Source organism: Pelmatolapia mariae, linkage group LG6, assembly GCF_036321145.2.
Source record: "Pelmatolapia mariae isolate MD_Pm_ZW linkage group LG6, Pm_UMD_F_2, whole genome shotgun sequence".
In the NCBI taxonomy this organism is placed as follows: Eukaryota; Metazoa; Chordata; class Actinopteri; order Cichliformes; family Cichlidae; genus Pelmatolapia; species Pelmatolapia mariae.
In genome coordinates, this window is record NC_086232.1 from 7894176 (window position 1) to 7966264 (window position 72089).

The following is a 72089-nucleotide window of genomic DNA, read 5'->3' on the forward strand; positions in this document are numbered from 1 at the left end:
GCTTCTTATTGTATTCTTCCTTTTAGTAAATGGTACCGGTACTCTAAACATCCAAATATCATGTCACATTTGACCTCTGACTTCACTTTTACATTTCACATGTGCTCAAGTAACCCTCAAATACATTGTCTTTTTTTTACAAACTGAACTGGAATGACGGACTGTTCACTTTATAATTTCAAATAAAGTTCGGAAAAAAACATTGTTTTTACTGGGCTTCAAACGGCTTAAACTGCATTTAAAAAGAAGAAAAAAAAAACCAAATGAGTACAAATTTAAATTTGCTGTCTTATAAGCAAAATTTGGTGCTTATGATACAGTAGCAAATGTGTTGAGAGGCATTTGATGTGAATCACTATGTCATTTGAATATGCTCCTTTCATATTTCCTGTTGATCGCTTTTCTACAGGATTTAATATTTTTAATCTTCAGTTAATCTTCAGTTGAAATTAATACATGTAAAAATTAAAAGAAATATAGTTTATTCTGAATTAAACCCTCATAGGGAATTATAGTTAAATGCTGGAACAGTTAACAGAATGAAATAAATGAATCTAAATAAATGCAAGTAAAACAAAATTATTGACAAAATATTAAATAAAACCCACAAGAAAATAATTGTAGTTGTACAATTTATTGATCTTTAAATATTATATTGTTTTCTATTCTTTTCAACGTGTAAATCTCGCAGTTTGATGTCAAGCCTTTAGGAAAATTATGAAAGACCGATGTTAACGCTCCCGCGGTTTTATTTTGATGGGTGTGGTAAGGAAGCCGTTTTTCCTATTTTATTGTTGAAAGCAATAACCGGAAGAGTGTTTTGCTGTAATCCAGTTAGCTTGATAATGACTGTACAATCGGAGGCGGATCAGCGGGGAATGTTTCATATGAGCCGGTACTGGCACCGGCGAGCTGTCGGCGCTTAATGAAGGGTGGAAGTGTGTGATTGTGTACAGAGGGACAGCTGGGATTTAACGCCGAGTGAGGCCCGCTAATGTGTGGACGGTAAAAGCTGATGAAGTTCACCAGAGATATCTGCCGGCTGCTGGGCTTAGGAGGCGGTGAGTAATACTGCCAGCCAGCCGTTACCAACTTTCGGCTCTTCGGTGAAATAAAGTGGTGACACTGGTTGGTTGCTCTGTGGAGTTTCTGTTTTTATTGAATACTGTATCTCAGAGCCCCTATTTTCCAGGCTTCAGTAGCACTCACAATTAATAACTTTCGGAAATAGTCTGTATATGTGTTAGAAAAATATGTCAGAAAGATGTATAAAACATAAAGAGTCAAACAGACTATTCAGAGATTCAGTAGCTGTACTGTTATCCTTCACCTGCCAACATATAATGATGTTGGTGGCATTTTCCGAGTTTTTATAGTTGCTGCATTGTTACATTTACATATGAATGAAGTGTGGCCTTTTTGAGTGTTATAAGACATAAGTGTTTTTAGGTTAATAGAAGTTGGAGTTCAGGTGGAGAGTGGGCGTTTTAGTCAGTCCTGCCTGTAATTTTAATTGTTCTTCGTGTTTGTGTAAGTGACCTGATTTTACAGTGAGTTCTGACTTGAGTGAGGGCCCAGAGCTCACCAAAGTAACATTTCTGGGGAGAAATGAGGGCTCTTTGGAATTGTTATCAGTGTTTATGTATGATACACATACCTTGGAGACAATCACAAACCAACCCCAGTAATAGTAACTGGCCATCTACACCTTTATTGTATTTGAAGAAGGTTATTGCCAGAGCTGCCACCTGTTTCACTTTACTTTAATCCGAGTTCAGCTTCATGCTGCATTCATGCGCTATATGTATTTGCACAATCCTATTAATGTCCCATTGAGTATCAGGTATGACATTACTGATTTATAATACTAGTAATATTTTTACACACACACACACACACGCACACACACGCACACACACACACGCACACACACGCACGCACACACACACACACACACGCACGCACGCACACACACACACACACACACACACACACACACATCATTGTTATTGGCAGTTGATTATTGTTAGCTATGTGTGACTAATAGGCCAGTAGCAGCCAACAGTAATCCATGCTTTTATAGGAATCATTCAGATTACTAAAGTGCTGTGAGGTTTTGGAGATTGATTTTGTGGCATTTTGCCTTTTTTTAAACATTATAAATAAAGGATAGAGAAAGCTTGCTCTGGAACATGGTTTTATTGGCAGATATCCTGAGTTGAGGTATCAAATGACCAACAGGGCTGGTGCATCACTAATTTATGATACATGGAAATTAGGTTAGTGAACAGTGAACAGAGCACATATGTGAGCATCCAAGTTATTATTACTACTGAGTAATAATAATTTGAGTTTTTTGTAGTCTATCCCACTCATATAGATCTGCTATGTAGTGTGTAACAAAGAATACAAATGAGACTGACCGAAGACCCTTTAGTGCTAAAGGATATTCTCACTTTTAATCAACTGTTTAACTAAAGTTAAAGAGTGAACACTTTAAGGTAAATAGTTCACTACAGCAGCTTGCTGTTTTTAGAGCTGAACATTATTTTAAAAGTCATTTATAAAGTCTGCACCTCCTACCGTGCATTTATACTGATGGGTGCCACACAGTTCATATTTAAGACCTTTATTGTTTCAAAATAGTAATTTTGGACTTCTGTTATGATGATTTCCATTTCTGTTTGCAAATGAATCAGATCTTAGGTGCCCTGTTTGAGTGTTTACTATGTTTAGACTCAGCTGGAAAAGCATTATAAGCCCAACCAAAAATATTTGACTGACAAATGAGCTGCACGCCAGCCCCACAAGAATGTACAGGAACTGGTCTGACCACCACTGTAACCTTTAAGTTTATGGTCAGCCATGACTGGTAATAACGTCATCCATGTAATGAAGACTTAATAAAAGTGTCTACACTCCAAATATGGGACATTCAAGCCAGCAGCAGGAGACAGAAAATAAAAGTTGAATTTTACTGAAAGCAGTAAAATGTACTTTAATTTTGTTTGCATACAAACAAATTTGGTGCCCTCCGTAAAGAAGTTTTGGCCTTTCCTCACAGGGAAAATCACCGTGAAAAGACTTTTAATGAGAAGACTTTTAAACAATTTTTAAAATTAGGGATTCAATTACTTCAGCACCATATACATTTTTAAAAATCAAATTAGTAGAAATAACAGGAAAACTGGTTTGTGAACATCAGGAGAACCAAATCACTCATACAATACAGATGTACAGATAGCATGGTGTTGACAATAAATGGGACTTTTATGTGTCTGGGGTTCAGTGCTGTGCTCTATGGTGGGGTGCACAGGGGCATCAAATACTAAAAGACAAAAGAAAGTGATTTATAAGTCAGTGAGGTTATGTATGGGTTTGGAGCTTGAATCTTCGTCACACATGCCTCATCTCATGCCGGACAGACGCACTGTACTTTTATTTTTCAATTTTTTCAGTTAAATTTTTCCCTAACCCTAACCACCAAAGGTACATGTTGAGACAGAAAAAACCCTGACTAATCATTAGAGAGCAACATGATAAGGCTGTTTTGACAGGTATTAACATCTACATCTATTTGTTGGTGTATATGTATAAGGAAGTACATACTGAGAACAATACGATGTTTTCAAACAGTGTAACCATGAAAGTAGTGATTATGAATGAAAATGAAACCTGAAACTAAATCAAAACGGAAATTCCTTACGTATGACGTGGCCTTTAGCTATGTCAGCTATGTCAATGTACTTGGTTGCTAGTTGACATTCCAGGCTCTGTTTGCATAGTTAACCTGCTAAATTTAGCTGTGAGTCTGCCCACTTAGTGCCACAGTTTTCTAATTTTGCTCAATTTCCGTGCTATTCAGTGTTGGGCAATCACTGAAAGTGTCTATCCATATGGATGCCCTTTGTTTTTTTTAAAAACAAATTTCTCTTTTAATCCCATGAGGAGAAGACTTCGTCAGTGATGACCCCAACCTTACCATAAATCAGGAGTTTGACAGTCGCTTGGATGTGCTTCTGAGTGTATGCTGCTTCAGCCTCCATCTTAGTTCTTGCTACTATGTGGTGGATAGTCTCCGAGTTAGTTTTGCACTTGGAATATAATGTGTGGGTGAATCATTTTGGAAATATAGTGTTTCTACATAAAGATTGTAAAGATGTAAAAGCACTGTTCTGTTTTCATGATATTGAAATAAAAACATATTGTCACTGCAGTCAATGAAAAGTTGTGGCAAATTATTATGATCTCAATGTTGAATTGTGTTGGCTGTAATTGTGCAGCCCTTCCACATAGGATGCAGACTGCTGTGATGTGGAAACCACACCCTGTGGAACATTAATGACTTTCATTGACTTCAAGTGACAATGGGCAAAATAACCTGTGACAAAGCAAAATGGGCAGGTATTGAGTTCAGCTTGTTTCAGTTTCACTGAACGTCTGGGATCCTGTTGATTGACATATGATGGCGTGGCATATACGTTAGCGACACACCACGTGTGACGAGCACCCACATGGACGCCCTGTATGGTGGATACACCATTATCGAATGATAATGATAGAAAGACTCGACAGACCCACTTCTTAGAACATCAGTAGTCATGGTGATCAGTTGTTCGTTTAAGTGGGATCATCTACAGGTAACCTGCCAGATCCATGATTAAATATCCTTGTGTAATATCCCATATGGAAAAGAAATAGAAAAAACTTATAAAAGACTTGCATAAGATGTGGCCTACTTCATATAGTGAATCATATAAGGGTTATATGATTTACTCATGAAAGTGGCCACTTTCTCATTATATTGTTTTAGTAAGTATCCAAAACATACAAGTTTCATTTATATAATTTTTCAGTGGAACTTATATCTGCTTTCACTCTTGTATGCTTTTCATACAAGTTTCACACAAGACAGATACAAACTTTATAAGATTTATATAGATCTTTTCCATATGGGATAATATGCACTCAGCTCATATACATTTAAAACTGATGATACACTTTAAATTCATCATGTTCCTTCAACAAAGCAATAAAAAGTCGACAGGAATCAGAAGCATTACTAGACCCAACATCCTTCATCACATTGTATCATCTTTAAGAGCAATAAAAATTATCTTTCAAGTTCTGACCTTTGCTGTCTGCATCATGACTTTGGCAGCTGAAGATATTTAATTTTCTGGTTAAACAAACGCCTACACCATTAACACAGTCCTCTTCCTGCCATCTGCAACCTCTAGACATAAATTAGGTTTATTTTGTATCAGTGCGTATTTCCTACCATGTTCATCATTCCTCGTGTCCTTGGACTGTCTTGCTTGGGAACGTCATTCCCCTGACTTTTCAGTGCTTATATTATTTCATGTCTTAAAAAAGACTTGTACGTCTCGGTACTTTAAACACAATTTGAAATCAGCATCTTCTTACTACCCTTACGAAAAACAGTTCCAAGTATGAATTGCATTTCACTTTCCAGTTCCAGTTAAAGAGCTGCTTTTACTAAAAGGCTGCTTAAGAAACGAGCATTTAAACATTAAAAAAAGAAATGTTATTGAGGTGACTGAGCAGCTCATTCTCTTAATTCTCTTAAACATCTTAATGGGTTTTCCTTTAACCGCTTGGTAAATTTTCAGGAACTAAAAGATGTTACATTTTAAGTTAAGAGTCACAGACTTTGGCATGAAACAGAGTAAAGCTTTCAAGCACAACCTCCCCCAGTTCCAAAATACACGGAGAATAGAATAAGTTAAAGTTACAGGGGCTTTTGTATTATAAAGGGCAGCTTTATTCCTTGTCAAGCACATTTGGCCTTGTGGTTTCAATCATGATAATCATTTTACAAACACATTTTTAAATAGGACAGGAATGGAATAGAAAAACAACCAGTCACAGACAGTGATGGGTTCATTATGATTACTGTCCTATCAGTAATCATAATGAACTACTTACTGGAATTAAGTAACACATAAAAACCCTAATCACAGACAGTGACTGGTTGTGACTGGAGTGGACGTCCCAGCAAATTCACCCCAAGATCAGACCATGCAATCCTCAGAGAAATCCTAGAGCGACATCTCAGACGCTACAGACCTCAGTTAGCATGACAGTACAATTCGAACACGACTGATAAAGAAAGGCTTGTTTGGAGGGGAACAAAACACAAAACCTCTAGAACAATGTCATAGGGACAGATAAGACTTGGCTGTGGACATAATGCACAGCACCATGTTTGGTGAAAACCAAACACGGCATAGAAATAAGACAATACAAATATGATTAAGAAGACCATGAATTCATTTTTTTCCTATCAGGAATTATAGTGATCTACTTAGTGCAATTAAGGAACACATAAAAACACCCTTTCAAAGTTCATCAGAAGTATCTACATTTGTGAACTTGTGTGATCTCATCACAGAAAACTTTATGTCATTGTGTTTCAACACTGAGCACATGAGTCAGAGCGATAGCATGTCCTGCATGCATCTTTCAGTCTTGTATTTGTTTACAAAACTGGGTGTGTCTGCGTGTGATTAGCCTTGGCACTAATTAGCCAAAAGATTTAGCTGATAAAATAGGGGGAACCACCCGTTTTAAATTTAATGTCACAGCTATAATACGGACGCTGGATAAGAAACTTGTTACCTAAATGTAAACATGTAAAAATTATTTTCTTTTTAAGTTGATTATGGTTCAAATTTGGAAAATGGAAGCAAGTTCCTCTGCTCTGTAAATGGTGTGAGGAATCAACGCCACATATTTTATCTTCTCCATTCACTCATGAATGGAGAAGATAAAATAACAAACAGGCCTCACCTGGCTATGAAACAATCAGTTAATTGTTGACTTTCTTTTGAGCCTCTGAAAATGAAGGACTGCTTATAAAAGTGGCTGTAACTGGAAGCTGGAAGTCTACAGTGTTACTACTGCTTCTGTAAAATTAGCTTTGGTAGTTTATAGAGGCAAAATTAAAAAAAAGAAAAAAAAAGAAGTGTCATTGTCCAAAGGTTATGGACTTATGTGTATCAGAGCTTCCAAGCGTGAAATAATTTGTGTCAAAATTCAAGATGATGTATTGATGAAGGTAGGCAGGTATTCACAAACATAATCTAAGTAAAGTTTAATTTTAGTGGTTGCTGGGATATAAAATCACTATCTGTTAGAAACTGCATAAGACGATTGCTGATTTGTTTTCCTAAAACTATAAAAGAATAAAGTTTAAAAAAAGTTCCTCTGGAAGCTAGGGAGTGTCCACACAGCAGGTTGGCAATCAGAAGCCATAGAAAGTCAGTGACATTCAGTGACTTTGAGTCACAGCAAGTGACATAACTGTGGGCATTGTGAAGCGGGCGGGTTAACTGGAATTAAACTTCTCCCAACTTTGAGGTGAGTGATTGAAACTAACAATGAGAGCAAAGAATGCTGCTGTTTGAGATATGAGGGAATAAGTTTCAACCAAAAATAAACTAACTGATAGCACTCTGGGATAAGGGAAGGGTGTGGGGAGGAGGTTTTTTTGTTTTGTTTTGTTTTTTCTGTTTGTTTGGTTTTTGGGGGTTTCTTGAAATGTGTCTGATATTTTTTATTTTCCACTAAAATAGTTTGCAGTTGATTATTAATAAAACATTGAGCTCAGTTTTTATTCTTTGTTAGCATACTTTACTGGTAAAAACAGCCTTGGAAGACCTGCAGACGAATCTTAACGCTGTCATTTATGGGAAAAAATGAACAAAAATATAATTGGATGAAATGCGAGGACCTTCAGTGGAATGTGGGCAAAGGCTACTTTCTCTCTGTTTCGTCTATCTGTATGTCTGAGTCAGAAGCCTCTCTGTGTTCTGCTGTACTGCTTGTTTTTAGAGCAAGGTCAGGGTTTATTTATCACCCTTAAACCCTTCCAACAGTCCAGGGGATGGAATTGCTTCACTTTTCTGGAAACTTTTTTTAACCATGAAACAGTTAGAGAAGGTGTTGAGGTTTCTCTTGCAGTCAGCACCAAATAGTAAATTGATTTGGGAGAACAGCATGTATGTTTGAAAGATAACCTCAGATTGCAAATGGTGCATGACTGTGTTGTTGTGTAATGTCACTTTGGGGCCAGCCTTTGTTTGTACTCACTGCCACCATTTGAATAATAACCGATTTGAGAATATATTTATCTTTGAAAGAACAAAGATAATTTTTTTTCTGATTTCATGTGAATGTAACACAACGTCCTAATTTAAACATCATTAAAACAATTATTATATGACATCACTTGAAGGAATTAGTGGATTTACATAGATTTCTTTGAATTGCAGTAAAATGTTTACGTTTTTCACTCGTTAATAAACTGCAGAAGAATCTTTATTCCAATCATATTCTTGTCGTTCTTTACTGCAAATAACGACTGCAGTGTAGACTCAACCTGCTGCCCTGTTTCTGTTCTGGAGGACTTGCTAAAGCAGTACACACTCTTGTTAACATTTTGGAGATTGCACACAAGCTCATGCATGTAGCACATAACTTAATGTTGCCTTTCATACCTGATCTGAAAGCTCCCATGGTGCTTAATCTGCTGAGTAAATATTATAAATCTAGGCTGAATAGAGAGCAGTCATAACTCGCTGAATCAGCCTGACATGCTTGTTCATCACAGAGGAATCTTGTAGTCAGCCTTAAGAAATTTCATCACGTACAGCAGTAATATTAACATTTAATCTGAATGCAGACAAACATGTCTGATTTGTCTTCTGAATTATGTTGGTGGCTAAGGTGTACTGTCCATTAAAGCAAAGCAGAGATGTAAATATAAATGGCTCTAAAATGCCCATAGGTGTGAATGTGAGTGCGGATGGTTGTCTGTCTCTGTGTGCTGGTGACCTGTCCAAGGGGCACCCTGCCTCTCGCCCTATGGTAGCTGGGACGGGCGCCAGCCCCCCTGCCACCCTGATAAAGATAAACAGGAGAGAATGGAAGGGTGGATTTTTAGGACTTTTGTTTCCTGTTGCATTAATTGAATTTGCATCTTCTGACCTGATGCTTCCAGTGGTCTTTTCCCATGCTCCCAGATTAATTTAAAGACAATTCTAGATGTATTTCCACATATCTGGTGCAGATTGTGATAAAGAATCCGAATGCATCACATACCTGTATAATCTCATTCAATAAATGAATGTGTGTTCTCGAGCAAATTTAAAAACAAACTTAACACAAAGACTCAAGGCAAAATAACCTTAGACATCACCAGATTCGGTGTTTAATCCATTAAGATTCTCTCCAAGCTACTGCAGCCACGTTCAGTAGTTTGTGAGTCTCTTTGGCTTCACCTTTGTCTTCAGTAACTTAAAATCCTGCTCTTTCAGGATGAGATCAGGTAATTGACTTGTCCCTTGAGGAATATTCAATTTCTTTGCTCTGAGCATGCTTTGGGTCATTATTTATTTGGTTTGGAATGACACTGAAATTCATCCTGCCACTTCTGCTGGCAGCCACATCATCAATAAACACTAGTGTCGTTTCACTGGCAGCCATTCATGCCCATGCCAGAATATTTTTGCCCACATGTTTGACAGATAATGTGGGATGCTTCAGATTGTGATCGTGATTGTCTTTCTTGCAATACTTTTCTCTTCTCATCATTGTGGTTCAAGTTCATGTTGGTTTCATCTGTCCGAAGAAGTTTTTTTTCCAGAGCTGTGCAGGCTCTTCCAGGTGTTTTCTGCCAGAGTCTAATCTGGTCTTCATGGTTTTGAGTGAAACCCACTCTGTTTTGATTCATAAAGGAATCTGTTGATTGTAGACCCTGACAACAATATGCCTCCTTCATCAAGAGTGTGAGAGTGTTGACTTGACTAGGTATTTTGAAGGACCTTTTTTAAACCAAGGAAATAATTCTGCCATCATCCATATATCCACAGTGCTTTGGCCATTTCCAAAATTTTTGTTATATCTCTGGAACCCTTGAAAAAAAATCTAAATCTTTTAGTAAGTCAGTTTAGTTTGATATAAAATGATAAAAGAATAGACCTCACCTAGCCATGAAAACTCCTCTTGTTCAATTGTCCATTTACCTTTGAGCCTTTGAGTCTATGTTGATTATGCATACAAAAAAAGGTCTAATAGTCCACATTCTCATAGCCCTGGCTGTATTTCAATCCCATGTTTCTTTTGCCATGAAGTTGAATGAACTTATTTTAATGTTACTTACAGACAACAGTGGATTATCTGGTATTAAACTGGTAGTTGTCCTATATGTGCTGCCTGAGGTAGGACTGGGTGATAAGTTCAAATCTTCCAGCTGACTGAGCACTTCGTTGTGCGTTTTAAATTATTATTTTTTAGTTTTAAACCAAATATGGCAAGTGGGTGGAGTTAAATGTGCCAGTTAAATGAATGACTTCATAAAGCCTCTTAATCACAAACAGTCAGTGCAAAAAGAAGCTAGTAAATGATTAGGATGCACATGCTGTAACATTTGACTACCTAGCTTACTTAGTAGCTACCGTAACTAGCAAATCCTCCAGGATAACTTGTTTTCTCATCATATTGTCAGACGTAAAAATGGGGACTTGCACATTGTGCTTTGTTCTGCAGCACTCGGCATTAGTCATATTACGTCTTAATACTGGGGCATTTCATTCACTCGCAAGAAGAGAATCACTATCAGAGCAGTATGCTAGTGTCTGCATATGATTTTTAACTCAAGTTCAGCACGAAAAAGGGAAGAAGGTGCCACTGTTTTGCATTAATTGTGCTTTACATGCAAATTATTTACTTTGAGTACAATTCTCTAGAAGACGAATCGAATAGATGAGCAAAATCAAAGCAAAAATCTGAAAAAAGTTTCTGTTTTTGCATGTTCACAGTTTAAGCACTTTAGACTACTGCGTACAAATGCCTCATCCAAACATCCAGCTTCATCCAGTTTCATCCTAAAATGGTCATTCACATTTCATTTGTGTAGTCAAATATTTTAAGAATGAATATAAATGGAAACTATGCTGACTACATTAAACATCAAAAGCTGTGTGTCATCAAAAGCAAAGATAGTTCTCACACTAAAATCATCAGACAATAAGCTCCCCTGAAACATGATAATATTAACCAGTCATTGTCCGCATATCTTTGGATTACTGTATTCTTAGTAAATCTGATAAAGACAGTATGAAGTGAAACACCACAGATATCACCTGATTTAATGACTTATAAAATGCAACCTTGCAGATGTATTTAAATCTGTTCATGCCAGCTGATCTTCCACTACTAACACATGAATTTAAAGCATGTATGGAGGGCAGCCCATTAGGTAAAGATGTGGCTACATGCCAGGGGTGTGTTGGCTGGCAAATGTGTCCTCAGCCTTAGCCTCAAGGCTTAAAAATTTCCCACCTCGAGAGCTCAGATAGTTTGATGTTGTTTTTGCGCAGCAGGCTGACAACACAAGACATTTTACGAAATGGACTTATTCTCCAGGGTGCTCTCCGACTGAACTCCTGACTCCTTTTTGCTCCGAGGGCAGGAGAACAAATAGTTCAGAGCGCAGCTTGCATGGATGCTCAGCAACAGAAAACTGGCCTCATTACTGACTCACAATAGGATTCTTAATGATTTTATGCTTGTTCTTTCTCTGCAAGTCACGATTAGTTTGTTTGCACTTGCAAGATGATGACCAACACAAAACACACTGGAAAAATTTCCCTTTTACATTTGATCAGTGGGTTTTGGTCAGTGGTTGTTGATCAATAGTCATGAGAATTTGCATAATTATGATTAAGGAACTGACCTCACAGCCCATTGTTCCTTCAGTGGGCTGGTTTCAGTCATTGTGCAAATGTACTGTTTATAAGATTGGGGAAACCTGCAGTCAGCTGAGACTGAAGAAGTCACTTGGATGAGTGATGAAACGTTTCTCCCACAAAACGCTACGTCCAGATGAACAGATTCAACTTTTGGAGACTTTTACATTATGTATGTGGCCAGCAGGAGGAGAATCTGCTTTAAATCTGTTTCATTTGATCTCTTCTGTTGTTCATAACACAGCAGACCAAATCTTGAAGGGTTGAAAAATAAACTCACACAAGAATAAAAATGACCCTTAATTGGCATCTCACCCAGTTTGATAACTTCTGGTCTAAATAGAAAAGTCTGATGAGTGTTTAAATATGTTTACCAGACAAAGTTTGCATATTGCATGGTTTATTCAAACTGGCAACCTATTAAGGAAATACTTTAGAGAAAAAAAACAATTTCAATTAAAGCTGCAAGCAGCGTTATGAGGGCCCTCGCAACCCCGTCGGGTCGAGCGACGCCCAACACCTAAAACCAGCACGTCCGATCTGATGTCACATTGAAGGAATTCCTACAATTTAACCACCAGCTAACATTTCATCTTATTCAATCGTGATCATAGTCGTCCCACTAGGTGGCGCTCTAACCATTAATGACAAATGGCATATCAAACATTTCCGAGCTTGAGTCTCATCATGCCTGCAACGTTTGGGAGAGATTGGACATTGTGTTTTTGAGTGGCAGCAGATTACTGCTTTTTGGCGAGTGATTAAAACTCCACGTGCCGCCATGACCACCCCGTTTCCCTGAACGTAAAAAGCTTCGCAATTTAACATCACAAAGGTCTTTGGATTCCACACACTGGAGATTGGTTCAATATGATGAAATCCCTTGGAGGAGTTCGTCAAAGAACGGGGCCTGAAAAGAAGGGAAAATGTCGCCAAAATTACACATTCATTTTAAAATCGCTGACTTCCTGTTGGATTTGGGATATTGCTCCAAGAGACTTTTTTGTACATCTTGACATCTCCTATAAGCTTGCCAGGTTTCAGACTCATACATAAAACACAGTACAGGGGCTGTTGTTTTGAAATTTTGTAGGGGGCGCTGTGGAGCCATTTTGCGCTAATCAATGAAAATGATAATATCACGAGAAAGTGCTCATCACATTGGAGGTGTGCGCCAAATTTCACGACATTTTAAACTTTCCAAGCCCCTCAAAATCCACTTCATCTTTCATGGTGAACTGCGTTGCCACCAGGGTGCGCCGTTCAGTTTAAAGTCACAATTTTCTCACTGAAGCATCACGAGGGACTCATCGTGATATTCACTGCTTTTGAGGTGACCACAATGAAACCGTGAAAATCAGTAAAACAAAATGAAAGCCATGACATTTCCTGTTCCCACTAGGTGGCGCTCTTTGTATTCCTGTCAATGGGCACATCAATCTGTTCAGGGCGGGTCTGACATCATGCCTTTAAAGTCTGGTACTGATCAGACTGGATTTCATTGAGTTATACTAATTTGTTTCTTCAAGGCAAGACATCAAAGTTCGCCATGCTGCTGGGGTCACACCCTCTGACGAAAACTCACAGTTTTCTCTGTAACCCAAGACCAACTCCTTAAGGCTTTCCTGAAGAAATCTGAGGCCGCAGATGTCATCGATCACAATACTGTACCCCGAAGTGTAAAACATGACATTTCCTGTTCCCACTAGGTGGCGCTGTCCCTGGTGTCAAATATGGCAGTTGAAATATGTTCAGGGGTGGAGCCTTATCATATGTGTGCTCTTTGGTCCACGTCAGACCATGTATGACAGAATGAGAGGCAATAAGATTTTCATGGCAAGTCATCGAAATTTGCCGTGGCGCCGCCGCTTCACCGTATCACGAAAACTCAAAAGCTCCGCAATTTAACATGGCCCAGGTGTGTAGTTGACACTGACCAAAGATGAAGCTTATACGACCAAATCCCAAGGAGGAGTTCGAAAAAGTTCGAAGCATGGAAATGGCAAAATTAGAGCCAAAATGTCACCTTCACTTGCAAATGGCGGACTTCCTGTTGGGTTTGCGTCAATGGTCCCAGTGACTTTTTTGTTCGTCTTGGCATGATACACATGTGTGCCAAATTTCCTACATGTAGCTCAAACGATGTGTTCGTAGGGCTGCATTTAACAAGGCATAGGTGGCGCTACAGAGCCATTTCCAAGTGCTCATGTGTAAAACCATTAAAACTCAAAATTTTTCACCAGACCTGGCATGTGTGCAAAATTTCATGAGTTTTTGAGCATGTTTAGGCCCTCAAAAAGGCCCTTGTTTTGCCTGAATAATAATAATAATAATAATAATTAAAGCTGCAAGCAGCGATACGAGGGCCCTCGCACCCCAGCACGTCGAGCCACGCCCAACACCTACAAAAAGCACGTCAGATCTGATGTCACATTGATGGAATTCATACGTAGAAGCACCAGTTAAAATTTCATCTCATTCAATCATGATTATAGTCGTCCCACTAGGTTGCGCTCTAATCATTACTGACAAATGGCATAACAAACATTTCCGAGCTTGATTCTCATCATAACTGCAACTTTTTGGAAAGATTGGACATTGTGTTTTTGAGTGACAACAGATTACTGCTTTTTGGCGAGTGATTGAAAGTCCACGTGCCGCCATGACCACCCCGTTTCCCTGAACGTAAAAAGCTTCGCAATTTAACATCACAAAGTTCTTTAGATTCCACATACTGAAGATTGGGTCAATATGATGAAATCCCTTGGAGGAGTTCGTCAAAGAACGGTACCTTAAAAGAGGTGAAAATGTCGCCAAAATTACAGATTAATTTTAAAATGGCTGACTTCCTGTTGGATTTGGGATATTGCTCCAAGAGACTTTTTTGTACATCTTGATATCTTCCATAACCTTACCAAGTTTCAGACTCATACATAAAACACAGAGCAGGGGCTGTTGTTTTGAAATTTTGTAGGGGGCGCTATGGAGCCATTTTGCGCTATTCACGGAAAGTGATCACATAACAAGAAAGCCCTCATCACATTGGAGGTGTACACCAAATTTCAAGACTTCTTAAACTTTCCAAGCCCCTCAAAATCCGTTTCATCTTTCATGGTGAACTGCGTTGCCACCAGGGTGCGCCGTTCAGTTTAAAGTCACAATTTTCTCACTGAAGCATCACGAGGGACTGATCGTGATATTCACCGCTTTTGAGGTGGCTACGATGTACCTGTGAAAATCAGTACAACAAAATGTAAGACATGACATTTCCTCTTCCCACTAGGTGGCGCTCTACGTATTCCTGACAATAGGCACATCAATCTGTTCAGGGCGGGTCTGACATCATCCCTGTAAAGTCTGGTACTGATCAGACTGGATTTCATTGAGTTATACTAATTTGTTTCTTCATGGCGAGACATCAATGTTCGCCATTCTGCAGGGGTCACACCCTCTGACGAAAAGTCACAGTTTTCACGGTAACCCAAGACCAACTCCTTAAGGCTTTCCTGAAGAAATTTGAGGCCGCAGATGTCATCGATCACAATACTGTACCCCAAAGTGTAAAACATGACATTTCCTCTTCCCACTAGGTGGCGCAGTCCTTATTGTCACATATGGCAGTTGAAATATGTTCAGGGGTGGAGCCTTATCATATGTGTGCTCTTTGGTCCAGGTCGGCCCATGTATGACAGAATGAGAGGCAATAAGATTTTCATGGCGAGTCATTGAAATTCGCCGTGGCGCCACCGCTACACCGTGTCGCGAAAACTCAAAAGCTCCGCAATTTAACATGGCCCAGGTGTGTAGTTGACACTGACCAAATATGAAGCTTATACGACCAAATCCCAAGGAGGAGTTTGAAAAAGTTCGAGGCATGGAAATGGCAAAATTAGAGCCAAAATGTCACCTTCAATCCAAAATGGCGGACTTCCTGTTGGGTTTGCGTCAATGGGCCCACAGGCTTTTTTGTTCGTCTTCGCATGATACACATGTGTGCCAAATTTCATACATGCAGCTACAACGATGTGTTCGTAGGGCTGCATTTAACAACACCTAGGTGGCGCTACAGAGCCATTTCCAAGTGCTCATGTGTAAAACCATTAAAATACAAAATTTTTCACCAGACCTGGCATATGTGCAAAATTTCATGAGTTTTTGAGCATGTTTAGGCCCTCAAAAAGGCCCTTGTTTTGCCTGAATAATAATAATAATAATAATAATAATAATAATAATAATAATAATAATAATAAGAAACGGAGCAGATACAATAGGGCCTTCGCACTCTCGGTGCTCGGGCCCTAATTAAAGCTGCAAGCAGCGATATGAGGGCCCTCGCACCCCCGGCGCGTCGAGCCACGTCCAACACCTACAACCAGCACGTCCGATCTGATGTCACATTGATGGAATTCATACGTAGAACTACCAGCTAAAATTTCATCTCATTCAATCATGATTATAGTCGTCCCACTAGGTGGCGCTCTAACCATTACTGACAAATGGGATAACAAATATTTCCCCGCTCGAGTCTTATCATAACTGCGACCTTTGGGAGCGATTGGACATTGTATTTTTGAGTGACAGCTGATTACTGCTTTTTGGCGAGTGATTGAAACTCCACGTGCCGCCATGACCACCCCATTTCCCTGAACGTAAAAAGCTTCGCAATTTAACATCACAAAGGTCTTTAGATTCCCCACCCTGGAGATTGGGTCAATATGATGAAATCCCTTGGAGGAGTTCGTCAAAGTATGACGCCTGAAAAGAGGAGAAAATGTCGCCAAAATTACACATTAATTTTAAAATGGCTGACTTCCTGTTGGATTTGGGATATTGCTCCAAGAGACTTTTTTGTACATCTTGACATGTCCTATAAGCTTACCAGGTTTCAGACTCATACATAAAACACAGAGCAGGGGTTGTTGTTTTGAAATTTTGTAGGGGGTGCTGTGGAGCCATTTTGCGCTATTCAATGAAAATGATAACATCACGAGAAAGTGCTCATCACATTGGAGGTGTGCGCCAAATTTCACGACATTTTAAACTTTCCAAGCCCCTCAAAAGGCACTTCATTGTTCATGGTGAACTGTGTTGCCACCAGGGTGCGCCGTTCAGTTTAAAGTCAAAATTTTCTCACTGAAGCATAACGAGGGACTGATGGTGATATTCACCGCTTTTGAGGTGGCCACAATGAAACCGTGAAAATCAGTAAAACAAAATGAAGAACATGACACTTCCTGTTCCCACTAGGTGGCGCTCTACGTATTCCTGTCAATGGGCGCATCAATCTGTTCAGGGCGGGTCTGACATCATGCCTTTAAAGTCTGGTACTGATCAGACTGGATTTCATTGAGTTATACTAATTTGTTTCTTCATGGCGAGACATCAAAGTTCGCCATTCTGCTGGGGTCACACCCTCTGACGAAAAGTCACAGTTTTCACGGTAACCCAAGACCAACTCCTTAAGGCTTTCCTGAAGAAATTTGAGGCCGCAGATGTCATCGATCACAATACTGTACCCAGAAGTGTAAAACATGACATTTCCTGTTCCCACTAGGTGGCGCTGTCCCTGGTGTCAAATATGGCAGTTGAAATATGTTCAGGGGTGGAGCCTTACCATATGTGTGCTCTTTGGTCCACGTCGGACCATGTATGATTGTATGAGAGGCAATAAGATTTTCATGGCGAGTCATCGAAATTCGCCGTGGCGCCGCCGCTTCACCGTATCGCGAAAACTCAAAAGCTCCGCAATTTAACATGGCCCAGGTGTGTAGTTGACACTCACTAAATATGAAGCTTATACGACCAAATCCCAAGGAGGAGTTCGAAAAAGTTCGAGGCATGGAAATGGCAAAATTAGAGCCAAAATGTCACCTTCACTTGCAAATGGCGGACTTCCTGTTGGGTTTGCGTCAATGGTCCCAGTGACTTTTTTGTTCGTCTTGGCATGATACACATGTGTGCCAAATTTCATACATGTAGCTCCTACGATGTGTTCGTAGGGCTGCATTTAACAAGGCATAGGTGGCGCTCTAGAGCCATTTCTCAGTGCTCATATGTAAAACCATTAAAATACAAAATTTTTCACCAGACCTGGCATGTGTGCAAAATTTCATGAGTTTTTGAGCATGTTTAGGCCCTCAAAAAGGCCCTTGTTTTGCCTGAATAATAATAATAATAATAATAATAATAATAATAATAATAATAATAAGAAACAGAGCAGATACAATAGGGCCTTCGCACTCTCGGTGCTCGGGCCCTAATAATAATAATTAAAGCTGCAAGCAGCGTTATGAGGGCCCTCGCACCCCGGCATGTCGAGCCACGCCCAACACCTACAACCAGCACGTCCGATCTCATGTCACATTGATGGAATTCATGCATTTAACCACCAGCTAAAATTTCATCTCATTCAGTCATGATTATAGTCATCCCACTAGGTGGCACTCTAACCATTACTGACAAATGGCATAACAAATATTTTTGTGCTCGAATCTCATCACGCCTGCGACCTTTGGGAGAGATTGGACATTGTATTTTTGAGTGACAGCAGATTGCTGCTTTTTGGCGAGTGATTGAAACTCCACGTGCCGCCATGACCACCCCGTTTCCCTGAACGTAAAAAGCTTCGCAATTTAACATCACAAAGGTCTTTAGATTCCACACACTGGAGATTGGTTCAATATGATGAAATCCCTTGGAGGAGTTCGTCAAAGAACGGTCAATGAAAAGAAGGGAAATTGTCGCCAAAATCACACATTAATTTCAAAATGGCTGACTTCCTGTTGGATTTGGGATATTGCTCCAAGAGACTTTTTTGTACATCTTGATATCTTCCATAAGCTTACCAGGTTTCAGACTCATACATAAAACACAGAGCAGGGGCTGTTGTTTTGAAATTTTGTAGGGGGCGCAGTGGAGCCATTTTGGGCTATTCAATGAAAATGGTAAAATAACAAGAAAGCGCTCATCACATTGGAGGTGTGCGCCAAATTTGAAGACTTTTCAAACTTTCCAAGCCTCTCAAAAGCCACTTCAATGGTCATGGTGAACAGCGTTGCCACCAGGGTGCGCCGTTCAGTTTAAAGTCACAATTTTCTCACTGAAGCATCAAGAGGGGCTGATGGTGATATTCACCGCTTTTGAAGTGGCCACGATGAACCTTTGAAAATCAGTACAACAAAATGAAAGACATGACATTTCCTGTTGCCACTAGGTGGCGCTCTACGTATTCCTGACAATGGGCACATCAATCTGTTCAGGGCGGGTTTGACATCATCCCTGTAAAGTCTGGTTCTGATCAGTTTGGATTTCATTGAGTTACACTAATTTGTTTCTTCATGGCGAGACATCAATGTTCGCCATGCTGCTGGGGTCACACCCTTTCGCGAAAACTCACAGTTTTCACTGTAAGCCAAGACCAACTCCTTAAGGCTTTCCTGGAGAAATTTCAGGCTTCAGATGTCACCCATAACAATACTGTACACCAAAGTGTAAAACATGACATTTCCTGTTGCCACTAGGTGGCGCTGTCCCTGGTGTCAAATATGGCAGTTAAAATATGTTTAGGGGTGGAGCCTTATCATATATCTGCTCTTTGGTCCAGGTCGGACCATGTATGACAGTTTGAGAGGCAATAAGATTTTCATGGCGAGTCATCAAAATTCGCCATGGCGCCACGGGCTCACCGTATCATGAAAACTCAAAAGCTCCGCAATTTAACATCGCCCAGGTGTGTAGTTGACACTGACCAAATATGAAGCTTATACATCCAAATCCCAAGGAGGAGTTCGAAAAAGTTCGAGGCATGGAAATGGCAAAATTAGAGTCAAAATGTCACCTTCACCTCTAAATTGCGGACTTCCTGTTGGGTTTGCGTCAATGGGCCCACTGACTTTTTTGCTCGTCTTGGCATGATACACATGTGTGCCAAATTTCATACATGTAGCTCAAACGATGTGTTCGTAGGGCTGCATTTAACAAGGCATAGGTGGCGCTACAGAGCCATTTCCTAGTGCTCATGTGTAAAACCATTAAAATACAAAATTTTTCACCAGACCTGGCATGTGTGCAAAATTTCATGAGTTTTTGAGCATGTTTAGGCCCTCAAAAAGGCCCTTGTTTTGCCTGAATAATAATAATAATAATAATAATAAGAAGAAGAAGAAACGGAGCAGATACAATAGGGCCTTCGCACTCTCGGTGCTCGGGCCCTAATAATAATAATAAGAAACGGAGCAGATACAATAGGGCCTTCGCACTCTCGGTGCTCGGGCCCTAACAAGTTACTAACTATCTATGACTACTCAATATACTGATTTTTCATGAAGTATAAAAATCTCAGGCAGTTTTAGTAACCTCTAACTACTACATGATTCACTGTCTTGCAAATATAGTCATTAATAAGTGTGATAAAGGTTTTCATGATCACCCAGGGAGGTTCCCTTGTAACCCTTGAAACCTTTAAATCTCAGTGGCATGTCAAATATTCTATAAAAAGCAAATATAGTCACTTGAAATGCACAGGGTGCTGTGGCCCTCCCTGCTTCTAGTTTAAGCGTGAGGTCACTGATCTGTGAAATGGTTGGGTGTGACATTTTTTTGACCATCCCAGTTCTGGCATCCCGTCTGAGTTTTTAATAATTGATTGATTGGTAAATGTGTCTTGTTTGAATTTGAAATGTGTAACTCACCGAGTAATATTCAGCTGAAAATTAAACAAGAGCAAGAGTGAAATATTTATACAATGCTTCTAGCTGTTTGAGCACCATTTCTGTCCAGAGGGTCTCAGATATGTCAGGCATTTTTCAGGCATGGTGATCTCCTTGTGTGGTCCACAAGCGTTTCCCTCACCACAGCCTGCACTCACCTGTTGAAAGCTAAAAAACGAGGGACGCTCTAAGAAACTAAGAGTCTACAAACGCACAGCACACACTGGAGAAAAGCTATCTGGCATTGGAGCTCACTTCCTGGCCTTAAGTGCTCCTGGTATAATTGCTAAGTAGACTCAGCTGCAGCTGGCAATACCCAATAGACTCTATGTGCTTCTCCATTGGTAATCCATAAGGAGTTATGGACAGCCTGTCTACCTACAAAAAGTGGCTGTTGTCAGATAAAGACAGTAGCCCTCCAGCCTGTGGGCCACTCTTACATGTGCTGCTGCTGGTCCTTTCCAGGCGTGGAAAAGAGCAAAGTTATAACCTATAAAGAGTTGAAGTGAAACGGGGCGTTAACAACAGTGAAAAATGCCCACTGCAGCCACTGTCTGTGCTTTTCATACTGTATTTTATTTTTAATCATTGAGTTTCTTTCACGTTTTCCCATTCCCGCTGCACTCTGCTGTCAGCATTGTCAACTAGTCAGCATTCAGCATACACACAGTTGAGCTACGTGCTGAGGACTGCATGGGAAAAGGTTTGCGTAGGTTAAAAACCCCTCTGTGTAGGGAAATGCTTATGCAAACAGACACAACTGTGGTGCCATGTAATAAACATTAGTCACGGGATGGAAAGTAATACATGCCAACATAGGCAAAACCATGCTAGGACCTACTAGGTCTGTAACAGTCATGAAAAAACAAAAGGAAAGACACAAAGGTAGAGAAGTAGTCACACTCAAAATATTCTTTTGTTCTGTGCACTTTAACACAATAACATTAAAAAGAAAAACAGAAACACAATGATGGGGTAAAGCGCTGCTGCACTAAAGGATCTGAAACAGTTACCCACACTTTTTTGGCTGGACTACTGCAGCTCCTTGTATTTAGGATCGACTAATTCCAATCTCTGTCATTCGAAGCTGCTCGATCGTAATTTCACTCCTGTTTTAGCTCAGCTGAACTGGCTATCTGTGGAGTTTTAAAGATTTTACATTTTTGTTATGTGCTTTTAAACACCTCCCTGTATTAACTCCTTAATACACATCTTTTAACTCCCTATTTTGCCTCCAGGTCACTGAGGCACTCATCATCCCAACAAGTTCTCGCAGTTCCCTCTTCTCACCTAAAGACTCAAGGCGATCAGGCCTCGGCTATTATTGGCCTTAGGCTCTGGAATAATCTTCTCATCCAGCATAAGAACCTGTTCAACAACTGACAGTTTTAAATCAGAAATTATTAACTGCTTCTGGTCCAGTCTGAGGTCCCTCGTGGTCTGGTCAAGCTTGCTGTTTGCTCTTTTATTTTTTTTACCATTGTTTTTAGCATTGTTGGAATTTAGTCAATTTTCTTGTCATGTTGGCTGTTTTCCGTGAGTTGTGTGTTTTCTCATTGTTTTCACCACTGTTAGTTATTTACCATTGTTAAATATTTACCATTGTTAGTTGTAATTCTATTCTTGGAGACCTGGATTGTAAATAAGTAAGGCTGTAAAGCACTTTGTGATAGTTTCTGGTTGACAAGTTGGCATCTTCAATGCAAACTACAGGAGACTATGGCAAACTGTTACAAAGCAATCTGAAGGAGATTTTTGTTGCAGATCTGTATACCACTTTGGAACGAGCTTCATCTTACAGCAACCATTCACTAGTGGTCTGGTAATACACATTTTCCCTAGTGGTCACCAGGTGGTCACTTACCATCTAAAGGGTTTAAAATGGCAACAAATCAATGGCTGGTTGGAAAATACACATTTCTCCGTAGTGAGTGGTGGTTGTAAGGTGGCCACCAATCAGTCTCTAGACCTGCGTGACCAGAGCCTAAGTTGTTAAATTATCTGATCCTATCAATGGCTTTATTACCATCTAACTCAGGAGTGGGCCGGTGTCCTGCAGGTTTTAGATGTGTTCTTGATCCAACACAGTTCATGTAAATGGCTAAATTTCCTCCTCGACATGTCATGAAGTTCTCCAGAGGTCTGGTAATGAACTAATCATTTGATTCAGGTGTGTTGACCCAGGGTGATATCTAAAACCTGCAGGACACTGGCCCTTGAGGCCTGGAGTTCCCCAACTCCTTACATAAAACTGCTTTGTTTACATTTTGCATGTTGCATTTTGCAACAAGTTGCATTTCTGATTTCAATATTTTTTTAACCACATTGAAATTTCAATTAAATCGTGTAGAGCGCAGAGTTACTTGTGGTTATATTTTGGTTTTAATCATGAGACAAACGTCTCGAGGGGGGAAAAGGAAAACAATCAATGAAACGATTGATGCCACAAATAGAGTGTAGAATCACCTGCATCTGTGCCTTTTACACAAATAACAAAGTAGCTTCAGTTGCACGTAAGCTGGAAGCACTGCATGAAGGAAAATTGTCTCGTCCTCTTGAATGATGTAGATTCACCACACTGATGTTATTAGCAGAAACAAGCAGATTTATTTGCATGTTTTTCAGTTTAAACAAATATCTAACTTGGCACTGATATATTTGTTGTACTTTGAGTTTTACATAGCGTCTGTTTGACCTAAACAGCAAACTGACATCTTAGTTTTGACCTTTCCGTGATCCTGTGTTGTGCTTTTTCTTTCACGCTTTAAAAATAGAGATGTACAGTGGCCTGTATTTAAATAAGTTAGTAGCAGTTGTGTTTATTGTAGCTGCCCAGAAGGCTGAAACAGAAGGGGAAACATGAGACCAGATAAGGTGACACATTTATGTGTTTCCTCCTTTCCTTTCCTCCAGTAAGAAGCTGCCACACGATCACCTGCATGGTTTTGCAAGGGAAATTGGCCAGTCAGAGATCTGAATTGAGCAGGCGCTCTCGTACTCTATAGACAAACAGAAAACATAGTCAAATGCCTGTCGGTTAAACTGATAGCAAAGCGGCTGTTTATGTTTTCGCGTCATGCCTTTTGTGTCCTGTTACTTTGCAGAAAAACAGCTCAGTGCAATGAAAATATTCCTGTTTGTTTGTGTCTAGACGGTTCTGGAGAGGAGGAGATGGAGGCTCAGAATGGACCCCATGACCCATCACACAGGAGGAAAGATCAGAAGTCATCACAGGTACACTGAGCGATTATAAACTATGCGTCATCATTTGGGCAGCTGGTGTTTGAAGCCAGTCATGGAATGAATGTGTGTGTGCTTACTCCTGTTTGTGGAGCAGGCCATGATGAACAATGAACAGGATTTGGATGATGAGGAGAGAACAAGAAGGAGAGCTGAAAGAAGGAGGGCCAAAAGGAAAGTAAGTAAGAAAAAGTCACAACAGCGCTGTACAAAGTCTTGAACCACCGCTAGGAAAATGTGAAGGAGGTACAGCAATTTATTGAAACATGTAAACATGAATGGTATTAATGTACAAGCCAAAGCCAAAAACTGAGTTTGTACACTTTCTCGTAAAAGTAGTCTTCCAGAATAGCTCTCCACGCTTCTTGAAGGGCATTTAAAGCTGCTCATTGGATATTGACTGCCTTTGTTCTATTCTCCATTAAAATTATCCCACACTGCTTCAATAAAGTTGAGGTCTGGGATCTGGGGAGGCCAATCCATGGCTGATAGTGTTTCACTGTGTGTCCGGGTATGCTTTTACTGCAATGGGACTGTTTTTAGGATCATTTTCATGCTGAAATATGAAGCTGTTGGTAATCAGATGCCTTCCAGATAGTACTGCATGGTGGATCAAAATCTTCGTGTACTTTTCTTTTTTTTTCATAATTCCAGTAATTCTGACTTCCAAACCATGAAAGAGCCTCTGCTGTGTTTTACAGGTTGGCTGTAGACACTCATTGTTGTACTTCTTTCCTGTCCTCTTCTATGCTTAGTGATGATGTGAAAGTTAAGTTGAAATTATCAGATTCAAGGAGTGGATAATGGAAAAGCAGCCAACCTTCAGAAAGCCTGGAGAACTAGTGCCAAAAAACCACTTTAAAAACGATACGAGTGTCTGGCTGCTTGGAAGCAAAGTGTAAAGAAAAGAGTGGTGGCTCAGGTCTACACAGTACTATTACGATACCTACAGCTTATATAGTATGTTGACTGTGTTAAAAGCTGTATTCTAACTGAAATGACTGCATCTGCTACATTATCTTAGCACTACTCATATTCCCTGCTGCTCCACCTGTCCCCACACATTGTTTAAATATATTAACCAACCTCTTTCCTCATTTTATGATACAGTCTAAGACACATGTGCTTCTCCACCTGTGTTTACTCATGTTTCATGTCATCATGTATCATCCCATAGCCATCATGTCCTTGCTCTCAATTTCAGAGGCAGAAAGAACGGAGGAAACTAGAGCGTAAGGAGAGGATGGAGGATGCTTCAGAGCAGGTACGGTGCTAATATTCACATTTGTCTTTCTTTCTTTCTCTTTTTTTCTTTTCACTGCAATCATTTTACCTGGTCTAAGTACCAGACCACATCACCTGATGCCTCAGCTCGTACCCTTTCACACAGTCAGCTGGGACACTATCTGAGTTGCCTTATCCTGCCCACACTTGCTGTGCTTCTGCAAGCCACTTTGCAGTCCACCTTCACTCCACGTCATGCAGTATCTGATTCATGTAATACTTCTTTTTTCTGCTTGGTGTCTTTGTGTTGTTCTGCCGCATTCAGCAAATATATGTTATCACAGGTGGAACTGTCATCTTTTTACAATGGTGGTTTAATGACAAAACTTACTAACATACAGTTTTATATATGTTCTTAAACTATATACAAAATTACAGACAATAGAAATCTGTTGCGTAGAAATCACAGCTCTTACCTTTGTCTGTAGGTTGCACACAAAATCATTTACTCTGCTACAGTCCCATTCAGTGTCCTTTGCTCTGAGGTCAGCTGGCTGTGTTTTATTGTACATTTAAAGGCAGGTATCAGTTCTCACAGGTATCTGCATGTTTCTTATTTTGTATAATAAGTACAAAAGTCATAAGTCTGTATTTTTATGTACAGTCTGTGATTTAGATTGTAATTGCTCAACATTTATTTTTAAAGGCTTCATTATAACAACATTTTGCTCTTATGTTATAATGTAGCCTAAAATATGTAATTTTCAAAAACATGCTGAATGCCTTTCTTTATACCAGTAGCCAGCTTATACCAACTGCAGTGGTGCCCTGCATAAGAGAAAACAATCACATCACCACTTGTTTTCTTCTTTATTGGGTTTACTGGCTGCTTTAATCTAACACTGTGCATAAAATGCTCACTTTCTGTGAAATACAACACAAAAGAGAGAGACTGCCTAATACTGAGTCAACACAAATTCTTCTTACAAATCCAGGTCATCAAAAGCTCAAGGTTTCGAGTTGTTGTGCTCCCACACTGAAGAAGGCCTAGTGTATCCAGTCACTTTTTATAATGATTTTAGTTATTTGACAGTGATGCTTTTATTTTGTAACAGGAAGAAGAAGCAGCTGGAGAAGTGTCAGATACTGACAGTGAAGAGGAGATGAAAGAAGAAGAGCGATGGACTGCGGTTCACCCCAGAGCCAGATGCAACCCTGAATCAGTGACTGCCCTCGTGGCAACAGAGAGCAAGACGAATCACCAGCTGTCCCACAGGATGTCAGATGAGGTGGGTTGAAATAAGGTAGCCGTACTTAGTGTTTTATCCCGTCCATTCGGTGAGAAATAAATAATAACACATATGAACAGATTTCATCCAGCAAAGCAAAAGAGAAACTCAACGGTTTAACAGACCTGCAAGGTGTTCTTCAAGTACGACACATGAGGCTTATCATAGAAAACACTGATTTCTACTCTGCTCACTTACTGGGAAGCTAGATCTGCAATCTTTAAAAGTTCCTGAAGGAAGATGTAAAAGAAGAAAAGTCCTTTTTGGAGGACTCTAGTTTTACTCTAGTTTCTACTTTTACTAAATCTGAAAGGTTTTCTTGGTTTGGTCCAGAATGAAAAATCTCTCTTTGAGTTTTTGTATGTAGGCTGTGTGCACTGCTAAACAGGCACACTGTATTTAGGTCCCCGCTTTTAAGGTTTCTCAGTGCAGTGACTTTGTGGGATCACTGAGTGATTTCAAGTGCTGCACAACCTGGTCAAAAGTGCAGTTTTGAACAGGTTTTAATAACCTGAGCTGTAATAACCTGCTCCAAACATGCTTGGTATGACTTGCACTTGGTATGACGGTGCAAAAGTGCACCGTCATGCACATACACTGTTCAAAAAACTTAAAGCAGCACTTTGAAAACACAGCAGATCTCAATGGGAAAAAAGGTCATGTTGAATATCTATACTGACATGGACTGGGTGTTGTGTTAGGACTTAAAGGATGCCACATAACCTGATGAAAATAAAAATGATCAACCTACAGAGGGCTGAATTCAAAGACACCCAAAAGTCAAAGATTTTGCTGAAATTGCATTAGTGCAACTCAAAATGGTATTTAGTAGTTTGATTAGGCGTGCTTGTATGCATGCCTAACAATATGCTCCAAGTGAGTCAATGGATGGTGTCCTGGGGGAACTCAGATGGAACGAAACATGATGTCTCAGAGGTATTCTATTAGATTTCAGTCAGGCGAGTTTGAGGGTGAGTCAGTGGTATCACATTTCCTTCATCCTCCAGGAACTGGCTGCATGCATTTGTCATACCAGGAGGAACCCAGGAACCACAGCACCAGTGTAGGGTGTTGACATTGGATCCAAAAATTTTATCCCAATCCATAATGGGAGTCAGGATGCTGTTGCCTAGCCTGTACAGGTCTGGGTGTCCGTCCATAGATGTGCCATTTTAGACAACCACTGATCCACCACCAAACAGTCGTGCTGAACAATGCTACAGCAACCTGTTCCTATCTGTGAAAAGCACAGGGTGCCAGTGGTGGACATGCCAATTGTGGTATTCTATGGTAAATGCTAATTGGGCCCCATGGTGCAACTGTGCACTGAGCACAGGGCCAGGGCGTGGGGATGTTGGGCCCTAAAGCCACCCTCATGAAGTTTGTTTCTAAATATTTGGTCAGAGACATTCACACCAGTAACCTGCTGGAGGTCATTTTGTAGCTCTGGCAGTGATCATTCTGTCCCTCCTCGCACAAAGGGGCAGATAGCTGTCCTGCTGATGGGTTAAGGACCTTCTGCGACCCTGCCCAGCTTTTCTAGAGTAACCGCCTGTCTCCTGGAATCTCCTCCATGTTCTTGAGACTGTGCTGGGAGACAGCAGACCTTCATTATCTGTGCAACCTCTGTAGGATCCAAGTATCACCTCATGACACTGACTCTAACCAAATGCACAATTAATGAAAAAGGTCAAAAAAGATGAGGAGGGAGAAAATCTCAGTGTCCATGGTGTCCAACACCATTTCTGTTTCATGGGTTGTCTCATTGTTATCCCTCTAGTGCAGCTGTTGTTATTTTCATGAACATCAAAGCAGCTGAAACTGACTAACTACTAACTTGTACACAAGACCTGTATTCCTATTATCATAAAATTAAACCTGCACTGACTTCTTCTATGTGTTTCAGAACTATCTGAACACACACAAAGACACGACTCAGAAAGAGTCTTAGAAAGTATTTGCATTTCTATGAATAGGTAAGCTCTGATTTATGGATAAACTGTGACTTAGGCAACTGCTGTGAGAACTAAGAGATCTGTGCACAAACACAGTAAAACCTCTAAAAATTACTAAAGCTACTGCGCCGGATTCAGATTTTGGATTCAGCGCCTCCAGTTCTGGATCAGTCGCACAGATCATAAAGATCAGCCAGGCTCATTTATGTATTTTTAGCTCGGAGCAGGTCAGAGCAGATTGACATCTTCAGTTTTTGTCACTCTATAATACTGAAGGTTTTGTGTTACTTCCTGTGGTTCAGGAGCCAGAGTGGGATATCAGCAGTGCATTTGTGGCCAACGCTGCCAACACCATTAAACTGAAAGGCCTGATGAACAGAGCAAAGCAAATCTCCAGAGAGAACAAGGAAAATGAGGCCAGGAGCAGCCAGGTACACACACACACACACACACACAAGGTCCACTGATCTAGCCCAGAGATGAGCTTATATGATCCATCCTCTTTCATGTACGACTGGCTAAATGTGTTTTGAGTTAGAAACCAGTGAAGTGACTGCAGTGACAGAACTTTCTGTGGTGATTTCAGGAGGAGAACACAGAAGAAATGAGGAGGATGGGGGAGTCCCTGACATGTGAGTCTGCTCGTGCGTTCTTCTTTAGCTCTATCCTGCAGCCTTGCAATAATTTCAGTGCACAAGATACCATCAGTCCATTTTTAGATTTAAGCCCAGTCAAATTCCAAATTTTGGGCCAAATTTGCAAAATATTTAGTCATTCCCCAAAAAAGGAAGAAATATTTCTTCCCTCTAAAAGATGGTGTCTATTTCAGGAGTGTTGATCAGTATTTGATTATGTAACTCATGAATAATATGTGCTTATATATACTCATTGGCCTTTTTATTATACATGTCTTGTAAATTCTATGTTTAGGAAGCAGCTACGTTTTCAGTTTTTTTAAATATTGTCAACAAAAGTGATCAGTCTACTTTGTTTATTACTGAGTCTGTAATATGGCAACAGTTGTAATAATAATAATATTAATCATAATAATAATAATGATAAACAAAAAGGAAAATGCAAATCATAAATTGTTGCTGCTGAATTGTTTGCCAGTAGGAAAGCGAGTTGCTGTTTATGAAAGTCAGACGGTTGCAGTAGCACAGAAAACTGAAAACAGACATTGCTACATTGAATGATTTGGCCTAGGCAAAAACATGCCTAATAAAGTGGTTGGATAGTGCGTAATAAGTAAGAATTAAGACAAAAAAATGAATGTGTCACCCCTACTCTAAGCATAAAAGTGTGTGTGACCTTTCTCCAGTGCAGGGCATTAAGATGTTTGAGCAAGCCCAGTACACCGAGGCGGTGGACATGTTTACAGAAGCTATCTTCTGCGACCCCAAAGATCACAGGTGAGCTGACTTGTGAACCCAGACTCCAGCTCAGACTTCAGCCTTTTTCATCTACTTTGGTTGATTAAAGTCTCCTGCTGCCTGTGTCTGTGTGTCTCTTCTTGTGTCTCAGGTTATATGGAAATCGGTCTTACTGTCACTGGTTTCTGGAGCAGTACTCCTCAGCTCTGAGTGATGCTCGAAGGTCCATCCGGCTCGCTCCCGACTGGCCGAAGGGATACTTTCGCAAGGGCTGTGCTCTGGTGGGGTTAAAGGTCAGTGAGTTCTATATAACAAATACAACAAATAATACATTTCAATGCCAAGCAACTGTGTCTTTATTTTTAAATGTTTCTGCATAAAAGATGCTACAACGCTCTATCATTTTATTTCCTCCACTCCTTCTTTCACTAACTGCTGTTGTGTGTCTGTGTGAACGACAGCGGTACAGTGAAGCAGAGAAGGCCCTGGAGAAGGTGCTGGAGTTGGATCAGAATTGTAAGGAAGCATCCAAAAAACTCTTTAACTGTCGCGTCGTTCAGCTCATGGTGAGGAACGTCACGAGTGACTTCAGGGTTCTGGGGTAAAAAAGCTGCCTGGAAGATATTTTAAAAACTTCAAATTTACAAAAACATTTCACATACTTTAAAAAGTATAAAACATCCTAAATTCTTGGAAAACACCAGTTACTGTTGGCACAAACCAAAGTGAGCCGTATACTGCTGGTGTCCAACAGGACGATGGGACACGACTGAAAGAAACAACTCAGCTGCACAGTGTCCTTAAACTCAACCAGATTCCTTCATTTATTCACACTGTTTTAGATGTGTGTATCTGTTGCAGTTTACATTTCAATTTCATCGAATGTGAGATTAGAAATTGAACTTAGATGCCTTAAATCTACTGTACAATATAAAGCGCCTTGAGGCGACTTTTGTTGTGATTTGGCGCTATATAAATAAAAATTGAATTGAATTGAATTAAAAAGTAGATAAAAGCTTATTATTGTTGTAAAGCAAATATTTTGTAAGATTTCTTTTTTGCTGAAAATGAGCAATAACAAGTCAATTCTGTGTTTATTAAATCAAACTCGAGCCGATGTTGCTTTCCAAGTGATGACAGTAAAATGTTTCTATTGTCTGACATAAATGATTTTTAACTTTGTTTTTGCAGGAGATGGGTTTCGATGAGGCGCAGAGCAAAGAGCTTCTGCAGAAGTTCACCACTGTTCAGGCAGTCGTCAACTCATTTGAAGCCAGAAGTAAGAACTGCCTGCAATGCCACCTTTGTCCACCATGAGGCAGCACTGTTGCATAATGACAGTATTTTGTAATAAAACACCAAAATTTAAGCAAATGTAAGCAGTTTGTTTCTTTATATCGTTTTGTGAAGTATTTTGTTTGTCTCTCTCGTAGCTCTGAAGCTCTTTTCTCAGCAGGACCAGAGTGGGTAGGTTATTACCTCACCGATCATCACAGCAGATTCAGAAACACAGAGCACCTTTCAGGGAAATCTTTTTTGTGATTTGAATGGAATGAAACACAACAAGTTTCTTTTATTTCCTTCATAGAAAGAGACATGTAGATACAAGTGAGAAAATAGTTCTGCATCTTTGTCATCTGTTAACACTGAACAATAACCACACTTTCCCTTCTTTGTGGTCGCCACACTCGTTTCTTTCTCTTCTCTTTTTTTCCCTCCTGTCTTTCAGAAACTGTCGCTCTTTGTGGGTTGGGAACGTTACACAGGAAGTTACAGAGAAGGACCTTTGTGATCTCTTCAAAATGTAAAGACTGTGTGTGTCTGTGTGTCTTTGAAGACATTAAAGCTTTAAAGAGTTTCCAGCAGTGATAGTTTATTAATAGTATTAACTGTTTCTCTGTGTGTTCAGCTTCGGTGAGATTGAAAGCATCAGAGTTCTTCATGAACGCTTCTGTGCCTTTGTCAACTTCAAGAACGCCAACATGGCTGCCAAAGCCCTGGACAAGCTGCAGGTGTGTGACGGGCCTAGAAACCGTCTTCATCATTGGACTGTCTGCGTTACGCTGATGGACACTTCTGAGTGTCAAAAAACTGAATATTTTCATGAAAATTTGTCTTAAAAAAGTTTAACTGCACTGTGCCCTTCTGTCCAGGGGGTGGAGCTCGGGGGCAACAAGCTGGTGATGCGGTACCCAGATCGCTGGATCCACAGGACTGTGCCCTCCGTGCAAAGAAGCAACAGCAGCTTTTGCTCCAACACTGCAGGAACTCAGCCAAGTCCAGCTGCCTCTGGGTACAAAGTGACTCATTAATGTTTCCAGAGGGGTCCCTTACAGTGTGACACAAACAAAATCACTGTAGAATAGTTTTCAGTAGTAGCTGAGAGATGTTACTTTTCTTATTGATCTCTTATCGGATCTCCTCCGCTTCTGTCCACACAGGTCCCGATGGCGGGCACCTTTAAATGGAGATGAGTGCTTTTACTGGCGGACCACAGGCTGTTTCTATGGCGACAAGTGCCGCTTCAAACACATACCAGACCAGCAAGGTCGAGACAAGAAGCCTTGGCAACCATGATGTCCCTTATCTTTCCAGCTCCTGCCCGCAAGGCACATCAAAGAAGGACAAGGGAACAAGAAAAGCAGCGATCGGTGAGGAAGAGGAGAAGACGGTCCACTTGGGAACACTGACAACTGAATGTTTGTGAAGAAACCTGAGACATGGATCACATGTGATAACCAAAGTCAGAAGATGTGACTCTGAAATAATGAAGGACATTATGCAGACCCTGATCCGGGGAAGAATAAATCCATTTTAAATAAAATCTTGTAGCAGGGATGGTCCTCAGTGGAAATGTATTTCTTGAGGCTTCACTTGGATTTCAGAAACAGCCACAGGAGCTCCTGGTTTGTGCACAGACGCATGTCACAGAGATTTATGGGCCAGATGTTTGGTTGAACCATGTTGGAAACACTTTAGTCCGACACTGGGGTAGATTTTAAAATTAAGTTATTTTCATATCAGTAAAACGAGATTTTGCATATAAAATGTATAAATATTTGCATAAAACAATAAAAACTGATATATGAGACCTTTTATTTCCCTTTACTGCTTGTTGTTTTAGTTTCCAGCTGCTTGCATTTGTTCTTCAGAGACATTCTCGGGTTTGGGAGTGATGGTTTGATCTTCTTATATCGGCTCTGTGTTATTAAAACAGAAGACAGAGATACAGACGCTCTCATTATGTGTGTTCATGCGTGTTAAACTCTTATTTTTCAGTAATGTGAGGCAGAAGAAAACAATCCCATTGTGAGCTATTTGATTTATTGTTGAGGAGTCTACCAACCACAATCTAAACATAAGTGTTTTTTTGTTTGTTTGTGTTGTCCGAGACCACATCCTCCTGAATTAGTGCTCTATATGTTAGGTAACTGAGTTTGCCCGGGGCAGAGTGTGCCTGCAGATGGGTTTGAATAGAGATGAAAGGAGCAGCTGTGGGTTTATCAGCACCACGAGTGGATCAGTCAGTTTTCCTCCTCTCTGTCAGGTATTGTATGTTCGTGAACTTGAGAACCTTCAGAGGAATCAGTTTCTTCAGACTTATTACTAAATTGTTACATGTATTTATTCTGAAATGTTTATTGGATGGACTGATGAACAGTGGCAGCAAGTGAAGCAGGTTAAACAGTGTTAACTATCTAACATTAGCATAAATTTATATGACGTACCCAGAACCAGGAACGACCTGAAGAGAATCCGTGGACACTCAAAACAAATGAATCCAAAGAACTGTAAATCTAACATGTCCCTGTGGAGGTAGTTACATCAGAGATATGAAGATTAAAGAAGCACTGCAAATGTGATTTTATCAGGGTTAGGGTCCACATTTTGAAAACATACCATACACAATTCATAGAATTCAACAAATATGATACCTTTATATTTATGTGAGGGGTTTCTGTCTTTGTTCATCAGCATCACTGGTACAGAATCCCAGGTTTTCAGTGCTACTGTATACTTATCTCCACATCTGAGCAAACCGGTGTTTGCCATAGTGAGTCCTGTCCTTTTACTGCTATGTGGAATTTGTATATGATCTGAATTAGGTTTCTGAGTTAGTGATATGACAGAGTTTTTGAATGAAAAACATGCTGTTTATGTTTTTAGTGTGCAGACTTTGGAGTCTCTTCATCATCTAAATTTAAGCTACAACAGAAAAATATGACTTTGGCACAGTTTAAATTCATGAACTCAGATTTATCTCTTCTATTTTCATGTAGAAAATGTATAAGCTATTTTATTGCTTTCTTAATTAATGCACCTCACCCTGCAAAGTGAACCTGCAATTTCATTGGACTTTGTGTTAAAGCTTCCCTTCCACTAATGTAGGTTGTTGACATCTTTTCATGTGCTGCAAAACATTCTGTTATATGGCTTTGTTCTGCTTGGCTCTACGGCGTTCTTTTACTTTTAGATTTAGTTTGGTGACATTTTTCCTCATTTTATTGTATTTTCTTGGCAGCCGGCTATACAAGCATGTTCTTATCAACCCAAAGCACTTTGCTTCTTTTTCAGTTAAGTTTCAAAAAGACACGTCTCCACTTTCTCTTCCAGCTTTTAGTTTAGGAATCAACTCGTCCTTTTCCAGTATAATCCCTGTTTGTGAACATGTTAATCTTTTTTTGGTTGCTGTCCTTGCTAAATAGTAAATGGACTGGTTATTATAGCGCACTTTTCTACTCTATCAGAGCACTCAAAGTGCTTCATACAATTTGCCTCATTCACATTTGTTCATACATGCACTTTTTTTCAAAGCATAAGTGCTTTTTATTCATACACATTTATACTCTGAAGGAAGTGTAAGGATATTTGGCATGCGGACTGAGAGCAGCCAGGCACCAAATCACCAACCTTCTGATGAGTAGATGACCCGCTCTACATCCTGAGCTACTTGATAACTTTCATTTGATGACACCGTCATCAGAGCAGCTTGGGAAAGCTTTTCGCTGTAGGCCCCAACTTCACCGAGGGGGAAATGTCAGAGCATATGTGTCTTCCTAAGAGGACAGATAAAAATCACTTCTTTGATGAAGGAAACAGTCACATCCAGTGTATCCAGCACGGAGTAATAAAGATTAACGAATCAAGATCTTTGGTTTTGGTTGATTAATTTCTTTTGTTTTGTCTTATTAGTTGCAGCAGGACAGCCATCAGGTTTGGCAACAACACAGTGTTTTGTGAAAGGTCTAAATAAAACCAGCTGTATTCATATCTGTATAATGTATTCATTTTCATTTCAGTCAGAATCAGAGTGATTAAAAGAACAAGTACATGTCGGGTGGACAATGACACGTGTCAATGATAATGGTCACGAGCAGCTTCATTAGTAATTAATCCTTTGAGACTGCTAAATGATGGCTTCATATTAAATAAACATAATGACACCTACTGCACATCCATGCTGTCTTTTATCGGTGGCAGAGGAGGTGGCTGTACTGATGACCATCTGTCTTGATACACATACGTGTGCTTGGCATGTTGCTCTGTGTAATGTTAGAAAATAAGCAGTGACAGCTGTAATGCCCAAGTAATGAGCCCACTGTGATCCTTATTACTTAAGAGTCTTTACCTTACAGTACAAAGGTCATTGAGGGGACCTTTGATTTGGTGCTTTCTAAATAAACTTGAACTGAATTAAACTGAATCCAAAGCATTTAAAAGAATGAATGGAAAGTTCACAGGCACCAGGTGAAAATATTAATAAGGAAAACTCTCCTGTGTTGTGTTTCACTTTTCTTTATAGAGTCCTTGCTGAGTCAGCACATACCTCACTTAGTCTTTTTTGTTATGCGTCAACTGTTAATAAACTAATCTACACACGCTGTGGATTTCATGAGGAGGTCCCAGTGCCCTTTGCAGATCATAAGTCCGTCATCGAGCAGGTTCTTAACCAATGAGAGGTATGAACACAACTTTGAAAAAGAACACTGCTGTACACCCACTGATCTTATTGGTCATGGGTTTTGTTTTCCTCTTCCTCTTTCTCTCTCAGGTGGCGAGTCTGGCTGGCTTTGTGGTTGCTCCACCTGCAAGTGAAGCCCTCGTGTTACCAGGCTCCAGCTGCCACACCAGTTGCCACTTTTTTATTAACCACAGTATTCAGCGGCTGGTTTGAGCTGCGATGTTCTGTATCTGTATCTGCTGGTTTCGTTTTCTAATCCTGTGCTCTGGTTTGCCCCTGGTGAAATGGTTTGTTTACTCATTGTGGCAAAAGAGAACTGTAGAGGGATTTTAGATGTTGTGGTTGCATCTTAACCGTGCAGTCCTCTAACTGAGGTAAAAGCAGTTTAAACAGAATCAGGATTCATAACAAGGGTTTTGAATATAACTTTTAAGTGTGATTAAGAACTCAAAATCCCACTGCATTATTTACTCCTTTGCTGAATACTGAATCTTTTAGAAGAGTAATTTAACAGCTTTTTGGAGGCGCTGCATTTGTTGGACTTCTTGGATTTCTAGAGCTTTAGAAAACAGCCATCTTCTACCATAGTCTACTTGATTTTATAAAGACTTTGCACGAAAGTAGCACGCTGCAGCAGTAATGACACTGGGTCCAGGGATTTCATCCTGATACTTAATGGCAGTCAGGGTGCTGCTGCCTGTCTCCTGTAACCTTGTCCATGCTTGTGAGACTGTGCTGGGAGACACAGCAAACCTTCTGTCTTTTCCAGCACACAAATATTTAAACTGCACATCCATATGTGAAATAGCAAGTATTGACGTGGCATCTTAATCTAAACTTCCTACGGAGGAATAACAAGATAACAACATAGTAACTCACTCTTGATTATAATAACTAAGAATTCAAGGCAAAAAGCAAGGCACATGGCTGTGGGGCTGTGACAGGCTGTGTTTCCTTTTTGCATCAGGATATCTTTTACCCTCACTTTTACCAGCCACACCACTCTGGCTCTGGTAATTCTGTTTTCTGATTTGATCATCGTCACTACAGGTCAGTAGTACTTCCTTATTTGTCACTAAACTTGTTTTAAGGGTTACCCTAACTTGCCACGGCTCCTGTTTTAGTCATTTAAAACTCTATCAGTATATTAGCTATACCTAGCATACTTTTTGTTAGCCATCCTGCTACTGAACTGTTGTTCAGCCAGATTCCACTCAGCAGTTATTATCTTCCTTCTGGACAAAAAACAACTCAAGAGAGATTTAAACTTAACTTAAACATGTGAACCCAAATTGAAAATGATCAATGTCATTAATAAGGTCAGGCCTGAAGTCTTCAAAAAAGACTCATGTTAAAATGTTTTCTATTGTCCTCAGCAGTTGTATCAGAGGCAGTCCTTTTTTCTTTAGGTGATATTTTAAGAACATAAAGCTGCATGCAAAGTGTTGTGAGAGAATCACTTCTTTATTTAAGCGCGGGGGTTTACACATTTAAAGTCTGTTCATGCATGTTAAGCATGTACAGAGGAAGGAAGACAGCCAGATATCTCTGTTACATTTTCCAACCACAGAAAGCACGGTCTTCAGAGACAGCATCTTCAACACTGGAAGAAATTGTGGCTGGTTTACAAAATCTTACATGTTATGTGATCTACCTGCTGATGGGATTTATGAGAGGAGAGGAACAGCCATGAGTTCAACTGCAGCAGCAACTGGATTGGTTCTCTTCCTTCTCTCTCTGCCAGGTAATTCTGTAATAGTAAGTCAGTCTTGATGTAGATCACAACTGAACTGTTTTTGATTGGTTTCCACACCACACCATCTGCAGCACAGAGCTGTTGAAAAGGTTGAAAAGGTTAGCATTTCCAGTACTGCAACTGAATACAGAAAAGAAAAATTGTAGAAAAGGTTTTTTATTTATTGTCTCCACTGCATTTAATGGACAAATACAATTTTCAGGCTGCTGTTTCTCAACAGAAACAAAAAGATTAACAGAAAGTGAATTCCCAGCCATTTTTTTTTTTTTTTTTTTTGCACAAACACATGGTTCCTGGTTCCAAAACATGTTTTGTAAATTATATTGTGAGATAAATTCTAGGCACACAGCGAAATTTGTTTGTCACATAAATAATTTACTACACTATATAAGGCCCTTTCATGCCACTGCAATTTATTTGACATAGAAGTTTTGACAACATTTTTGTCATATTCCTGTACTGGATGTATTATGCAAATTGTCATATTTGTAATAACAAACCCACAGATACCATTATTATTATCTTGTTTTTGGTTTACTGATTTACTGTTTTGAGTTTAATTCCACCATCAGGCCAGGGTCTTTCTGTGTGGAGTTTGCATGTTCTCCCTGTGTTTGCGTGGGCTCTCTCCAGGTACTCTGATTCCTCCCACAGTCCAAAGACATGCAGTTTGTGGGGGTAGGTTAATTGGAAACACTAAATTGCCCATGGGTGTGAATGTGGGAGTGAATGTGAGTGAATGGTTGTCTCTGTCTATGTGTTAGTCCTGCAACAGACCGGTGACCTGTCCAGGGTGTACCCTGCCTCTTGCCGTAAGACAGCTGGGATAGGCTCCACCCCCCTGCCAGCGAATGGATGGATGTACTTACTGTTTTGACTCATTCTCACAGCCTGCAAAGACTTATTTTCAGAGAAAAATCACATCATTAACTCACTCAGATATTGACTGGATGAAGACTTCTGAATGGACAGATGATCTCACATATGTAAACAACAAGAACAATAACAACAACAAAAATACCTTCCTAAATACTTAATACCATATGCATGATAAAAAATGTCAGGAACAATAAATGTGTACTGCTTATTCTGAGGAAAGGTTCTCAGAACTTTTACTGACACAAGATATGTTTGTTGTTGTCATTAATCTGGTTTCTGATGTGTTCTGTGTTACAGTGGTACAGAGTCAGAATGATTATGGAGTGACTTACACTTTTACTCAGATCTGTGCTGTAAAAGGATCAACAGTGGTCATAGGCTGCTCCTTCAAATACCCTTCAAGAGTAAATGTGTTAAAAAGAGTTTGGTTCACTAAATGGAACAATTATAACCCTGAAGATCTGAAAACAGACTCGGTGTATGCAGGTCGAGTGTCGTACAGTTCTCACTGGAAGAGCTGCACTCTGACAATCAGAGACCTGAGAGAGAGCGACTCAGCTGTGTACAAGTTCAGGTTTGAAACAGACCAGAAAAGTTTTACTGGTTTACCTGGAGTCACTCTGACTGTCACAGGTAACATTTTTATTTACACATCAGTCAGAAATTTTTATAAACATAACTCTGTGTGTTTGCATATGGATAATAGATCTTTGCATTTCTGCTCTGATTTTATTTCTTCGCATAATCAGCTCTTCAGGTACACGTGAAGACAGCATCATATTCTAGCTGGGCAACACTGACTTGTCAGAGCAGTTGTCGACTACATGAGCGTCCCTCCTACATCTGGTACAAAAATGGACAGAAAATTTCTACTCAGTCACACCAGAATTTGTATCCAGACAATCTGAATCCTTCAGATAGCTACTCCTGTGCTGTAAGAGGTCATGAAGCTTCAACCTCTCCTTCAGTGTGTGAGTTTATTTCAGTAACATAAAACCCTCTGGTGGAGTCACTATATACATCTGAATAAAAACAGTCAAACTCACTGTCACGACTTTCTAAATCTGACTTCAAAATCATTTTATGTTTCAGGTGTCCGAGGTGATTCATGCAACAAAGTGAATTACAGTAACAGAAGAATCTGTGCATTTAAAGGATCATCAGTGGACATTTCTTCTACTTACAACAGCTATGAAAGTCCAATCCAATCAACATCCTGGTTCCGTTCTGGTCGTGAATCTGAGGACCTCAGAGAAGACTCCCAGTATGCAGGTCGTGTTGAGCTGATTGAAACAGAGACAGGACGCTCCACTCTGAGAATCAGAGACCTGACAGAGAGTGATTCAGCCGAGTATCACTTCAAATTCAAAACACAAAGATTTGAATGGAGGAGTAGTTTACCTGGAACAACTCTGACTGTCACAGGTACTGATCAACACACACTGACACATTTTATTCAGTTCAGTTTTACAAACTCAATTGTGTTAAATTGTGCTAAAACCTGTGTAAAGTTTTTAATTATTTACTCGTTGGTGTATTTGTGGTTTGACTATTTAACAATGTGAATACTTTTATTTCACACAGTTCTGCAGGTGAAGGTGAGCAGAATAATATCCGTCCATGAGTCTCAGACTGAGGCAGAGCTGAAGTGTGAAAGCAGCTGCAGTCCAGCTGGTCGTCTTTCTTTCGTCTGGTTCAAGAACAATCAGTTTATGGTTGAACAAAGTTCCTATCAAGATCTGTTCAGTCCTGGAGACATCATCTCCTGTGCTTTCAAAGGACATGAAGATTACCGCTCTCCACCAGTGTGTGAGTTCAATTCACGTTTCAGTCACAGACTTTCATCATTCTGACAGATTATAAATAACTTTAAAGTGATGATAGTTGGAGTCAGGGTCAGAAAACTGAAGCCTGCATTGATTTACACTAAGTGTGTTCGTGATCAGAGGACAGGATATATCAGCTCTCCAAAAGTTGAATCTGTTCATCTGGACGTAGCGTTTTGTGGGAGAAACGTTTCGTCACTCATCCAAGTGACTTCTTCAATCTCAGCTGACTGCAGGTTTCCCCAAACCTTATAAACAGGTGTCATCAGGACGCTACAACACAGAGCGAACACCGCCATCCCCACTGACACAGCGGCCAGGGAGGCAGAAGAACAGCACATCAAGAAGGCCCTGAGTAAATGTGGTTATCCCAGCTGGACTTTTGTCAAAGCGGGAAAGGCACCTAAAGAAAGCTCCAGCCGATCCAGGAGAGAAGGACAACCGCTGCCCAAGCGAAAACCTGTAGTGATCCCATATGTGTCAGGAGTATCGGAGCAGTTGAGACGCATTTTTTCTAAACACCAGGTCTCTGTGGCTTTTAAACCCCAAAATACGCTGCGCCAAAAACTGGTCCACCCCAAGGATCGGGTCCCCCGACGCAAACAGAGTAACATAGTGTACGCTGTTAAGTGCCAGGAGGATTGCCAGGATTTATACATCGGGGAAACCAAACAACCTCTAGCGAAGCGGATGGCACAACACGGAAGAGCTACCTCGTCAGGCGAGGACTCTGCAGTCTATTTACACCTACAGGCCAGTGGACACTCTTTCAAGGATGAGGATGTACACATCCTGGACAGGGAGGAATGCTGGTTTGAGCGCGGAGTCAGGGAGGCCATTTACGTGAAAAGGGAAAGACCATCTCTGAATCGAGGAGGGGGCCTAAGGGTACATCTTTCGCCATCTTACAATGCTGTGATTGCAGCCATTCCCCAACTCTCTGTGAATGGTACTCATGGCCATTGATCAGTGGTCTTTGATCAGTGGGTTTTGGTCAGTGGTTGTTGATCAATGGTCATGAGAATTTGCATAATTATAATTAAGGAACTGACCTCCCAGCCCATTGTTCCTTCAGTGGGCTGGTTTCAGTCATTATGCAAATGTACTGTTCATAAGATTGGGGAAACCTGTAGTCAGCTGAGACTGAAGAAGTCACTTGGATGAGTGACGAAACGTTTCTCCCACAAAACGCTACGTCCAGATGAACAGATTCAACTTTTTGAGATTTACTTTCCTGGATGATTGAGAATGCATCAAGACAATATATCAGCTCCTTTCACTGCCCAGCTGAACGATTTTTGAGCAGGAAATCTGCTTAATGTAAGGAAACAAGGAGCTCTTCCTTTGGAAGTTTGGAAAGATCGTTCATGCCAGGCCTATTTCATTTGACTTTTTTTTCCTAATTCAGGAACATGATGATTCTGCAGTCACAATATGGATATCAATGTTAAACTTGTGATAAATACGTGTTTACTAAACTTGAACTAATTACCCATTTCAAACCAAACAATCTATTCTAAAAGCTGAGGATATCAACCAACCATAAACTATAGCCTTGTCATATCATCATTAAATTTGTTTTTGGAAGGCATGATTCATTACTTTAGAAGATACTGTTACCAATGTAATGAGCATTGTGGTACTTGTACCTGTGTGGTAATTTTGAACAAGAGATAAGCAGCAGTGTTCTGACTATACAGAGAAAGTCCGTTCTGTGAATTTATGCAACATAAGCAGTAAGACTGAGAAACTCGCCTGATCTATACACAACAAATTTATATGCTGAAAATAACAGATTCAGAAAATGACTGATAATCAAATTGCTTTATTTATTGTGTTTGTTAAAATCAAATCGAATCTAATCAATCTTAACCTCCTAGGACCTGGCATCCACATATGTGGACATCACATTTTGTGTTATTTAGACCAAAATACTTAATTTTGCTCTACAAGGACATTACACTGCTACTGTTCTATCGAAATTTTAAACGAATATCCTCATATGTGGCTCTCATTTTTTCTTAGAAACAAAAATCAGGTAAAAAAAAATCTGGTAATTCTTTGTTTTTACATTCTTCGGGTCCCAATCAGCCCAAATATCAAAGAGAAACTAAAAATGCATGCCGTGGAAGAGTTTGGGTCTTAGAAGGTTAATATTCTCTCTTCTAGATGCTCCAAAATCTGCTTCAGTACTGGTGCTCAATAACTCTCCTGAGATAATGGAGGGTAGCTCTGTGAATCTGACCTGCAGCAGTGATGCTAACCCAGCAGCTAATTACACCTGGTACAAGGACAAAAAGCCAATCAGTACAGAACAACAGCTCATCTTCAGCTCCATCCTGTCTTCTGACTCTGGAGAGTATCATTGTACCGCTAAGAATGAGCTGGGCCAAAGACCATCTGAAGTCATCTTTATCAATGTGAAATGTGAGTGAAGACAGTTATCTTTGCAGAATTAATAGTTTTAGCTGCAATTTTTAAAAACTAAACCAGGCCACACCTTGCAAACCCCGATACAGAGTCAGAGGTGTAAAACCTGTAACAGTATTCAGTTATAGAAAAGGTTTAATATGTCTCAAATTTTAGGTTAAACATCGAACAGCAATACATGTTTTTTAGTATATTTTCCATATTTCCTCCAGATGCTCCAAAGCTTCCCTCTGTGTCAGTGAGTCCCTCTGCTGGGATAGTGGAGGACAGTTCAGTGAATCTTACCTGCAGCAGCGATGCTAATCCAGCAGCTAATTACACCTGGTACAAGGAGAACAAATTATTGCTTCATGGACCAGTGGGAAGGTACCATTTATCCTCCATCAGCTCTGAGGGCAGCGGGAACTACTCCTGCAAAGCTGAGAATCTGTATGGACCAGCACAGTCCGTAACTCTATACATAGATGTCGAGTGTAAGTATTTCAGTGAACAGCTCAGAAAGCATGACTAGTTGCTAATAATTGCTCTATTAAGTACTCACTCATAGCACTAGATGAGGCTAAAAAAAGACTCCAGAATTTTTGGTCATACTTTTTTCAAAATTATATGCTAATTGACAAATGACTTGTTATTGAGTCTTTGGCAGTAAGTAAGTGGTTTTATAGTCGGACTCTCCTCCCCCCTTTTTCAAGTCATGTCCATCTTTTATACTATCTATGATGCAAACATGTTAAACTATAATTATAAGTATGATAAGGTTCTGGGATTGAATCTTCTTGCCAGCTGTGTGGCGTTTACATGTTCTCCCTGTGTGGGTTCTCTCCTGGTGCTCTGGCTTCCTCCCACAGTCCAAGGACATGCATATGAGGTTAATCAGTAATTCTAATCTGGCAGTAGCGATCAATATGAATGTTTCTCTCTTTCTCTGTTAGTGTGCTTTAATGCTCACCATTTATAGTCTGTCACTGCGCCCCTGTGTGAACAGGATAAACTGGATTAAGACTGGCATTACAGTACATCCAGAAAGTATTTTCCGTACTTTACTTGTTCCATATTTCGTCATATTACAGCCTTATTCTAAATGGTCAGCAAATGTTTTCACTTTGTCATTATGGTGTATTGTGTGTAGAACTTTATGGTTGACATTGTTGTTAATAACGAATCAGCTGATTTTGAAATAAGGCTGTAACATTACAAAAATGTAGAACTGGAAGTGAAGCACGGTGAACACTTTTCTGAATGTACTGTACATGCAAAGAGTTTACAACAATGTGTTTTATGTATTCTATATATTCTGACTCTGCATTATTGGGTTTCTAAAAATGTAAAAAAAAAATAAAAATTCTGATAAACCTAAACAAAACAAGGCTTTTAAATATTGACGACTGGTCTCCAATATGCTGCAGATCCTCCAAAGCTTCCCTCTGTGTCAGTGAGTCCCTCTGCTGAGATAGTGGAGGGCAGTTCAGTGACTCTGACCTGTAGCAGTGATGCTAACCCAGCAGCTAATTACACCTGGTACAAGGAGGATGAAGACTCACCAAAAGCATCAGGACACAACTTCACCATCACTGACTTCAGACCCGAACACATTGGCAGTTATTACTGTGTTGCACAGAACACAAGAGGACATCATAACTCCACCTTACAGCTGATTGTTACAGCAAGTAGGTGACTAAATTTATAAATTTGCCCATTTATCTCTGGATCATTTCATCATTTCAGAAATTAATAAATAAAAATTGACCTGAAAATTGATACATTTAGAAATATTACACTTGGATCTAGGTGTGTGCGTGACTCATCAACTAGACAGTTAAACATCGTTGTCTTTGCTGGGCAGTTCCTGAAATACTAGTTATATTGTTCTTACTTTATTAATGTAAAACAGCATTTACCAGTTCAAAGATGTTACAGACGGCTACACTCCCTAGTTCTCTCTTTTTGTTGAAGTTGTAATCACGCAAAATAGATGACAGTGCCATTCTATAGTACTTTGACATTGAGAAAATAAGATTGGATCAGGAATAAATAGATACAGCATTACCTAAAGATAATACTACTACGCAAAAAATAGAAAAATGTACACTACCAGTCAAAAGTTTTTAGATCATCCCAGTCTTTCCAAAATGTATTCTAAACCTTTGACTCATCAAAGTAGCCACTTTTGGCAGATACAACAGCTGAACATACCCGTGGCATTCTTTCTACAATAGACATGAAATATTCTTCAGAGAGTTCTTCGCATATCTGTTGCAGAAGTTTCCATAAACATGCAGCACTTGTAGGTTGCTTTGCTTTCACTCTTCTGTCCAGTTCATCCCAAACTAGCTCACTGTGGTTTAGCTCTGGAGACTGTGCTGGCCACTTCATGGTTTCAAGCTTCCCATCTTGTTCTTTTTTCCTGAGGTAGTTCTGGAATAGCTTGGGCTTGTGTTTTGGGTCATTATCTTGCTGTAGGATGAACCCCTGACCAACTAGGCACATACCAGAGGGTATTGCATGGCTAAGCAGAATGCTGTCGTAGGCGTTTTGGTTCAGAGTGCCTCTCACTCTGTACAAGTCACCGACCCTGGATCCAGCAAAACAGCCACAGACCATCACACGTCCTCTTCCATGGTTGACAGTTGATGCCACCCACTGTGGAGCTATCCTTCCGCCTACTCGACAACGTACAAAGATCCTGCGTGATGAACTGAAAATTTCAAATTTTCATTCATCAGTCCATAATACCTTTTTCCAGTCTTCAGTAGTCCAGTGTCGGTGTTTCATGGCCCAGGCAAGCCTCTTTGTCTTATTCTGACGTCTTAGCAATGGCTTTCTTGCTGCAACTCATCCTGTCAAACATGCAGCTCAAACTCTTCTCTTAACAGCTGAAACTGAGACTTGTTTACTACGACCACTATTAAGCTGTGCTTGAAGCTGTTGTCCTGTGAGCGACGTATCACGCTGTTAACTCTCAGAAACTTGTCCTCTGATTCAGTTGTGGTTCGTGTCTGCCAGACCTCTTCCTCTCAGAGTTTGCACAGTTTCTGAGTTTCTATGATGTTAAAGGAAACTGTACTCACTGACACCTTGACTTTCTTTGCAATTTTTTTGTAGGAAACATCTACATTTTTAAGTGTTATGATGGTCTCATAGGAACTTCCCTACTCGTGACCTTACTCGTTTATGTTGCCTTTCAGTGTCAGCCTTTATGCGACCTTGGAACTTTTCAGTTTTTGGCAAATCATCTGTTAGAAAAACTATACCATCTCATCCACTAGCACAGTCCCTAACCTCCAGTAATGCGGTTCTTCAGCCAATAAAGGTAATATCTAGTCTTAAATATGTTGTAGTGATTTTCATAGACCCTTTGCAACTGTCACTGTGGAGCCTTTTAAACCAGTTAAAGAGTCTCTCCCAAAACATTGGGTAAGGTTTCTATAAGTCTTTTAAATCTGTCTTGCATTTAATGTTGGGGTAATTGTTCACTAACAACTACATTTTCAAATCAATGTTAATTATATCTTCAGAAAAAACGAAAACATCTTCCCTTCAGATGAAAAGTTCCCTGTGGTATTCATATTTAAAGACAAAATCCCATCATTAGGACATGAAAATAATGGCACTTTAGCAAGAATTAGATGCAAAACCACAGTCTGTGAGTCATAAACTAGAAGGTTTTGGTCTGATATGCTTTATGTTCATTCTTAATAGACCCAAAATCCTGTAATCCAGTTACTAATCCAGAGTTTGTTTCCCAGGTTCAGTGAAATCAGCTGCAATTGCATCGATGACTATTTTCTTTTTGGCTATCATAATCCTCTCTGCAGTCATATTCATAAGGTGAGCAGATCAGTTTTTAAAATTAACTACAAGTAGTTTTTCACTGTTGTCATCCAAAGATTCCTGAAATTCCAATGCTCATTGTTCAATGTTCTTTCCTTGTTCTGTATAGAAAAACGAGGCCCTTAAAAGTCATTTTCTCCAAAGAGAGGCCAAACAGCATGGCACAGGTAAGGAAGAAAAGGTGATTAAAAGGTAATCACACATAAGATAAATACAAAACTAATGTGAAAGAGCTGTACTGTAGGAGTATCTCTGGTTATGGCTGCACACAGTTGTCCTAACTGAGAATTGGTTCTAAGTTTACTATTGATCTACATCCCTACCCTCACATATGATCACAAGTGATCACAATTGTGGATACAAGCGATTGGAAATGAGCTTTCTCCGAAGGGTAGCTGACCTCTCCCTCTGTGATAGGGTGAGAACTTTGGCCATCCAGGAGGGGCTCAGAGTGGAGCTGTGCTGCTCCTCTATATTGAAAGGAACCCGTTGAGGTGGTTCGAGCATCTGACAAGGATGAATCTTGGTGCCTCCTGAGTGAGGTGTTTTAGGCATGTCCCACTGGGAAGAGGCCCTGGGGCAGACCCAGGATGTACTGGAGAAATGATATCTTTCTGCTGCCCTGGGAATGCCTTGGTGTTTCTCAGGATAAGCTGGAGGAGGTGGCTGGGGAGAGGGAGGTCTGGGCTTCTCGATCTGGCCCTGGATAAGCAGAAGAAGATGGATGGATGGATGAATGGATGGATGGATGGATGGACGGACGGAGGGACGGACAGATGGATGGATGGACAGTTGTTCTACATTGCACAGAATTACAGAAGAAAAAATGAAAAAGAAAATGAAACAGATAAATGTAAAAGAGGTAAAAGAAAATTTTTAGGATTCCAACAAAAGTAAAAATGTTGTGGAGCTGTGATAGCAGAAGCTTGTTGTTGAGATGTGTTCTCCTCTATCAGGACTCAACTAAGGGGATGCATGGAAACAAATAACAGAGGGATATAATCCATGTGCTGAGCCTTTAGTCCACACATGGAAAATAATTCGAAGAGTTACCCTCTTTGCTACCACTCAGATCAACTCTTTCTATGATGTCCAACCCTGTTGCTGTGTGATTAATTTGGGATCAAGTATTCTTATTGCTGAAACATTTTTTCTTCAGAAAAGTGCATCTCCAGAACATGATGGCCCTTCAGCTCCAGCAGCAGAGCAGCAGGACGACCTTTGCTACGCCAGTGTCAGTTTCTCAAAGAGCCAAGAAGATCCTCTCTACTCCAACATTATGCCCACTAAACCCAAAGGACAAAATGAAGAGGATGAGGAAGAGGGAGGGGGAGATGTGGAATACTCTCTTGTCAAGTTTATTAATGGAGCCCAAGGGTGAGTCTCTTTATTTGTCCACAATGTTGAAAAATGTTCATTGCTTTGATTTTTGTTGCTATGACTTTTTTTCTTAATTAATGGTCATAATATTGTGAGATTCTTATTATAAAATCTTCATAATTCAGTATTTTTATCATTACAGATTAAGAGGTGAACAGGTGGAAGATTCATCTGCGCTGTACAGCACAGTCAGGAAAATCTACCATTGAATCTGTAAGGATGTGTTTGTATTTATTAAAGAGTGTTGAGCGTTTTTGGTTAATGGTCTTTTGGAAAACTGGGAATGAAGAAGAAATTATCCATGACAGCTAGGCCTTTAATTTGTTTGATATGTATAGTGTAGGACATTTCAAATGTATTCAAATTTGTGCATGAATGTGGTTTCAACATAGATTTAATTTTTATGCACTGCTTTTTAATAACACTCACTGTCCTGATCAGTATATGTACACATGTACAATCTTGCTTCCTTCATTTTCTAATGCGATCATTCAAATGCATTATAGCTCCGTCTCCATGCACTGATGACTGTTTTATGTATCTGCCAACTCAAAGAGATTTTTTATTTACTGTGGCTTTGTTTATTTTTTAAGAATGTGACTTATTTACCAACGCTTTCACTCTCATAATAACCTGACTGGAATGCACTGATATATATTATTTAATCAAAAATAATCTTTAATAAATATTTCTTAAGGACTTAAGGATTTTTTTCATGGGTTTCATTGTTTGTAAGTGAGGGGATGTGTTTTTATATTTCATATTTTAATATGCAGTGGTATTCATTCATTAAATAGATTTAATAAACACACACAGCCACACCATCCTTACACCTCTGATTGCACTGCAGGTGGGTATTTTACAGTTGGGCTGAGTCGATGTGAAGGAGCAGGGTCAGGTTTCTCAGTAGATGGCAAATAATAATTTGTGCATCCTTTATATCTCATATCAGTGTCGCTTCAGCTGTTTGGTTGCTTAGCTCTGTCCACAGGATTTAGACAGCCTGTCCATCCATGTGTCCATCTGTCCTTCAGCACCTTGACAACTGTTGACCAGATCCAGAGTTTGAGGTAGTTTGGGTGAGTGGATCTGTCGTTGTGTCATGTCATGGGTTCCTGGTTTCTCTTTGTCCCATGTCTTCTGTCTTCTTTATCTCTGTCACTGTGGTTACTGTTAGATTGTCTGTGTTAATTGTCTTTCAGTAATTTCTATTTTCGGTTGAAGGTTTGGTTTCTAATGTGTCTTATTCTAGATTTACTCTTTGCTATTTTTGCCTCCTTTGTGACTGTTTGCCTGTAACTGTTTTTACTTGCGCCCCACTCCCAGCTGTGTCTTGTTTTTCAGCCCATCTGTACACATAATACACAGGCAGGTTTTTTCAGTATCTTTAGCGACGCCCCTTTCATTGCCTTAACCCATCAAAGACCAATTATAATCTAAAACTCAGTCATAAGACTCAAGCAAGTGTTTGTGGTGGTGTGATGAAACGAGGGCCAGAAGGTTCAAACTTTTTCTCAACGTGCAAGAGCGGTGCTCTCAAAGGATGGCATTTAAGGTCTAAAAAAATAAGATTTTTTATCTTTGTGTTCCTGTGGAGAAGTGACTTCATGCACTCATGTTGTTTGGGTTCTTGAAACCACTTGAGACAGTTTGCCTATTCTGCGCGTACACACACACACACACACACACACACACACACACACACACACACACACACACACACACACACACACATTCAGCAAGTGTAGTGTTATAGCGACATATGAGGGCGGTTAGGGGAAGTCTATAAATTGAAAGAGTAAAAATAAAAATAACTGCTAGTGTCCACAGAGCTAGCCACATGTTAGCCGCAAGCCTGGTTGGTTAAACTGTTCCATGTTTTAGATTTTATGCTTTCTCTGTGCTTCATCACCATTCTTGGTTTCTGATATGCTGAGCAGCACAAGAAAATTAAGAAATAAGAAGTTATATAATTAATGAAACTGAAAATAAGTGTTGCAGTGGTAAAATGCAGCTGCCTGATCACCACACCAGTGAAATGCATTTATTTTTATTGCCTGTGTTATGTGCAGTTAGTGCAGTAGAACTTCACGCAGCAGACTGCAAGACAAACAAGAAGTGACAGTGCATGTCTTTAAAGAATAAATAAAAATCAGAGACCGATCACATTTTAATGCCTGTACTAAACCGACCCCACATGTAACACAATAAATTGAAAGCAGACGATAAAGAGCAACATGACGCTGTACCTCCAAAACATCTGCTGATATTTATCATATCTATATCTATATCTATCTATATATATATATTTGTTAAATGATTGAATGATCATCAAAACCAAAACACTAAATAATAATTTTATTGCATTTATTTCTCTTCTAACAAATAGTGTCATGGATGGGGGGAGTACATGTTTCAGACCGCCCCACCCAGCCTATAGTGTATTGAAGATTTCATGCACAGTTTCCATTTCATGTTGGGAATATACAGATATTCAAATATTAAGCTCATTTCATACCGTAAAGAGGAAGGAAACCAACACAGACAACCGATTTGTGGTTTCCATACTTTCACAAAAGTCACAAGTTTTGTTTAAGACTGCGTGAGCTGTGCTATTTATTACTTTAGATAAGTGAATGTTGATGCAGAGATCTGATGAACCCTTTAACAGAGTCTAACAGTGGCTAACAGTACCTGTCTGTGTCTGGTACTGTACATTTATGTTAGGTGTAATAATGACCCTCATTTACTGGATCACCACTATCGATACACTCTGCAAGTCGTTCCCTTTGAAACATAATTCTTTGTGGCACACATTCAACAGCATGTGGAAACATTCCTCAGAGATTTTGCTCCATATCAACATGACGGCATCACACAGTTGGTGAAGATTTGTTGGCTGCTCAGCCCTCATGTAAATCTCCCATTCTACCACAGCCCAAAGGTGCTCTGTGTGGAGGCCATATGAATACAGTGCACACTGTCATGTTCAAGAAACCAGTTCAAGATGATTTGAGCTTTCTGACATGGTGTGTTATTCTGCTGGTGTCATGGTCTGGGTGAGTGCTGGCATACCACAGTCTTAGTCTAAAGAGGTGTTTTTCACAGAAAGCCACTGATTCCATGTTTATCTCTGTAGACTTCCAGCCGACTGCTGCGCTCAATCCCACCAATACTCACCCTCATCCTGTTGCTGGTTTAATCGTGGCTGTTCAGTTTCTCGCATCTGCAGTTTATTCTACTCACCTGGCTGCCCTCCAGTCGTCGTCACAGCGCTCTACGGATTACCCGCTCTGGAATCTGGCTGCTCACCAGGACCTCTCGACCTCTCCCCTTTCGGCAGTCTTCCACCTGCAAGCTGTAAGACTGAGATGACTCCACTTTGATTCTCCTCCTCTGGACTTCAGGGCTTTGTCATTAAATCTCTTCTCTTTTCTTTGCAGAGTTCGGAGACTCGCGGTTGCATTTCCCGATGTCTGTGCCCTTCCCCCGAGCCATGAACCTAAGTCTACTAAATGAATTAACGTTGCTCATGTTTAATATGTTTGTGCCTAGTTCTAGTCATAGTTTCTCGTTTATATCACAGATCTAGAAATCCTTAATTCATAGTTCATAGTCCTCATTTCTGGTTATCCCTACCAGTTCTTAGTTTATAGTTCATATTCTTGTTCTCTTGGCAATAAAGTCTTGTAAACCACGTTATCTTGTGCCTCCATGTGAGTTTCGCTCTGAGTCAGTCTGTTTTGTGCGGCCTCGGCTGTGACAGCTGGAAGCAGTCATCAGAAAATAGTCATACAGGGATGAACGTGGTCAACAACAATTTTCATGCAACACTGCTCAAATGGCACTAAGTTACCCAAAGTGTTCCAGGAAAATATCCCCTAAACTACTACACCACCAGCCTGAGCTGCCAATACACATCAGCATGGATCCATGCTTTCATGCTGTTTACACCAAATTCTGAACCTTCCACCTGAATGTTACACCAGAATTTGACTCATCAGATCAGACGATGTTTCTCCAATCTTCTGTCCAGTGTGAGCCATTTAATTTTTAGCCTGTTCATGTGTATAAGAACCTTGTTAGTTCAAACTGTAGTTTACTTTGTGTGCATAAAACAAAATGATGGCACATTACCAAGACGCTGAAGAGTTTCACTTCAACATTTCGTCTGTTGTTTCACACTTCAGTGAACACAGTGAGGAAAACAGCCACACCTTTCTAATCATTAATATTCAGGTTTTACCCTTAAAATGCCCGAAAGTTCAGCGAGGTGTCACAAATTTGTTGTCATTTGGTGCCAAGTCTTGGCACTGTCGGCTCCTCAGTCATTATCAGTGTATGATACATTTTGTGTCATGTATTGTTGGATTTGTGCCTTAATTAGACACATCAAATCTCATTTTAAATGGGGAGAAGTGATTTTTGGTGATCAGTACTTCATGCAAGGTTAATGGTGCCTGTGTCAGCCCAGGAAACTCTTGCAAAAGAATTTTTTAATCTCAGCAGTTTCACTTCCTGTTTATTAAAAAACATTTTAAAAAAGTTCAGAAATCCTTTGTTTACCCTGCTCCGCTGTGACTTCCCAGACTGTTATATTTCATCATGGATTAACTGACATCAAGCAGTTGCCTTTTTATATACAATGCAATGCAAATGTAATTACAAAGCACACACCTTTGTCTAATTAATTGCGGGGAGGCATTAGAGCTGGGTACTTAAAATATTGTGATGTGCTTTTTGTTGCAGTTGTAAAGGTCTAAATGACTAATCAGACACTTACTCTTCAGCATGATGTGGAGATGGGGAGGAGACAGGAAGTGACATGAAAGGCAAAAAGATAGAAGAGCACTAAGATTTAAAGCAACGCTCTCCAACCTTTTTTGCACCACGGACTGGTTTATGTTCAACAATATTTTCACAGACCAGCCTTAAAGGGGTCGCAGATAAATACAACAAAATAAAACCAGTACCAGTACCAAAAAAAGAAGATTTATTCATAACACACGGGAAAAGACCCAGGGAAACCGAGTTAATGCTAAAAACAATTAAAAAAAAAAAAATGATAAAAAACAATGAAAACCCTGAAAACCATAAATTTCACACCCAAGCGTCAACTCTCGCGGCCCGGTACCGGTCCGTGGCCCGGGGGTTGGGGACCGCTGATTTAAAGCATATGGAACAAAGGCTGACTGGCTGACAGATGATGGACAGGAAAATGTTTAATGACAGAATTCAGTTTGACAGTATGGGAAAATAGGGTTGATGTAAAGTGTCATGTGAAGGGTGTACGGCGAGCAGAGAATGGACTGAGCAAAAATTCCTGGAAGCATGTAATGTTTTTAGTTTCAGTGTAAAACCGTCTGGAAACGCAGAATTTCCACTTATTTTTTTGCATGTTTGCATGTCAAGCATGTTTTACGTGTGATATAGAATCTCTGTTGGAGGAGTACATTTTATATGTGCAGCTTGTTAAACTAACTACCTTACTAAACACACTGTAAACAGAGAGTCGCATCTCTACAAGAATATCTGCATTTTAATTTGGTGATTTAGAAAATGTCTAAATGTTGTCATACTTCACTCTAATCTGTAAATTAATCTGTTTTACACTGCTGGAAACACAAAACACACCAAGGAGTCCTGTAAGGAGAGTAAACTTCAATGTTGCAAATGGATCTAGTTTAAAGTTTCAGCTCTGAGTGAGCAGTGAGAGCGCACTCAGTGATAAAACAATTATCTGGAATTAAAATGCTTATTGTTTGCACTAAATCACCAGATTTATCTTGTTTTTTTCACAACAGTGTTGGATTTTACTGATATATTTTGTATGATTTTTAGAGATTTTCATTTGCTAACATCTCTGGAGTAGGTGGCACTCACAGGGATCATTTTCTGTGGGTAATATGATCTGTGAAACTCCCCTTTGGCATTGGTCATGTGAACGCACAGGTGAAACCCTCATATAACTTAGCCAGTTGAGAACCAGCTTCGTGTGACTGTTTATCCCATTCGCCAATGTTAGGGTAAGTGAATCTAGATGACAGAAACATATCCTGGGTACACTGAACCTCCTTTGTAGTATAGAGCTCAGATAGAAACAACTGACTTCCAACAGAGACACTGATCACAGGACATGGAGATAGACTAAGGCATCTTTCCAAAAGTACTTCCCGTCTTATCTCCTATTTCTAACTTCTTTCCCTTTAGTTTAAGAAAAAGTGGGCAGGAGAAGTGTTTTTGGACCTTGCTTATTGTTTAGATTTTCATGTGTGTTTCCAAACAATTTTTTTTCTAGTTGTAGGTGCTGATTGTTTTATCATTGTGTCTCTTGAGTATTTTGACCCCAGTGTTTTAAGTTTGTCATTATTTTCATGGATTAGTGGTAACTGATTATACTCTCAGTTTTGTCTTTAGGTTTTAAAGTTAATAGTCCTGTTTTCCACATGTCTTGTGTAGCCTTTGTATCTGTGTTAAGTGTTCTCATTAAGTGTTTGCGTTTGACATTCAGTTTTACTTCCCCTAGCTGTGTTCACTTCCTCTGAGTTGTGTGAACTTATAACTTCAGTTCTATTTATTGCCACATCATATTGTTGCCCACAGATGTTTCCTGTTGTTATCCCTGGGATGTTTTCTGTTTTCTTGGATTTAGTTTTCATCTGCCTTTTGAATTATTCCTTTCTTGCCTACAATAAAAGTTTGTTCTTATTTGATTCCTAGATGCGCGTGAGTCTGAGTGAGTCTGGATTTGGGTCCTTATTCACCATAACCTTGACACCAGCTTAGTTAGAGAGGCAGACAAAAAAAATGTGTTGTTACATAGTTGATCTAAAAGTGTGCACTATTGTATAATCATTCAATAGAAAGGCCATTTAAATGGTTAGGTATGATATGTTATTATACATGAAGCCGTGAATATAGTGTAATGTACATAGTACAGTGACATTTATATGGCTATATGTGCTTAGGCCAGATGTGTGCACTCTGATACTGATACACGTGCTAATATGAAAGTAATTAGGGTTGAATTTGTTCACCTACTATTCTATTGTCAGATTTCTTTTCAGAACCAGATATACATTTTCAAAAACATGTCAAAACCACTAGTGCTGGGCGATATGACGATATATATCGTGTGGACGATAGAAAAGTGTCTATCGTGCCATTTGTCTTCTATCGTTTCTATCGTTTCTAACCCGAATTTTACAAATTATTACATAAAATATATCATTAACCCTTTACAACCGGTCAGAGCAGGCACACTCCGTTTTCCCTAACTACTTTTAAATCCCTGTAGAACTGTAACCACGTAAGGTAGTGCAATAATGTTTTTTTTTTGTTGCATATGAAACCGTAGGGGTTGTACTTACATCTTATTCCATTAGCTTGCCCTAGGTCACGGTTTTCTTCCACATATAGCTTTGCAAAAATTGCATAAAAAGCACTTCCAGCAACAAAAACATAATATTCCAGACTTCCAGCAACAAAAACATAATATTCCAGACTTGCAGCAACAAAAACATAATATTCCAGAAACAGGCTTTGCCGATCCGATCAGCTGTTCATAACACTTCCTAGTTGGAATATAAGTCAGCGCAACTATCGCATGTCCGCCATTACCTGTCCGAAACCGGAAGTGACGTCACTTTCGCGGAAAATGTAGTTTTTTAAGCTTCAAAGTCTATGTCGGTGTTTTTAAAAGTCATGTTTGACTTTATGCTCTTCTGTATCGTTTCTGGGATGCTTAGAAGTCAAATTACACTGTTGGAAATAGTTTATTTTGATGCACATGCTGTTTTTTTGCAAATTTGCATTTATTTTCATTTATATATAAAAATTTGTGTATCTCAAAAATAAAACTATGAAGACACTCAAAATAAATAAATGTAAAGATAAGCTCTGGCGGACTTGGTTCTATGGTAGGTCTTAAAGGGTTAAATAGCCTGTGCAAATATATTAGTGTTGTCTTCTCACTATACATACTCTGAACTTTATGCAAGAGAAAATAAAGTATAAAAAAATGATATTTTTCGCAAAGAAACTGTCTTGTGGTTTTGCAACATGGTACTGCTTTACATGCACCCGGATTTGCGACATACTTTACAGTAACTCAAAACAAAGACTGCACCCTCTCCACTCGCTGTTTACAGACTGCATACTTTCCAGATGACCACAGGTCAGGTGGTATATCGTGATATATATCGTTATCGTGATATAAAATAATTCATATCGTGATAAATATTTTTTCCATATCGCCCAGCACTAAAAACCACCCTGTGCACATGTCTGGGCACTCTGTATCCTATTTGGGTATATGTAAAATAGTGTACAGATGCTCAGTGACTGATATTTAGGTTCAGAAAATACTGACTGTTTGTCCAGAATTTGGCAGTAATGTACAACTGTTTGTGGGACAAGAGGCAGTAAAAGTGTGTCTCTCTCTCTATCTCTCTCGCGTTCTCTCTCTTGCATTATTTGTTGATTTTAATGGTTAGGAGGAGGCGCTGGTTTGTAGATTAATTTGGCTGAGATGGGCATCTGGCTACCAGCAGTTGTCTCAAGGCACTTAATATTATACAACCCTAAAATAATGGAGAGAAACCCACAAAATCAGACAGCACTCTGGCAACAGTATGAAGGAAAAACTCCCTTTTAACAGCAATAAACCTCCAGTAGAACCAGGCTCAGGGAGGGGCAGCCATCTGCGACTCATTGTGGGTTAGGGGAGGAAGTCAGGACAGTAATCATGTTGTGGAAGAGAGCTAGAGATGGATAATAGCTAATAATTAAATTCAGAGTAGTGTAACACACGCTGAGTGAAAAGGGCTGAGAGAAGGAGAAATACTCAGTGCATCATGAGAAGCGCCCAGCAGCCTAATTCTAGTTTAGCATTAAGGAGGATTCCGGGTCATTCACTTTTGCCTCCTATTCTACTTCTAAATACTCTAGAAAGCACAAGTAAGTCCTCAGTCTGAGAGTGAAGTGTTCTAGTGGAGTGATAGTGGTACTATAAAATATATATATTGGAATGCTGGGTATACAAGTCTTCTGTCAGAAAGTCTGCAGCAGTCCAGGAGTTGGGTTGACTGTCTTTGATTAAGTTCCACAGAAGAATTGTTCACATCAGAGTGCTTGCTAGGCTTAATCCAAATTCAGTGCAGCCATACTTGAACTTACTCCTGTTGGTATACAGTGTGTGTGACTATGAGCATGGTTTTCTGGAAAACATTCAATTCTATAGTTAGTAGAGTCATAGATAACTAGGAAAACAATCACAACACATCATCTACTCAACACAAGCAATATCTCACAATGTCCACAAGGGGTCACTGTAGACCACAGATTGGCTAAATAGCACACGTCTTACAAGTTGCTAATCAAGCTAGCAACAGTTAAACTAAACAATAGAAAATTCCTTTATTCCTAATAACGCTGGATGTAATCATGGCGGGAGATTATGGCCACTGCTATTAACTTAGTGCTAAATATTTCTACCAACGTGGTATCAAAGTACTGAGGCATAATTTTAACATGCACAAACAATTATAACCAGTATCATGCCAGTTCACTGCCAAAAGAAATAACGCTTACAGGTTCATTGACGCACACCTTAATCACTTGAAACTGTGTTAGAACTGCGGTTCTCTGCAGCAACTCCTTTAGTGCCGAGCACATGACCGCTGATGCATTTATTTACTTGCTTGATTCTTGCCTCTAGACTTCCTGAGGCCAAGTCACAGCAGGAAAAATTGGGCCTGATTATTCATTATTGTTATTATTGTATGTGCGGAGCAGGATTTTAAATCTCATTCTGAATTTAACACGGAGCAAATGGAGATAAGACAATATCAGAAAAAGCTTTTCAGGGATTTTTTAGGACATCTTTAGGACGACATTTTTGGATGAATTGCAGTAGTCCAGCCTAGAAGTAATAAACGCATTTACCAGTTTTTCAGTGTCACTCTGAGACAGGATGTTTCTAATTTTAGAAATACTGGGCAATAGAAGAAAGCAGTCATACAATAGGTTTAATATGCGCATTGAAGATTAAACCTTAACCATAACCTGATCAAAAACGGGTTTGTTCATCAGTACCCGAGTCACCTGTTCTTTTTATCCAGGAGACATTGTGTGTTAAAGATTTGCTCTCAGCCCTCTCAAAAGAGAGCTTCACACTCACTTTGCAAAGAAAACCTACATTAAAGCTTAATGTACATTACGGAAAATCTATTTATGATTCTGGTAATAAACTGGCCCAGAACTGTACAATTAAAGAGTGATTAAAAATATTCCATATTTGTATTTTAAGAAGTTCATTCTGCATGTAAACCACTGTATAACAACCACTTCTTCATTTCAGTGTGGGAGTTTAGAGGCTTTCATCTGTTTATGCATGTTGAGCATGTCCAGCTGAAGGAAGACAGTCTAATATTTCTTTTATATTTTCCAACCACAGAAGACACTGTCATCAAAGACTACATCCTCACCAACTGATGAAGACTAACTGGGAAACAGTATTTGTCATATTTATGTGATTTAAGAAGCGAGAGGAGAAGCAATGAGTTTAAGTGCAGCAGCGAGTGGATTTGTTCTCTTCCTTCTCTCTCTAACAGGTTTATGTGTACCTGGTTTTCACACATTCAGTATCTGCAGGAATTACTTTTTAATGTAAAATTACAATACATAAGTAGACCCAGTACTTCTCTCACTATATATCTATGTCATCTATATCTACATCTATCAATAGATATAAGTAGCTAGGTCCTAACTAGACAATTTCTATAATAATTTACTATGTGTAAAGCTGATCTTTATCTATTAATGTTCTTAAGATAGACATTTCAGACATTTGGCTGAGAACAACAGTTGTTAAATATTTTGTAAAACAGAAATGAAGCACAACTTCATTCTTTCTATTGTGATGAAGTGTGTTTGGTCTAAATCCGAATGTCAGAATCAGAATTTATCTCTGCATATAGTTCAACTACAAATAAGACCTTTTATTGTTGTTGTAATTAGTCTGACTGCGTTCTGATGTGTTCTGTGTTACAGTGGTACAGAGTCAGAATGATTATGGAGTGACTTACACTTTTACTCAGATCTGTGCTGTAAAAGGATCACCAGTGGACATAGGCTGCTCCTTCAAATACCCTTCAAGAGTAATTGTGTTAAAAAGAGTTTGGTTCACTAAAGGGAACAATTATAACCCTGAAGATCTGAAAACAGACTCAGTGTATGCAGGTCGAGTGTCGTACAGTTCTCAGTGGAAGAGCTGCACTCTGACAATCAGAGACCTGAGAGAGAGCGACTCAGCTGTGTACAAGTACAAGTTTGAAACAAACCAACGTGGTCTTACTGGTTTGCCTGGAGTCACTCTGACTGTCACAGGTAACAGTTTTATTTACATATCAGTCAGAAATTGTTGTGAACATAACTGTGTATGTTTGCATATGTATAATAGATATCTAAGTTTCTGCTCTGATTTTACTTCTTCACATAATCAGCTCTTCAGGTACAAGTGGACACATCATCATATTCTGACTCAGCAACACTGACTTGTCAGAGCAGTTGTCGACTACATGAGCGTCCCTCCTACATCTGGTACAAAAATGGACAGAAAATTTCTACTCAGTCAGACCAGAATTTGTATCCAGACAATCTGAATCCTTCAGATAGCTACTCCTGTGCTGTAAGAGGTCATGAAGCCTCAACCTCTCCTTCAGTGTGTGAGTTTATTTCAGTAACATAAAACCCTCTGGTGGAGTCTCTACATACATCTGAATAAAAACAGTCAAACTCACAGTGATTACTTACTTTAATCTGACTTAAAAATAATTTAATATTTCAGGTGTCCGAGGTGATTCATGCAACAGAGTGAATTACAGTAACAGAAGCATCTGTGCAGTCAAAGGATCATCAGTGGACATTTCTTCTACTTACAACAGTTATGAAAGTCTAATCCAATCAACATCCTGGTTCTGTTCTGGTTGTGAATCTGAGGACCTCAGAGAAGACTCCCAGTATGCAGGTCGTGTTGAGGTGATTGAAACAGAGAGAGGACGCTCCACTCTGAGAATCAGAGACCTGACAGAGAGTGATTCAGCCGAGTATCACTTCAAATTCAAAACACAAAGATTTGAATGGAAGAGTAGTTTACCTGGAACAACTCTGACTGTCACAGGTACTGATCAACACGCACTGATGGATATTTAATCAGCTTAATATTCAATCTGTATGTTCTACTGTTTCTTTAAATTACAGTTGAAACTTTTCAATGCTTTTCATGTATAAACATTACGAGAATTATTACTTTGTTACTGATTAATTTTATTACTTCTTTGAATTTTCCTAATGTCTCCCTCAGTGTGAGAGTGACTGACATCTTATTTATTGCTTCTTGTCCACTTGTCAAGATGTTCAGGTCAGAGTGTCGACTGGACGACAGTTGGATTGTGTCACCAGATGTAATCCTTATGTTTCATCTTATGTCTGGTACAAAAATGGACAAAAAGTGAATGGAGCCAGCTCTTCTTCTTATGAAGCGCAATATGACATTAAAAACAGCTACTCATGTGCTTTAAAAGGATTTGAGGATTTTCACTCTCCATTAGTTTGTGAGTTCACTTTGAGGTTTTACCTGAATGAAAACTTGTAATCTGGGTGATAATTAATGTCATGTTCTGTAAATAAATGTGTTTTAAAAATTTTTATGTTAAATTTTTCAGGTACACGGCATCAACTGTGCAACAGAGTGAATTACAGCAACAGAAGAATCTGTGCATTCAAAGGCTCATCGGTGAACATTTCTTCTACTTACAACAGTTATGAAAGTCAAATCCAATCAACATCCTGGTTCTGTTCTGCTCGTGGATCTGAGGACCTCAGAGAAGACTCCCAGTATGCAGGTCGTGTTGAGGTGATTGAAACAGAGAGAGGACGCTCCACTCTGAGAATCAGAGACCTGACAGAGAGTGATTCAGCCGAGTATCACTTCAAATTCAAAACACAAAGCTTTGAATGGAAGAGTAGTTTACCTGGAACAACTCTGACTGTCACAGGTACTGATCAACACACACTGATGGATATTTCATTCAGTTAAGTCATTAAGTTAATAATGTGACTATTTTTGTTATTTCACACAGTTCCACAGGTGAAGGTGAGCAGAATAATATCCGTCCATGAGTCTCAGACTGAGGCAGAGCTGAAGTGTGAAAGCAGCTGCAGTCCAGCTGGTCCTCTTTCTTTTGTGTGGTTCAAAAACAATCAGTTTATGGTTGAACAAAGTTCCTATCAAGATCTGTTCAGTACTGGAGACGTCATCTCCTGTGCTTTCAAAGGACACGAAGCTTATCGCTCAGATCCTGTGTGTAAGTTTACTTCACTGTATCATGTGGTCATCATGAACAATTTTGTGTTTTCAGATCTTCAGCTTTCTTTTTTCTCCAAAATGTTGTTTAAGATGTGCAGTGGAAATCAGAATACTACAATGTAGTTTAAATTCTTTGAGTGTTTTACTGTACAACCAGTTTAAAGGTGAGTGGAGCCAGGTTCATGAATCTGAGTCAGGTACTGAGTTAAAGTCCAAAATAATAGTCTTTGTGCTGAAGAGTGGTTTGATCCTGATCAGAGAACATGAAAGTTCAGTTCCTATCATTTCCCACCTGTGGACTGCCATGTGGCAATGAAAGCAAATAATTTAATGAAAGACAGCAGTACCCTGAATAACATGTGTAAGATTTAACAGGAATATCTACTTAAAAACCTACCTTAGAGTGTGTAATAAGCAGAGATGTGTGAATTGTGAAGAACAGGTGTACATCAGCTGTTTCTGATTGTCTACAAAGGTCTGTCCATCGACAAGAAGCATGAACTTTGCATGAAGTTTGTCAGTCCCCACACCTGAGGGTGTGACAGACTGAAAAGATACTAAGGGAAATGTGTTGACCACAGCTTAAGATAAGAAATAGAAATAATTTGAACAGTAAGGATAAAAGTCTATGTCAGGTTTGCCACTATAGGCGAAACACGGGACTCAGATGGTTTCCGTTTTTCATTCAATGATACAGCTCATCACTCTTATAAATATTGGCTCTTGACAAGATCATTAAAGGCAGGTGTGTGAAGCTAAGAAGCAGAAACTCTCCTTAAAGTCTGACACTGCACAAAGAATCAACACCAGGAGTGGAGGGATAAGTAGACATCATAGGTCAGACCAGTGAGGACACAGGGAGCATGATAAGATAAGATAAGATAAGATAAGATAAGATAAGATAACCTTTATTAGTCCCACACGTGGGAAATTTGTTTTGTCACAGCAGGAAGTGGACAGTGCAAAAGTTATGAAGCAAAAATTAGAATAAAATAAAATAAGAATAAATACAGTACACAACTGTACAGAATAGAATAAAATAAAATACTATATACAGTAGAATAAAATAGAATAAAATATACAATAAGATAAAAATAGAATACAAATGCTATATACAACAGAGTGAAAAATACAACGGTGCCAGAAAAGATTATTGCACTTAGTGTTATTGCGCATTTGTGGATGTGTGTGTTTGATCAGTTAAAGTCTTTGTCGTGGAGTCTGACAGCAGTGGGGAGGAAAGACCTGCGAAATCTCTCCATCCCACACCGTGGGTGCCGCAGTCTCCCACTGAAGGAGCTGCTCAGTGCTGTCACAGTCTCATGCATGGGGTGGGAGATGTTGTCCAGCAGGGATGACAGCTTAGCCACCATTCTCCTGTCACTCACCACCTCCACTGGGTCCAGAGGGCATCCTAGAACAGAGCTGGCCCTTCGGATCAGCCTGTTCAGTCTCTTCCTGTCCCCAGCAGAGATGCTGCCGCCCCAGCAGACCACACCATAAAAGATGGCTGAGGCCACCACAGAGTCATAGAAGGTCTTCAGGAGTGGGCCCTCCACTCCAAACGACCTGAGTCTCCGCAGCAGGTACAGCCTGCTCTGCCCTTTCCTGTAGAGGGCGTCTGAGTTATGAGTCCAGTCCAGTTTGCTGTTCAGACGAACACCAAGGTACCTGTAGCTGTCCACAGTCTCAATGTCCATACCTTGGATGTTCAGTGGTTGCAGTGGAGGATGTTTGTGCCTGCAGAAGTCTACCACCAGCTCCTTGGTTTTACTGGCATTGATCTGGAGGTAGTTCAGCTGGCACCAGTCCACAAAGTCCTGAGTCAGTCCTCTGTACTCCTTGTCGTCCCCATCAGTGATGAGGCCGACTATTGCAGAGTCATCAGAGAACTTCTGCAGGAAGCACTGGGTGGAGTTGTGGGAGAAGTCTGCAGTGTAGATGGTGAAGAGGAACGGAGCCAGAACCGTTCCCAGTGGGGCCCCCGTACTGCAGACGACCCTGTCCGACACACAGCCCTGAGTCCTCACATACTGTGGTCGGTCGGTGAGGTAGTCCAAAATCCAGGTAGTGAGGTGATGGTCCACTCCAGAGTTCTCCAGCTTGTCCTTCAGAACCGAGGGAAGAATAGTGTTGAAGGCACTGGAGAAATCAAAGAACATGATTCTCACAGTGCTTCCAGCGGTCTCCAGGTGAGCGAGGGAACGATGTAGGAGGTGAACGACGGCATCATCCGCTCCAATGCCAGGCTGGTAGGCAAACTGAAGTGGGTCCAGTGATGAGCTCACAAGGCGCCGAAGCTGAGCCAGGACCAACCGCTCCAGGGTCTTCATCAGGTGGGATGTCAGAGCCACCGGCCTGTAGCTGTTGAGGTCCTTGGGGCGTGAAGTCTTTGGCACTGGTACAACACATTAATCCATCCATTAATCCTCCTCAGTTCCCTCCTAACCTGGGTGGTTGAGAGAGACAGGCTGGAGCCTTGTGTTGATTGTGTATTGGATGCTGTTGTTGGGGGTGGGGAGGAGTGAGCAGGGTGAATAGAGGAGGTGTGAAGTGTCTGAGGTGTCAGAGGTGGAACAGCAGCAGTGGGGGTGGGTGAGTCTGCAGCCGATGTTGGAGACTGCCTCATGGCTGAATCAAATCTGTTGAAGAAATGATTCAGTTCATTTGCCCACCTCACATCCCTCCCAGGCAGAGAGTTCTGATGTTTGTGGCCTGAGATGGTTCTGAGGCCTCTCCAGACTTCACCAACGTTATTTTGCTGAAGCTGGTTCTCCATCTTCTGCCTGTAGCTATCCTTCCCATTCCTTATCAGTCCCCTCAACTCTCTCTGCACCCTTTTCAACTCCTCTTTGTCTTTGATACTATCTATGAAAAATAGACAGTATATTATGATCGAATGTGAGCTCTTATTAATCATCTAATCTTAATATTCTCTGTTCTAGATGCTCCAATGCTTCCCTCTGTGTCAGTGAGTCCCTCTGGTGAAATAGTGGAGGGCGGTTCAGTCACCTATAGCAGTGATGCTAACCCAACAGCTAATTACACCTGGTACAAGGAGGATGAAGACTCAGAAAAAGCATCAGGACACAACTTCACCATCACTGACTTCAGACCTGAACACAGTGGGAGTTTTGTTACTGTGAACTGAGTGTGCAAAGCAGTAATCAAAGCAAAGGGTGGCTATTTTGAGGAATCTATAATATAAACATGTTTTGAGTTATTTCACACTTTTTGTTTACTACATAATTCCATATGTGTTCGTTCATAGTTTTGATTCTTTCAGTGAGAATCTACAATGTAAATAGTCAAGAAAAGAAAGAAAAATCATTAAATGATGTGTCCAATTAAAGGTGTGTCCAAACGTTTGACTGATAGTGTATATTCTAACTAGTGCAAAGAAAATATAAAAATGTTTAACTTTCTGCAGCTGTGTTAAGAGAGTAAACTCAGTGACAGCAGCTGCTGATGATACCCAATGACAAATAGCATCACCCTATAAATCTAATCTCTCAACTAAGACACATCTCCTTTGTGATTTTCTGAATTTATAGGAAAATCTGTAATAATATTGAATATCATCAGATTGACTCTGGCGGTCCTGATGCTGATTGCTCTCTTCGTGTTGGGTCTGTGGATGAGGTAACACAAATTGGTTTTTAAAAAAGAAAGAAAAACAGTAACAACAAGGTCATCATCGCTCTTTCATGTCAATCTTAAAATCTTCAGTTTTAAAGCCATGAATTCTTTTTAATTTAATACCGTTTTCTTTTTGTTGGAATAAATCCAGGAAGAAGACACATGTGGCCTTAGAAATTGGACCAAATGAATCTGTAAATGTCAACAAAGTAAGAGGTTCTACTGATACAACATGTGTTATGATAGATTTATGATACAACAGTTTATACTGCACTAGAACAGAAAAATAAATGTAAATAAAATTAGGTAGGATAACGTAAGGTTCACAAAGCTCTCTCTTTCTCCATCAGGCAAACAGTGATGCTGATTGCGAGAACATCTCAGCCTCTCAGGTCGTCACTGCAGCACAGTCAGACGACACTGAAGAGCAGGAAGAGCTGCTGTGAAGTCCAGTCGTGTTAGAGCTCCTGCATGGAAGAAACAGACTGAAACTCATGTAGATTAGATCATGTTTAATCAGACATTAAAATGGTAAATGGCCTGTATTTATATAGCGCTTTACTAGTCCCTAAGGACCCCAAAGCGCTTTACATATCCAGTCATCCACCCATTCACACACACATTCACATTCACACACTGGTGATGGCAAGCTACGTTGTAGCCACAGCCACCCTGGGGCGCACTGACAGAGGCGAGGCTGCCGGACACTGGCGCCACCGGTCCCTCTGACCACCACCACTAGGCAACGGGTGAAGTGTCTTGCCCAAGGACACAACGACCGAGACTGTCCAAGCTGGGGCTCGAACCGGCAACCTTCCGATTACAAGGCGAACTCCCAACTCTTGAGCCATGATCGCTCCTTAGAATGATGACAGAAAGAGAAAGCAATACAAAACCTGAAGAAGCACAGGAGGCAGAGACCGTGGAGGATGTTTTCATGGACTGTGCTGTTTAGCTGGCCGAGTCAGGATCAAATGCAGTATTCATAGATGAGGCTAAACTTAAACAGCAGCTTTATTTCTGAAACTTCCTAAAACTTTTTAATTAAAATTTTTGATTTAATGAAATGATTTTGGTATGAAGCACTGTAACTGTTTTAAAGAACTGGATGTTACTTTAAGCTCAGCAGTTTCCACACTGCTTGGTGGTAAAATATGAACATGTGTTGATTCCTGCTTTATTTTATCATTCAGATAAATACTGCTGATGTATACTGCTGGTGTTTTCATACCCAAGAATAATTATGTAAAGCTGACTGAGAAATTCTTTGTGATCTGTCTTTGGTATTAATGTAAATACATTTTATTATATGTCAAGTAGCCAACACAAATGTTTCCATCCTGCATGAGCCTTGATTAGGAAGAGCTAAAGGAACAACAGCAAAAGGACGCACAGACCTCCCTCTTCCCTAAGAGCACCTGCTGCAGCCACTGAAATATTATAAATAAATATTATAAATATATCACATAGAAATATTACAAATTCTTTATAACATGTGTTTGTGTATTAATGGCAATGATATCATCTCCTCTCTTTTTCTGTCTACAAAAAGAAAAAGGACATAATTCATCTGCATTGTACCCCAAAGTCAACAAAACCTGGTTAAATAAAAAAAAAAATTCTTGAAGCTCACATTATTACTTGAATCTGCCATACAGTCATGCTGTGCATATCCTACACTCTACTGCACATGTGTCAAAGTCAAGGCCCGCGGGCCACATCCGGCCCGGCGTACATTTATATCTGGCCCGCGAGATCATTTTATATAGATGTATTATTATTGTTATGCATGGCCCGGCGATGTGAGGCGCTAATAATATACAAACTACAGATCCCATAATGCAGCGCTGCAGCCTCCTTGCTGAACGCTAGGCTAACTGGGAACATTCCCGCATCAATCAAATCAAATCAAATCAAATCAAATCACTTTTATTGTCACATCACATGTGCAGGTACACTGGTACAGTACATGTGAGTGAAATTCTTGTGTGCGAGCTTCACAAGCAACAGAGTTGTGCAAAATACAATAATGTAAAACAAGCAAAATATAAAAATGGCTAATCTAAAAAGTAATAAATATATGTACAATATGTAAAGGTATATACATTACTGAATGTGTATACTAAATATGTTTTTCTACGTGTGTGTGTTTGAGTGTGTATATAGTATGTGTATACATGTTTTACAAATGAAATAAAGTAAACAATAAAATAAGATATATAAAATATACAGAGGTTGGTATGTGCAAAACAGTGGTATTTATATACAGTATGGAGTGCATAATGTTGAAGTTCCAGTAGTGAGGGTGAGGTGTCTATGACGTGTTCAGCAGTCTGATGGCCTGGTGGAAAAAGCTGTCTCTCAGTCTGCAATCAAGTCAAACTTCTGTTATTGCGAAGCTAGCCGCTCACAATGGTGGAGAGAAAAGTTGATTCTGAAAGCAGAGCCTTTCAGCGCCAGTGGGAGACTGAATATATGTTTACAGACATTGCCGGTAAACCCGTGTGTCCTATTAGTGGAGCTAATGTGGCTGTAATTAAGGAATTTAATTCAAGACGGCACTACGAGACAAAACGTCAGGATAAGCTGAAAAACCTAAATGCAGAGCAGAAACTACAGAAAGTAGAAGTCTAAAGAAGAATCTGACATTTCAGCAGACTTTTTTCACCAGAGCAAAATCACAAAGTGAAGCTGCTGTGAAAGCAAATTTTATTGTAGCAGAGGAGACAGCCAAGTCAGCCCCGTACCACTCTGAAGAGCTGCATGATGAAGCTGTGCGACGTCTTGTGTCCAGACAAAACGCAGATTTTGGCAAATGTGAGCCTGAGGAGAAATACGATTGCTGATCGGGCCACTGATTTAAGAACACAGTTGTGTGAAAGAAGCAAAAACTTTCTTGCATACTCTCTTGCTGTGGATGAAAGTACAGACATGATGGACATTGCACAGCTGGCCATCTTCATCCATGGAGAGGAAATATTGAACATTAAATCGATGCACGGGACAACGACAGGAAAAGACATTTTTGAAAACGTATGTCAAAGTGTAACCGACATGAAACTGCCCTGGGACAAACATGTTGGACTTACAACAGATGGAGCGCCGGTGTTGTGCGGTGAAAAAGCGGACTAGTCAGCAGGATGCGAGTAAAGATGCAGGAGGAGAACTGTACCGGTGAGTTAACAGCATATCACTGCATCACACACCAGGAAACGCTGTGTGGTAAAGTCCTAAAAATGGAGCATGTAATGATCACCGTAACGCAAACCGTAAATTTTATCTGAGCTAAAAGTTTAAATCACCGTCAATTTCAGTCTTTTATGTGGGAAATGGATTCATAGTTTGCCGACATTCCTCATCATACAGAGGTCTGTTGGCTGAGTTGGGATAAAAATTCTCAATCGAGTTTTTGAGCTCAGCAAGGAAATCTGTCAGTTCATGGACATGACATTTTTTTTTTTCATTTTCATTTCTTTATTTATTTCACACATGGTTCAACAGTGCCTCTCCTCCCACACACAAAACCCCCCTCCCATCAACATAACACTGCACCCATGGGTGAAAAGGAGCAGGAAGAAGAATAAATTCTTATTAGCACCTGCCCCCTATCTGCAATCCAAATATTTTTACACGAGGGCGCCAATAACCCCCAGAAAACCCTCTAACGTATCTTTATGTAACAATGCAAAACTAAACAACAAATCAATATAATCAGCAATATACAGCATTAAATGGCAATGAAAATGTTTTCTTCCACATTTAGTCCTAATTACTTTCATGTTCTTCATATTGATTTATCCTTTTAAGTATGTAACACATTTTAAAACGGTGCATGTTTGTACAGCTCTTGAGATTATCTTCAAGAGAATTCCATATTCTTATACCTTTAACTGTTGGACACATTTGCCTTTGTGTGGTTCTAGCAAACTTATGCTTAAAGTCAAACTTCCTTCTACTGTCCCCACTTCCTGAACACAATACAAACAAACTTTGTAACTTAAGAGGTAAATTATTATTTTTTGCCTTGCACAAGAATAATAATGTCTGTAATTTCACTAAGTCTTCAAATTTCAACAATTTCGATTTTATAAACAGATTATTTGTATGTTCTCTATATTTAACATTATGAACCATTCGTACCACTTTCTTCTGTAACAAGTATAGAGGATGGATATAAGTCGCATATGTATTCCCCCACACCTCAGCACAATAACTGAGATAGGGGAAAATTAGTGAGAAATATAAAATACGCATTGCCTTATAATCTAGTATATCTCTGACATTACCCAAAATATAAATATTTTTAACCATCTTTTTTCTAACATATTCAATATGAGATTTCCATTTTAATTTATCATCCAATACTACCCCCAAAAAACGGAGTTCAGTAACTCTCTCAATTGGAACTCCATCAATGGACAGAATTACTTCATCCTCTTTTACCCGATTTCCAAAAATCATAAATTTCGTTTTTGTCAAGTTCAAAGATAATTTGTTTACATCAAACCATTTTTTTAGTTTTTCCATTTCAGAAACCATTAATTCAGCCAATTCTTTCAATTTATCCCCAGCACAATAAAAATTTGTATCATCTGCAAACAAAACGAAATTTAACATTTTGGACACATCACAAATATCATTTATATATAAATTAAAAAGTTTTGGTCCCAAAAGAGACCCTTGAGGAACCCCACATTCAATTTTCAGTCTTTCAGAGGAATTGCCTAAATAGTGCACATACTGGGTCCTATTTTCTAGATAACTACTTAACCAGTTTAATGCAATTCCTCTCACCCCATAAGTATTAAGCTTAGAAATCAAAATAGAATGTTGCATCGTATCAAAAGCTTTTTTTAAGTCAATAAATACTCCTATTGTATATTTATTATTGTCTGTTGCACACGAAATATCGTCAATAGTAGTCATCAATGCTAATGCCGTTGATCTGTTTTTCCGAAATCCATATTGATTTTCACTTAGTAATTGATGTTTTTCAATAAAGCTATCAAGTCTTTCCACAAACAGTTTTTCAAGTACTTTAGAAAACTGTGACAGAAGTGACACTGGCCTATAATTATTAAAACTATGTTTATCTCCCTTTTTATACAGAGGTATCACTTTTGCCACTTTCATTCTGTCAGGAAATACGCCAGTATGGAATGAAAGATTGAAAATATAACAAAGAGGAGTAATTATACAGTCCAATGTCTTTTTAACTATAACCACATCTAAACCATCGCAATCAGTAGAGGTCTTATTTTTAGTCTTGTTTAAAATTGCTGCAATTTCTTTTTCAGTGATATCAGCTAAAAATATAGACTTAACTACTCTGCTTTCACCTTTCCAATCATCCTTTTGTTCTAACTTATCATGTTTTCTAATTAGATTTGCCAAATTAGGGCCAATATTTACAAAAAAGGAATTGAATTCATTTACCACTTCATTCATGTCCTTTATAATCTTATCTTCCTTATAAAAATACTTAGGCAAATCTAAAGAAACATTCTTATTGCCTAATATCTCTCTGAAAATATTCCAAATACCCTTTATATTATTTGTCTTTTCTTGAAATAATTTGTTATAGTATTCTTTCTTGGCCTTCCTCAATATTAATACTAGCCTATTTTTATAGACTTTATATTTCATTTCAGCGGTCTTTGTTCTGAGTTTTATATAATCGCTATACAGTTTGTTCTTCTTTTTGCACGCGTTTACTAGCCCCTTAGTTATCCATGGTTTAAAATTAGTTTTCTTCTTCTTAAACTTAAGCGGTACCAGTGGACAATGTTTTCCATACAAGGCCAAATAAGTATTTAAAAACGCGTCATATGCGACATTAACATCATTTACATAAACCTCCTTCCAATCCTCTTCTATGAGGTCATGTCTAAATTTATTTATTGCATCCTCATTTCTTATCCTTATACATCTGTCCAATTGCTCTTCCTCCTCCTCCTTATGATTTCTCATATTGTAATCTAAGGTAAAAAAAACAGGTAAGTCGTCAATAACCATAGACATATCTTTAAGTTGTTTACATTTCAGATCACAGTTAACAAAAAGTGCCACCCCTCCTGCCTTCTTATTAGATCTATTTATGTAATATAACTCATACCCATCAATATAAAAATCACAGCCCCTTTTCTCATCTAGCCATGTTTCAGATAATGCAATTACTTTAAACTTGCCTCTCAAACTATGCAAAAAATCATTAATCGGAGCAAAGTTTTTATATAGGCTTCTACAATTAAAATGAATTAAAGAAAATATATTACTTATATCAACGTTATCTCTAAATTGGTCCTCCGTATAATATTCACATGTCTCTTTAATTGTATTAAGCATATTCCCTTCTAGATCAATATTGGCTTCAAAATCATATGATTTATAATCTAAATCATCGCTCATTATAAATGAGTATTCTTTAAATGACTATTATTCTCGCAGAAAAACAAAAAAACAAAAAACAAAAAAAACGAAACAACATTAGCAGTCGTGCATTTGTCTACCAACATATAGAGAAAATCCAGTGATCTTATCACAGTCCCATGTCCAAATTACAACCTGACTCTGGTCCTCTTCCATACGGTCATCTCCAGTAGTATTGTCACTTATATATATCCAATTCCTCGAGATCCCTAATCGTGATGACCTTAGCCTCTTCTGGTGTCCCATTAAGCTTTATCATCACTTTACAGTTTCTCGTCCAAGTTGCTTGGATTTTTTTTTCCTTACGTAATATACGAGCTTGTCTGGCGATGTCTGCATTCTTCTTTGTAAGATGTTCATTCAGGTATACTCCGCTTCCTCTCAGCTGTCTGGACTGCCTCAGTAAGTCAGTTTTGTGTTTTCGATTAACAAATTTCACTACTATAGCTGGAGGTGCTTTAGCATTCTTTCTGGGAAGTGTATAACATGCTGCAATGTTGTTACTGTGCAGGGGCAGTTTTTTGCTCGCAAAAAACTCCACAACTTGCCGCTCCAGTGTTTGCAGCTCCTCTACCGGGGGCTCATCACCACCAGTTTTTACACCCATCCCAGTCTTGATGACTCTCGCGTAGCTCCTATGTTTAGTTTCCAGACCTGTAATGATGACATCCTCAAGTCGTGTCTGCTGTTCCAACTCGTCCACTCTCCTTTCTAAGAGTTGGATTTTTTTGTCTTTCTCCGTAATCAAGTTTTTTAGTTCTTTAATTTGGTACATCAGAGAAGTAAGTAATCCTTGTTGCTTAATTACTTTCTCGACATCCGTCGACAAGGAATTAAGTGAAAGCTTGATCTCCTCTAAATCCTCTTCGATTTTCTTCATTTTTGCCATTTTCTCCTCTTTTAAATATCTATCCTTTGTTTATTCGTTTGCCTTTGTTACTGTTACCTAATTCCAGGCAGGGTCTATACTTAGAATTACATAAAATTAATTAGGATCACCAAACAATTTTCACCACGCCACCCGC

General features: G+C 39.6%; 2 protein-coding genes and 1 long non-coding RNA gene across 3 annotated transcripts; all 3 read left to right on the forward strand.

Moving 5' to 3' along the window:
• The first annotated feature begins 886 nt into the window (after positions 1-886).
• On the forward strand, positions 887-32640 carry LOC134628428 (hsp70-Hsp90 organising protein-like). Its single transcript, XM_063475102.1, has 16 exons — positions 887-1061; positions 23634-23716; positions 23820-23900; positions 24927-24986; positions 26062-26235; positions 28493-28621; positions 28777-28822; positions 29512-29602; positions 29715-29856; positions 30025-30129; positions 30755-30842; positions 30997-31030; positions 31293-31367; positions 31473-31575; positions 31717-31856; positions 32005-32640. The coding sequence occupies exons 1-16, from the start codon at positions 1016-1018 to the stop codon at positions 32138-32140; spliced, it is 1533 nt and encodes a 510-aa protein (XP_063331172.1). The 5' UTR covers positions 887-1015; the 3' UTR covers positions 32141-32640.
• A 4465-nt stretch (positions 32641-37105) lies between these two features.
• Positions 37106-39086, forward strand: LOC135933194 (uncharacterized). Its single transcript, XR_010573692.1, has 3 exons — positions 37106-37269; positions 38458-38793; positions 38910-39086. It is a non-coding gene; the product is annotated as an uncharacterized LOC135933194 (long non-coding RNA).
• A 17-nt stretch (positions 39087-39103) lies between these two features.
• Positions 39104-48262, forward strand: LOC134628841 (B-cell receptor CD22-like; the record flags this gene model as incomplete). The annotated part of the gene is made up of 10 exons (XM_063475616.2): positions 39104-39131; positions 39253-39585; positions 39745-39969; positions 42156-42413; positions 42629-42889; positions 43823-44083; positions 46163-46244; positions 46357-46414; positions 47407-47624; positions 47770-48262. Coding segments are annotated over 10 exons (1791 nt in total), but the record flags the coding sequence as incomplete, so codon positions are not given.
• Between the last annotated feature and the right edge of the window lie 23827 nt (positions 48263-72089).

Excerpts from the sequence above, each read along its gene's own strand:
- LOC134628428 (XM_063475102.1), top strand. The coding sequence starts at position 1,016 with ATGAAGTTCACCAGAGATATCTGCCGGCTGCTGGGCTTAGGAGGCG. Across the intron at positions 29,603-29,714 it reads TGCGACCCCAAAGATCACAG|GTTATATGGAAATCGGTCTT; the intron begins GTGAGCTGACTT and ends CTTGTGTCTCAG. Across the intron at positions 31,368-31,472 it reads CTTTGTGATCTCTTCAAAAT|CTTCGGTGAGATTGAAAGCA; the intron begins GTAAAGACTGTG and ends CTGTGTGTTCAG.